This window comes from Eschrichtius robustus, chromosome 17, assembly GCF_028021215.1.
Source record: "Eschrichtius robustus isolate mEscRob2 chromosome 17, mEscRob2.pri, whole genome shotgun sequence".
In the NCBI taxonomy this organism is placed as follows: Eukaryota; Metazoa; Chordata; class Mammalia; order Artiodactyla; family Eschrichtiidae; genus Eschrichtius; species Eschrichtius robustus.
In genome coordinates this window covers 62,234,017-62,306,105 of record NC_090840.1, presented here as the reverse complement: position 1 = coordinate 62,306,105, position 72,089 = coordinate 62,234,017, and positions in this window count along the sequence as shown.

Sequence of the window (72,089 nt, the reverse complement as noted above, 5' to 3'; positions counted from 1 at the left end):
GATTGTGTTTGCTATCACAGACCCCTTGTATTTCCATAATAAGGAAATCAACTTTTGAATCAACTTTTCAACTTCTACTAAAACAATAATGTCTTACAACTTTTGTTATTGCATTGAAACTAAAGAACAATCTGGGAAGAACTGATATTGTAACAATATTATACGTTCCAAAATATGATTATGGTATAGCTTCCTATTTATTTTATGTTTCCTTTATATTCTCTTTGCAATCTCTTGTAATTTTCAGCACAAAGCAAATTTTTACTCCAATTTGGTTAATTTTATTTCTAATTTTTTAATGTTTTTATGCAATTGTAAATGGTATTTAAATGTAATTTTTCACTGTTTTCACTGTCAGTATATTAAAACACTGTTATTTCTGTATAATGACCTTGTATACTACAAAGTTGCTAAATGCATGCACTGGTTTTAATAGATTTTTTTTTTTTTTTTTTTTTTTTTTATTTTTGGCTGCACTGGGTCTTCGTTGTTGCATGCAGGCTTTCTCTAGTTGTAGCGAGTGGGGGCTACTCTTCGTTGAGGTGCACGGGCTTCTCATTGCATTGTCTTCTCTTGTCGCGGAGCATGGGCTTTAGGCGTGGGGGCTTCAGTAGTTGCAGCATGCAGGCTCAGTAGTTGTGGCGCACAGGTTTAGTTGCTCCGCGGCATGTGGTATCTTCCCGGACCAGGGCTCAAACCCGTGTCCCCTGCATTGGCAGGCGGATTCTTAACCACTGCGCCACCAGGGAAGTCCTATATTTTTAATATTTATTTAAATATTCTAGATAATCAATTATGGGCCTGTTAAATAAATATATTTTTACTTCTTCACTTACAGCCTTATGTCTTGCATTGACTGACTGACTGTTTTTTCTGCACCCACCAGGACTTTGAGGACACAGCTGAATGGAAATGAAGAGTGGACATCTTGGTCTGGCCTCAATCTTAGGAGAAATAATTCAATATTTCACCATTACATACATGCTAGCTGAATGTATGATGATAGCTAAAAAGATTTATCAGTTTTAAAATCAGACTAAAGAAATCCCCTTCAATGTCTAGTTTGCTGGGAATTTTAACAATTAAGAATTAGGGTTTGTCATAAATTTTTCTGCATTTCTTGAAAAAATATCCTTTCTTCTGTAACAATAATACACATTTTCAAACTCAACCAACACTACCTTATTTGAATAAACCTCAGTTAAGATATATTATCTGTTTTATATAATATTAGATTCAACTGGCTAATACTGTTTTATGGGTTTTTATGTCTATGTTTATGAGTACTGTTCGATAGAAATTATCCATGAAAATATTTGGCCATACATTTTCTGAGAAGCGTTTTGGTTATAGACCCAATTCATTCAATAGATATAAGGCTATTCAAGAGAGACTAGAAATAAACCCACACACCTACAGCCAATTAATCTTTGACAAAGGAGACAAGACCATACAATGGAGAAAAGACAGCCTCTTCAGCAAGTGTTGTTGGGAAAGCTGGACAGCCACGTGTAAATCAATGGAGTTAGAACGTACCCTCACACCATACAAAAAAATAAACTCAAAATGGTTTAAGACTTAAATGTAAGCCATGACACCAAAAACTCCTAGAAAAGAACATAGGCAAAACATTCTCTGCCATAAATCATACCAATGTTTTCTTAGGTCAGTCTACTAAGGCAATAGAAATAAAAGCAAAAATAAACAAATGGGACCTAATCAAACTTATAAGCTTTTGCCCAGCAAAGGAAACCATAAACAAAGTGAAAAGACAACCTACAGACTGGGAGAAAATATGTGCAAATAATGCAACCAACAAGGGCTTAATTTCAAAAATATACAACTCATACAACTCAGTAACAAAAAAGCAAGCAACCCAATCAAAAAATAGGCAGAAGACCTCAACAGACATTTCTCTACAAAAGACGTACAAATGGCCAATAAGTGCATGAAAATATGCTCAATAATGCGAATTATTAGAGAAATGAAAATCAAAACTACAATGAGGTATCACCTCACACTGGTCAGAATGGCCACCATCAAAAAGTCTACAAACAATAAATGCTGGAGAGGGTGTGGAGAAAATAGAACCCTCCTACAATGTTGGTAGGAATGTAAATTATTACAGCTACTATGGAGAACAGTATGGAGGTTCTTTAAAAAAACTAAAAATAGAGTCACTACATGATCCAGCAATCCCATTCCTGGACATATGTCTGGAAGAGATGAAAACTCTAATTCGAAAAGATACATGTACTCCAATGTTCATAGCAGCACTATTCACAATAGCCAAGATATGGAAGCAATCTAAGTGTCCATTAACAGATGAAAGAATAAAGAAGATGTGGTACATTTATACAGTGGAATATTATATTCAGCCATAAATAAAATGAAATAATGCCATTTGCAGCAACATGGTTGGACCTAGACATTATCATACTAAGTGAAGTAAGTCAGACAGAGAAAGAAAAATATCATATGATATCACTTTTATGAGGAATCTAAAAAAATGATACAAATGAACTTATTTACAAAACAGAAACAGACTCAGACATAGAAAACAAACTTGTAGTTACTGAAGGAGAAAGAGGGGGAAGGATAAGCTAGGAGTTTGGGATTAGAAGATACAAACTGCTATATGTAAAACAGATAAATAACAAGGTCCTACTGTATAGCACAGGGAACTACATTCAATATCTTATAATAAACTATAATGGAAAAGAACCTGATAAACAATATATATGTATACATGTGTAACTGAATCTCTTTGCTGTATACCAGAAACTAACGCAACACTGTAAATCAACTATAGTTCAATAAAATATATATATATATAGATATGGCTATTCAGATTTTCTATTTTCTTTTGCAAGTTTTGTAACTTTTGTTTTCAAGTAATTTGTCTATTTCATGTGAATCTTCAAGTTTATTAGTATACATTAGATAATAATGTACCCTTATCATTTTAATATTCATATAATCTGTATTAATATCCCTTTGTCATTGCTGATATTTGGTATTTGCTTTCTCTTGATTAGATTTGCTAGGGACTTAACAATTTTATTAATTTTTCAAAGAACTTGTATGTTTAATATTTTCTATTTCTAGTGTGTTTTTTTATTTCACTGATTTCTGTGCTTTTAAAAATATTTACTCTTTTAAAGAAATTCAGATAAAACAATATTTTAAAGTATTTTTAGTACTACTTACCATATATATAGCTTATGATACTTTTCAGCCCTTGTACATTTGAGCTTCCATTTAGTATCATTTTCCTTCTATCTAAGGGTTATTGCTTTAGGATTTCTTCTTGAGTAATTCTGCTGGTTTCTCAGTTTCTGGTAGTATGTTTTGTTTTTAATCTGTAAAAGCCCATTCATTTTAATTTTTAAATAATATTTCACTGGATATTGTATTCTCAATTGATTTGTTAGATTTTAGCACTTTACAGATATCATTTAATTTTCTTGTATTTTCTATTGTTTCTGATGAGAACTGAGCTTGTTTTCCTGTCACAGTTTGGTTCCCAGAGAGGCAGATGCCAAAAGGAAATAGACTTTTAAGAGATTCTTTGAAATACAATGGCTACAAAGGATAATGAGAGAGAGAGCAGATCACAGCTGAAGAGAGGCTACAGACCATAATGCAGGTTTGACATCTGTGAAAAGAGAGAAAGAAGAATTGGTTAAGAAGAATGTTCCCAGGAGATTTCTGAGAAAGTCTTCACCAGACTGATAAGGGGTCACTGAGCAAAGTTTCCCCATTACAGAAGCCTCAAAAAAGGCAGAAGGGAGGATCCTAAAGGAAGTATGGCCTTAGAGGAAATGGCATTGTGGATCTGAAAGTATAGTAGCTAAAAGCTACTATAGGCACCTACTCACTGCAGTCCGATCCCTTGAAGGGAGATGGGTGTGTTTGAGGGGTGGACAGACCCTAGGCCAATGTGTCTTTATTCTCTGGCTGAATTTAAATAAAAACCTGAACAACGTTCTCCTCTATCCTGTATATTTGGTCTTATAACAGCATAAGCCACTAGAATCCAGAGGTCACACTCTCCCCATTGTCAACATTTGGCTGTTCAGGGAAATTAATAAAATACATAATAGAGGAGTAAAGCGTAGTATGTACCACATAGCATATATTTCAGCAAGGCACAAAGTTACAAGAAATAAAAGGAGAAACAATGTACTTTTAATGAGTCACAATTTCCCAGAACTTAAATCAAGAGAAGTGGACAATGGAAGATTTTCCCCATGTCTGAGATAATTAGAGCCTCTAGATTTTGAAGTAAGAAATTAATCTTTAAAGACCCATAACTACACTCTCTCGGGGGGAGGGGGGGGAAACTAGCCTGTGGGTAGGAGCACAGCTGCATACTGAAGTTGTGAATGTTATATTACAAGGGCACAGTATTTTCCTAGGTAGTATAAATTATAAGTATTCATACTTAGTGAGATGATTAGCTGTCTTGATTTTTTAACACCTACAGTTTGCTGGCTTTCCACGTTTTCAATTCTTAGGCTTAGTTTTATTGTTATTCTATTTTAAATCAATGTCCTTCTTTGGTCATTACTATATTTTGCCATAGACTCTCTAAACGTTTTTCTCCAGTTCTACCTAATCTATCATGTTTGAGTCACTATCTTTACACTTGATTCAACATTTAGTTACACTATATTTATTGTTTTAAAGAACTACCTTGTCATTATTGGTATTCAAATACTGGTAAGTGTGCAGTAATATGTCTTTTTTTGCTAAATTATATAAGGCTGTCATAATCTGGAAAAAAATTATTGTAAATTATTTCCATAAAATTTTCATTGCTGATTGAAACATTCAATTTACATTTCTAAGAAAATAAAGGGCATTCTGAGTTATCAAGGAATTTGAACTTTATTGTGAAAATGAAAATATGCATTAGCTAATTTAAATTTCAAAAATTTGATATGTTCCACTACTTTAAAAATAATCAATTTTATATGCCTGATATAGCTTGATGTAAACATTTGCTATAACTGAGAGAACTGGAAGTCTTTTTCTGCTAAGTTTTTTTTTTTTTTTTCCAATTTTCCTGCCAAAAATTTAAAATTTCTAATGGTCCTATTCAAAACTATCATGGTTATAAATAAATAGCAGAAGAACTTCTGTCACTGGAGTCTTATATTCATGTCACACCTGTGACTTCCAGAAAGAAAAAGAACAAGGAAAATTTGTCAATCTGTCTCTTAACAATAATGTTTATGGAAATTCTAGATTTCAAAAAGATATATATTTTTAAACTTATTGAAAGTTTTTATTAGTTAAGGCAAGTGAGTTCTATCTCTCTAGTTATGTCTGTAAAAAGTTTTTCTCTGAAAAAAATACAGTTGGGAAATTATGAATTTAAGGACTTATCAGGTTTCTAAAATACCCTGTAAACTGCTAATGCCCAACTAAAAGGAAAGTGACATTTTTAAGAACGAATATATCCCATTTTATTCAGGACTCATTTAACAGCATGCGACAGAAATCTAACCTGAATTGGTTAGAGAAGAAAACAAACTAAAAATAGTTCATGTGTTTATAATAACAAGAAGGTCCAAGAGATTAAGTTGTTCTAAAATACACCTAGATCTAGAACTACTTTCCAATTTCTCAGTTCTCCCTGCCTTTACCGGTTTTCATTGTCAGATAAGATCATCGTGTGTGGGTGTTATGTGTGACAGCAGTTTGGCAACAGGCTATCTCAACACAGTGATCATTCATATACTCACTTGTGAAAATAGAAGAAAACCTTACTAAAGTGGAGTCAAGAGGCCAGAAGGGGGTGCTCTCGTGCAGGTACCACTCAACATCAATGCAGATCCCAACAGAAAGAGGCTGCATCTCTGGCAGGAAGTGACCCTCCTTTATACTACCTCCAGCAGGAACAAAAAAGATTTTCTCCTTGCCTCACAACAGCTCAGCCAAGGAGCAACTGTCATAACTCAGCCAATGAAAAGCCACCATACTTCAAACTTTCGGTTTCCTCCAATGGATGTTTTGTTTACAGAAGCCCTCCCAACTTCCCCGTCTTCTCTATAAAAGAGTTTTTCTCCTTTGCTTTACTGGACTCTGGTCTGCCATAGTTGCGTGTCCCAGATGGTACTTTGCTGCTCCTGAATAAACCAGTCTTGCTGGTTAAATAACTGGCTGTTTTACTGTTTTAGGTTAACACACTTAATAAAAATTTATTGAGTGTTAACCGTGTGCTAAGCATTATTCTGGTGATTGGGACTATAGGAGTGAACCACAGAAATAAAACATATGGCTTCATGGAGTTTAGGTAATTATGATAAGTGACAAACAATTGCTAAAGTTCCTACCCACCTATCTCATTGTGCTGCAGACACACTGACTGATGTCTGCTCTCCACATGTCTGGCCCCATCAAAATGTTTGACTTATACTTCAAATAATAACCTATTCAATTCAGCCTTCCCTGCTGACCCTGTTCAAAACTCTACCCAGTCCCACTATCATCATTTCCAATTCACTTTCCCTACTTTATTCAACATGGTGCTGTTGTAATCTTCCATGGTAGTGTTTATGGCTTTCCCACTTAGAATGTGAGTCCATAAGACTTTTTTGGTTCATTGCTGTTTCCCCAGTGTTTTGATTATGCCTGTCTCATGATAGGTGCTCACAAACATTTGGTGTATTATTAATAGACCAACCAGGTTGTCCAAAGAGCAGAATTGATGTCAGGTATTCTGAATCAGGAGTTTCAAAATTGTCAAAAGCTCTCTGTTTTACTGTCTATCCCTATCCCTATCTTTCTTTATCATCATGAAAAACTCTCTCCACATGCATCAAACTGCCCTCAAGCAGAGTCAAGACTAAATCATCCTTTAAATATTGGAATCCCACTGAAAAGACAAGTTTTATCTGCCCCAGCATTAATCTCTATTTCCTAAAAGTTCCCACAGATCCACTTTTGTGGTGGAGGAGAAGGGCAGTTTGGAAAAAAAAAAAGGCAGCTCAGATCCCAAACCAGATGAGAAAGTTAAAATAACAGAAGCCTAGTTGATTTTTATTATTTGCTTCTTTCCAGTAGAAAATATCTAAGCTTATTCTCTAAATAACAATGGCTATTGAATAGAATTATCACCCCCAAATACTGTGTACTACTTAACTAAAGCAGTTAAAATATTTAGATGAGGGACACTCACAAGGGCATCATTAAAGCTATTCTAAAGTCTTCTGTAATAGAGATGAGGATACTGTGAGAAGATCCTTGGATTGGAATTCACAGCAAGTTACTTCACATTTTGGGGACACAGATTTTTCAATTTTAGAATTGAGATTTGACCAAAGGAACAGTAAAGCCATTTTCTGCCCTATAATCATTTATTCTAAATTGGGTATTTGTGGAATTAAGAAGTTTGGTGTATTTTTGAACATGTAATTTTGTATAAGGAATGTTTTTAGTATATATGACAATATACACCTGTAAGTGGACACATATCATGTGTGAAGTAACGTCTATTTGTTTTCTACTAGGGGCCTCCACAAATAAAAGTAAGACTACCTTTGTCAGGTTCTTAACAAACTCAGGGAAGTTTACTTCTTTTGACATTGTTCTTTCTTTTTGTTTTTGGATTTAAAAAATATAAGAACATATTTTAAATGATTCGGACCTAGATACATAAGTTATGACCTTGTATCCATATATAAATTAGATGAGAGCTCTTATGTAACCAACACACTTTAATATAACATTTCTTCCTAGTTAAAATTAAACATTATTTTTATTAAAATGATGAATTAAAACTAAAAAACTCTAGATAGGATTATTTTACTATCTGATTGTAAGTGACAACACCTCACTGATGAGCAAAAAATGTACATAAATATTCACAATGTGCTGCTTCTTTACCAGGCTGTCTGTCAAGGGTCACTTATTGCCTTTATTAAAGATGTCTCCTAGGCAGTGCTCACCTGGACTGTTAAATGATTCAGTCAAAACAAAGACACATTATTTAGCAAAATGCATTGTCCTAATTACTTTGTTACTATTATCTCCATACCTCAGAAGTTTTCTGTGATACTGATCTTCATTTGCTACTCTTAGCTTTATTACTGCATTCTCCCTTGCACAACTTGGACTATTTTTCTGCTAACTCACTGCTGATACTCTACCTAGATGGCTCCCACTATGTCCCAACTCTTGAAACATAGACATCTTGTTGATTCTCTCATGTCATCCTTTAACATCCCATGCCCCATGCTGAATTTAGTTCAGCAGGCTCTTCAAATCAACTCTGTCTGTTCCATTGATTTCTAAAATTTTAACTTGGTAAACTCTTAATTTGGAACTCAGTGAAAAAATAAATTTTGTTATACAGATAAAATTTTCCCAATTCATTTGCCATGTTTTTTTCTATAGCATTACAGGCACTGCTAAGCATTTATTATGCAATGAATGAACAATTACATTTTATAAAAGCAAACAAACTAAGGGCATAAATCCCAAAGTTCACAGTTTCACACTTGTATAGATAAATTAGATGCTGATGTTTGACCTGTCTCCAGGGAAGCTTAAAAAAAATTGAAATGCTGTCAAACTCAAATGGTAGTTCGAGAACAACAATAACGACAAAAAAAAAAATGCAGACGTTTTATGTGAATATTTATATATATAATACAACATATATATTCACATATTATGAGGTATTATCCTCGCTTCAAATTTACCTGCTATTTCTGAAAGACAACTATGTTAAAATGTGATGAATTAGAATTAAAGATGCAAAAGCTACATGCTGATGTCTAAAAAGAAGCAACTGCTAAGAGATTAGTAGAAACAAATATAATTGTATAAACACAATCCCAAAGGAGCAGGTGCAGGAGAAATTTCACCTTCACCAAATAACTGGACATAATGTTTAACATATGAGACAAAAGAATGACTCTTTGACAGTATAACATAGTGGGTAAGAAGACAGCAGAGTTCAAATACTAGAACCAGCACTTCCTGGCTCTGTGACCTTGAGAACACCTTAGTATTTTCATGTGGAAGATGGGAATATTGCCTATTTCTTACTGGCATGATGGAGGTTCAATTAGATAATTAACATAATTGTTTACTCAGCTAACTACTTAAAATATAGTAAATATCAATAATTTAGGTATTGTTTGTAATGAACATTACATTTGCTATTTGAATGTTTCTCGAAATTAGGGATAATACTTTGAGGTTGCATTTATTTATGCTCCCTAGATTTCTTCCAAGCAAACTGTAATTGTATTTTCCTAATTGCACATATATATCAATCATTTCCTAATCCTACTCTGTCTTGCAATATAAAAACCTCTGTTAAGTAAGTAAATATGTTTTCCAATTCAATTTGTTAGCAATGAAGATAAGTTATAACTGCAACATATAACTATGCAGTCTTCTGATGTTAATTCTCAAAGTGAGCTGTGCTAAAGAATGGTTTGACTTAATTTAATTAATAATTAAAATGCTGACGTAGTAACTTGTTACCCAGTGGATTTTGAACATTTGGAACCAACTAAAACATGCACAAATAAAAATAGTAATAGTAGCAGCAGAGGTAAAACTAATATTAGTTAAAATTATAATAAGTAAAATTAATAAAGTAATCTATATTTAGTGTTTTACAGCTTACAAAACTTTTGATAAATTCTTTAATAAAATATTGTTCTTCCATGTACTTTACCAAACTAAGTTGTAATAACAATAATAGTATTAATAAATACAAAATAAACATTTTGGTATGTCAATTACTATTATTCTAAGTGTTTGATTTACAGATAGTATACAGAACTGCCTACAAATTGGATCAAAGCTATTATTTGCTATTTCAGGCATCCTTTTTGTTATTGGAGAATATAAAAGAAAATACCGCTTTGTTAATAGCATACAATTTCATTAAGAAATCTATAAGGTAAAATTATTTCATATAAAATGCTTTCTATTTCCAGAGTTTGGTTGTAATATAGTGGAGAGTAAATGGCCAGTTATTATCACAAACTATTTGGAAATTTGTGACTGCCCCATCTCAGAGAATAAATGCAGGAAAAAATGCTCTTTTCAGGCAAAATACTGAAACAATAGCTAATTAAAAATTCATTCGTGAAATATATAAACATTATCCATGGTCTCTTATAAGACATTCAAAACACTATTTTAAAACACTGCTTTCCTAATTTCGCAGGCAGAAATCTCAAACTGTTTAAAAATAATCTAACCCTATTAATGGGTTCATCTTGTTTCCCACCCAACCCCCAGATAAGAATGCTTGTAGGTAATTATACACTGTGCCTGTGAACTGGATAGCAAATTTAAAAGTTTTACAGTTTCTTAATATGATGGAAAATTGAGAAAATACTTGGCCAATTCTTTCCCTCTAGAAGGTAATAACATAAATAGAGTTGGCAAAAATTGCTTCCTTTCAATGTTCTGATATCTGCAAGCTTACATCATACTCCCTGTAAAACATTATAATGCACAATCTTTGCTTCAAAACATAAAGGTAGAGAAAAACTTATTCTAATATTACAAAAATGTAATATGAACAATGTAAAAATCTCATGCAATTCCCAAAATCCCATTTTTAGATATTTGTTTTATATTTTACATTCCACTTCATTTTATTCAAAATGAATTCTGTTGTAATTTGTGTTAGTTTTCTCATTCTTCCTGTTTGAAATCTTATTTAGCTGAAAGCCAGCACAGAAAAAAACTCACTATGAAAAAATTATGTATAATTTGAAAAGGATCATCGTATTTATATTCATGAATTTTTATTCAGAAAGCTGTCAAAGTGAAACTATTTAAGAAAATAGAAGACAATGTATTTTTTCTATTAGGGAACTTAATCCACCTGAATGTAAGTGAAGGAATCTGGGGTAGCCATATTTCTATTAAGTGATGTTTATATACATAGTATAAGTAACATTACCTGAAGTATTATTTAAATGTATTCCATTAATTCAGCAGTTTTTTCATAGATTGGGAAGTGGAGACCTTTCAGCTGCAGTCAACCCCATCTCTGTGTGAATTTAATTTTTCCTGGGTTCATATACAGTTGATTTTTGAAATAAATTTAATAATAATCTCTACTATTCCATACTGTTTTACACCTAGCCTGAGTCATATATTAGCTATACACCTGGCCCTTACATAACTAAACCAAATCTATTTAAAATAAATTTTACCAACACTTAATATAGGTAAACTTAATCAGTTTTCACAGTGGTAGATAGGCTGTATCTCCATAAACATCGGCGTCTTCAGCCCACATCTATGCTGAATCTCTTCCTATTACTTATAAGGATAAAATGTATTCCTCTCCATGGCAGACCTTCTTTCCATGCTATCATCCTGTCCGTGTCTCCTGTTCTCTCTTCTCCAGGGATCCTCTCTCCATGACGGTCCTTTCTTCTTACATATTCAGCCTTCTCTCTCCACTGACTCCTTGTTTTCAGAATGTAAACATAATTATATTTCCATCATCTTTTATATGTAAAACTCCTTGAACTCTAGATGTACCTTTACTTCTACTTTTTCCTCTCCTTTTTAATAGCTAGTCTTTAAATAATATTTCCTAATTTCTTTAAAAAGAAAGCATGTGCATTGTTTAAAAAAAAAAAACCTCAGAAAAGCTCAAAGAAGAAAACTATGAATAATTATAGAACCACCAAAAATAGGAATTCTCAACATTCACATATAAAAATCATATATTCCTGCCTATGTACATAAGTAAATAAATATTTTAACAGAAACAGGACCAAACCACACATGCTGTTTGAAACAGTTAATATATAAGATTAAATATTATTTGGCAAGAACAGAAAATTTCTACTGTATGCACTGCAGTCTGGGTCTGTCAGCAGCATGTCAATGAGACTATTCTTGCAATGTCACCACTGCTTTTCTAATTTCCTAGGAGAAGGGGCACTTTTAAGAATTTCTATCAATGGCTAGTTTTTATCACTCATTTCCTGATCTTTCTCTTTGCTATTGTATCACCTCTGTCTTCTGGATTCTGTATACCTCCCTGGCCATTCTGTGCCCTTCCTGCATACCTAAATAATCTCATCCACATCCATGATTACCATTTTAAGATGATTCTCCCAGAATGATTCTCTGATCCAGCCTTCTTTGACCAATGGTGTGTGTGTGTGCGCACCTGTAACTAAATATGTATCTAAACATCTAAAAGACCAAGCAACTGACATTCAATCTAACAAAAACCATATTTATCATTTTACTCATAAAACATGTTTTCTTGGGAGTGTCAGGCCATACCTCTGTTTATCATTTCCAACTCAGTTCATCCTCTCACTAGGTGGTATTTGCATTAGATTCTATTTCATAAAAATACATCTATTTTTAAAATTTATTTATTTTTGGCTGTGTTGGGTCTTCGTTGCTGTGCACGGGCTTTCTCTAGTTGCGGCGAGCAGGGGCTACTCTTCGTTGCAGTGCAGGGGCTTCTTGTTGCATTGCGGTGGCTTCTCTTGTTGCGGAGCACGGGCTCTAGGTGCGCGGGCTTCAGTAGTTGTGGCACTCGGGGCTCAGTAGTTGTGGCTCCCGGGCTCTAGCGTGCAGGCTCGGTAGTTGTGGCACACGGGCTTAGTTGCTCTGCGGCATGTGGGATCTTCCCAGACCAGGGCTCGAACCCGTGTCCCCTGCATTGGCAGGTGGATTCTTAACCACTGCACCACCAGAGAAGCCCCCCAAAACACATCTATTTATTCCCTCTTCTCACTACTTTCTTTAGTACAGGTCAGCAACTTTTCGCACAGGTCATTGCAAAATCCATCCCGGTGGTCTATTTACCACTTGTCTTTTCACATCCACATCCAGTAGAGGTACTACCACTATTTCCTAAGAAGAAACTAAATTATATCATTAGCCTGCTTAAAATCTTTTAAGGCTATCAATTAACCATCCTTTGCATACCTGCAGCAACCTTATGTCTTCATTTCTTTCCTGCCCCATCTCAGCCCACTTTGTTTGCTTGTTTGTCAGACCTATCTTCTAGCTGCCCTTGATTCTATTCTGCTACCTCAAGAAACTTGACATATGCTGCACCTTCTACCTCAAATACCCTTCCCTTCTTGTTCACTAGTGATTTCTAAATGCTCAAGCTTCATCTGAAATCTTCTCAGGCCTTCACAATAAAGTAAGTTTATTTTTTACTTTCCAACTTCTTTAGTATATTATGTGCATATCATTTTATGCATATCTTTGATGTACATCAGCTATACCTATTTATATACATCACAATATATTTAGATTGATTTCACTTATACCCTCTAACTCCATAATTTGCATCTCTGTCGAGTTCTACTTGACACCAAATATTTTGTTATTTCCATTTGTGTATCCATGGTGCCTGGCATGTAATAAAATTACTAATGGTGACAAATATTCACTGACTGGTAATTCTTTGTATGTATAACAAATATATTCTTACATCGTATTTGAGAGTTCTTAAGAAGACCTATGATTTAGAAGTCCCACCCACTACAAAGAATTTAACTTTCCCAAGTTTAAATGGCTAGAAAGTGGCAAACATGGGATTTGAACCCTAGCATTATGGTTCTACAGCCTCTTTAACACTCAATATATATTTGTGTAATAGACAAATGAGCAAATGAGTGAATGAATGAATGAATAAGAACATAAGTTTTTCACAAATGCTTCAGGTTTTCTTTTTCTTTTTAGTCTCAATCAAGGTTTTTCAGTGAGTCCAAATTTGTTCTCTGCTATATAATTCCCTATGTCTTTAATAAATATAGTTTTATAATAATTAAATCAGAAATATATACCTGAAGTCAGAGTCCTTTTGCTCAACTATCAACTGAGAGCACAAAAGAGAATTCTGTGAGAGTAGAAAGGCAACCAGGGCCTTATGTAGCATAAGACTTATCTCTGTCTTGCCAGCCCATTCTGCATTTCAAACAATCATATAGGCGGGCTCCATGATATGGCTACACAGCGAAAGAATTTGTTCCTAGTATTTCCAGCCCAAATTATTCAGTTTTGATGCAAATATCTAATATCAAATTCAAAAACTTAAAAAATTGGACAAGGGCTTCCCTGGTTGCGCAGTGGTTAAGAATCCACCTGCCAATGCAGGGACACGGGTTCAAGCGCTGGTCCGGGAAGATCCCACATGCCACGGAGCAACTAAGCCCATGCACCACAGCTACTGAGCCTGCGTGTCTGGAGCCTGCGAGCCACAACTACTGAAGCCCACGCGCCTAGAGCCTGTGCTCCGCAACAAGAGAAGCCACCGCAGTGAGAAGCCCGCGCACCCCAGTGAAGGGTAGCCCCTGCTCGCTACAACTAGAGAAAGCCCGCGCACAGCAACGAAGATCCAATGCAGCCAAAAATAAATAAATAAAATAAATTCTTTTTAAAAATTGGACAAAACAGAGCAGCAAGAAAAATATAATGCACAATAGTCTGGAGGTAATGATCATTTGAGCCATCTCACATAAATGCATTCTTTTCCCGGACAAAGCACAGTACGTTTTCTCCAGTGCTGGAGCAATCCCAGAGTGACTAACCACATTTTCACACTGAAGATGGGATATGGGAAACACAGGACAATTTTCATAACTGAAATTTATTGATCTTTTCCAAAATGTAGTCCCCGTGATTTCAGAAATATCATAAACAATGTAATATAGTATTGCAATGATAATGTTGTGTTGATGTAAACAATTTTTAGAAAAACTGGAAACTACCATCTCTCTTCAGGTGAAATGCGTTATGCCATCATGATGTCTATGTCTGCCACCTGCAGCTGAAAGAAATGTTTCCTCTAAAAGAAAAGTCTGTTATGCCCTAAGGTAGGTAATTTCCTCTCAGAAAAAAGAAAGGTACAGAGAGAAGAATATGAAAAATAACAGTTCAGACTTTAAGCAGCAATGGCTTGAATAAGAATGTCATTAGTGAATCATCCTAACACGAAGGGGAAAGAAATCATCCTGCAAGACAGATGATAACACAAGCATTAGAACTGGGAACATAGTCCCGCAAAACTGGTAATTATCAATGCCAACTATACTATTTAGGAAATCAGAATATTATACAGACATTAAAGGAAAAATGCTAAATTAGCTGGAAAAAAGCTGTGCCTATATGACCCATTAGCACATTTATTTTAGTAAGCACCTACATGTTCAGTCACCAACATGCAATCATGAAAGAAATTTGGCCATGTGGAAGGCTGTGTAGGCAATAAAGAAAAATAAAACAACCAGAAAAATTTATTTAGTATATCATTAAAACAGAGGAAAATAACCTAATGATTTGGATTGTCAATTCACATTTTCACTAAAAATACATACAATGGTCTAAGTTAGAACCAAGAATCAAACAGCCTATGCACATTGTTGATATTACCAAAAATTAAATAGCAGATAAGATTTATATAAGAAATTTAGATACTTATGAAAATATGAGACTTGTTTTTCTTAGAATTCTACTTATAGCGCTTGTAACAGAAATGCAGTCCTGTGTCAGGCAAGATTAATTCAGTACAGTTAGGTGAAATTTAACATAAATATCTCCCTCAGTTCCTAATACCCCTCTTTTAACTATACTGAAACTCTGTATATAAACATGGACTTCTCTTTGACTATCAAATCTACACCCACACAGTTAACCTAGTTTTAGCTTCCTTCATGATATCTCAAAATAATAATTATTATTTTCTTAATAGTTATTATTTCTCAATCAAGATTTCTTTTAATTAATTAATCCTGTCTCTTGCAGGTAATAAAAATATGATTTTATTAAGGTAATTTATAATAAAAACTGAATGACTGAGGGATTATTTCCCTAAGTGACTTTTTGAGGTAGAATTTCACTTGGAGATAGAAATTCTAAAAAGTACATTTAAGTAGAAGTGTATGAATATTTAATTAGTAAAATGCATGGGGCAGTGATTTTGAATCATAGTGTCATTTAAATTTCCTTTCCATAATGCTAGTTTGTTTTTTCCTCAGTCCATTATTATGCCATAATTACCAGAATCAACAATTTTATGAATACATACACAAAACAAAATCTCAAAATAAAAGATGAATTCCAAGTTACAAAATTAGATATCCAAAAGGACCAAGAAGATATGGTTAAAAAAAAAAAGAGGGAAGCAGATTTGAGAACACATGTCCCATCTAAGTAGTGGAAATTATTGCCAAATGGAAACATGGATCTTGTGTTGAAAATGTTCCAATTTTTCAAGAGAAGCTGATATTTAGACTCTTACGAGAAATATGCTAATGTTAAACATTGGCAACTAAGTCATTAAAAAAAAAAAATTCAGTGGGAGACAAAAAGAAAACTTTCAGTGATCCCAAATGCTAGGATGGCCACTGTATAGGAGTAGAAAATGTATAGATTGGTATAGTCTGCTGCTCACTTTTTTGTACATTGTTCAAATCTCTCCAGGTCTCTCTAGGTTTTCTTGGTGGTAAAATGAAAGGATGGTGCTAAACCAAAATGTTCCCTTCCAGACCTCTGATTCTTTGCAATTTATTTTATAAGTGCCTTTCATGTGATGTTTGTTTGATCATAGGTATGTAGATATTAGATCTGCCACTGGATTAGAAAAATATTGTGTAATTATCTATTCATTATCTTATTTGCTAATATGGACTGTTCTAAGCACTGAGGATATGGCTGGGAACAAACCATATGAACATCCTCCATGGATTTTATATCCCAGTGCGTGGAAACAAATAATAAACGAAAAGACAAGTATGATATGTAGGGAGGGTGTCAGATGACGATAAGTACAACTAAGTAAAAATCAGGATGAAAGGAGAATGGAGAGTGCTGAGGGAAGTGGTTGACATTTTAAATTTTATGGACAGAGGAAGCTGCAGTAAGAATATGACATTCAAATAAAGACCTAAGAGAGATGAGGTCACAAACCATGCACGTATCTGGAGGAAGGTTGTTCCAGAAACACAAAATTAAAAATACTAAAACTCTGAAACAGGAAGCTGATGGAGGAGTTGTGATATGGCAACATGGACAGGATATCTGAAGTATTTTGTGGGAGAGGGAAAGTAAAAGGAGGTATAGTGGGGAAGGAGGTACAAGTTTTGGGGGGCACAATAAAGATTTTAGCTTTTATTCTGAGTGAAACATAAAGCATTGGAGAGATTTGAGAGGTGAAATAGTTCTTCTTATTTGTAGTTTTAAATACTGGGAAAAGAGAATTGAACTTTTTTCACAAAATTATAGAACTGCCTCATTCTCCCTTCACTTGTATCAGTTTTTACTTTCTATATTCTTAAGAATGTTAATATACTAAGTGACACTTAGACATATGGCATGTCCTTCTTTATGCCTGGTATTATTTCTTGTTTTGCAGCCTGCAGCTTTCCTATGATTATTATTTGCATGGTACATCTCTTAAGGTACATTTAGCATCCCTTTTAGACATATGGTTCAGTCTTGATTTTTTATTGTTATACAATTTTGAAATTGAATCTATCCTCATTTAATGCAGTTAGCAAGAGTATGGTTTTTACGTCTACTATCTTGCTATTAGTGTTTGATTTGCCCTTTCTGTTTTCTATTCAGTTGTTCTTTTTTCCATTTTCTTTCAGATTAAATGCATATATGTTAATTTTATCTTGATATATCTTCCTTCAGATTTTCAGCTCTGTCTCTTTGTGTATTTCTAGTGTTTGCTCTAGAGATAAAAATATTACTCTTTATCACTATTTACCTTGAATTAGTATTATAGAATTTTATATATGATAACAATTTGAATATAAATATACATATATACATATATATAAAACAACGTTATTCCAATAACTTCCTTACCATCTTTTGGAAATATTTTTATACATATCTTATATACCCCAAGTTACATCATTTCACCTTTAGCAACTGACTTTTTTTTTTTTTAATATATATACTTATTTATTTTTTATTTTTGGTTGCGTTGGGTCTTCATTTCTGTGCGAGGGCTTTCTCTAGTTGTGGCAAGCGGGAGCCACTCTTCATCGCTGTGCACGGGCCTCTCACTATCTCGGCCTCTCTTGTTGCGGAGCACAGGCTCCAGACGCGCAGGCTCAGTAGTTGTGGCTCACGGGCCTAGTTGCTCCACGGCATGTGGGATCTTCCCAGACCAGGGCTCGAACCCGTGTCCCCTGCATTGGCAGGCAGATTCTCAACCACTGCGCCACCAGGGAAGCCCCAGCAACTGACTTTTAAAGAATTTAAGAAAAAAAGAAACAGAAAATAATGTTTTATGTTTACTCATTTCTTGTGTTTCCTCTTCTTATCTGGAGATCTAAAATTTCATGTCTTACTCCTTTTCATTCTAGAGATATTTCTTTGGTATTTCTTCGAGTGCAGGCCTGCTGGAGGAAAATTCTCTTGCTTTCTTTAATCTGAAATATTTTATTACACTTTCACTCTTGAAAGACATTTTCACTAGACAGAATTCTAATTTGAAAATGTCTTTTTAAAAAAGTTTGCCTCTTCAATGATTGTATTTCACTATATTCTTGTCTCTTGTTTCTACTAAGTCAGCTGTCATTCCTGCTGGTTTTTCCTTGTATGTAATCAAAGCTTTTTTTTTTTTTTCCTTTGGTTGCTTTTAAGATTTTGTTAATGTTTGGTATTCAGTATTTGGAATCTGAAGGGTGTTACATTCATACTTTTGTTCCTCTTCTCTTTGGCTTTCTCTTCTAGAATTTTTTCTTCCCTCAATCTCCAGATGTTCTGTCATTCCTAACCTTCTTATCTAACTTTCCCCTAATATGACTGAAGCTTTCTGTTTGTGTTCCAATTCCCCTTCACTATGGGAATGGGGCCTGACATCAGGAAAGAAGCCTTAGGAATGTGGGCCTCACTCAGTGATGCCCTATTTCAAGGGTCAAATCTCCTGCATTTCCCTGCTGATGATAGTTATTTTGTTTTGTTATTGTTTGGCAGTTTTCTTCATTTTGGTTCTAAGATTATAATTGTTTCCTTTGTGAGAATTAGTTTGAGATAAGCTATTTTGTCAGTACTGGAATCAGAACTCATTTTCTAGATATATTGTGAAGAAGGCTATGGGTCCAGTGGTTATAAATCTCAAAGAGTAGTGTTCATGTGCATGTAATAATTAAAATGTTTCTTTTTTATCACTTTCTGTTTCTAGTGTTCTGGCACTCTTGGTTGTTGCTAAAAATCAGTGGTGATTCTATGCTGTAATTTCCTTAGAAGATCCAGGGTGAACTTCATAGCACATGAAATAAAGGAAGGTTCTCTTAGAATCATGCTTCAGACTTCATTCTTTAGTAAACAACTCCTCATCAGTAAGTATGGAATGGTATTTCCCTGATGGAAAGTCATGAGTTTAAAGGGAATTAGGGACTCATCAAGGAAAAAGGTCTTGACCACAAGGTGGCAATAGCACACAAAGAGCTTCACTTGTGTGGTGTTTTGACAGCTTTGCATGTGGGAAATCCCTACACAGCATGAAACCCTCCAGAGGAAACAGCCCATCAGAGTGTGCTATTACCCAGAAAGGAAAGAGAGCAAAGGGACTCCCAGGAGAGAGGGGGAATCAGAGAAGAGACTTTAGTATCTAGATGATGTCACCTGGCAGAACTATGAGGAGTCTCTGCGTCAAAGAGCTCCAAAGGGCAGCGTAGGCGTGGGGTCAGTTATAACAAAACAGTCTATTTTAGTTAGGGCTAGCAGATGTTGGGTACATTTTTGGGAGGTATGCAAAGCCAACAGTCTCTAAACTGCTAAAAAAAATCAACATATTGTGACTATATTTAACGTAATTGAATGTGCAAATATTTGAGTTTGGCCGAGCTAACTGGCACAAGTCTACTCTGAAGAAGTAACTAACGTAAGGCCAACATCCAGGGGTCATCTGTAAACCATTTATATAACGTGGATAAATAAAAGTAGACATCCTAGTAATATTATTCCATAGTACTGAACAAAGGGAAGCTTATGATCACTTAACTTTTGCAATTTGGCCTATGGTAAGGCTCCCTACTTTCCCAGCCTGTCTCCACCCCTTGTTCTTCCTACCCCTGTGCAACATCCTCAGCAAGCCATTCAGTCCAGCAACTGACCGCACCCTGTCCTCAAAAAATTTTTCCTCTCAACACAGTAACCCATTCTTCATCTTAATACATCAAGAAACACTTCAGGATTGGTTGAATTACAGAAAAACATTTATTGAACTATAGCTCACATGGAGCATGGAAATCACAAGAGTTTTACTTTCTGACAGTGTATACACTCACACAAGTTGAGTGAATACTTCCCGAAGTCATTTGCTTTTATTGCCAAAGTAAATTTTGTATATTGTGTTTTATTTTATGATTAGGCATTTTCATCTAGACTGAATGTGGTGTACCCCCAGATTTGTATGTTGTTGAAACCTAATCCCCAATGTGAGGGTATATGGAGGTGGGACTTTTGAGAGGTGATCAGGTCATGAGGGCAGAGACATCATGAATGGGACAGAGTGTCATTATAAAAGAGACCCCAGAAAGAGCTCTCACCCCTTCCACCATGTGAGGACACAGAGCAAAGACAACTGACTATGAACCAGGAAAAGTAGGTCCTCACCAGACACCAAAACCTGTCAGAACCTTGATCTTGGATTTCCTAGCCTCCATAACCATGAGAAATACAATTCTGTTGTTTGTAAGCCACCCAGTCTATGGTATTTTTTTGTAGCAGCCCAAATAGACTAAAACACATTTTAATAAAATATTACATAAACAAACAGAATTTGGTGTGCAAAAACTTGCCATTTTTAAAGGAAAACTAAATTGAGTGCTCTTTAAAAAACATGATACATTTATATCACTAAAAAAGAGTGCCATCAAATTAGGTAAAAAATTGATCTCAATTAATCTGAGAAAAATGTATATACTTACAAAAATTCTCCATAGATTTTTTTAGAAATGTCTTTACATATTTTCCCCATTTTAAAGGAACTGAAATAAAAAAAATGATAGGCAAAAAATTATAGGTGTGGTTTATTCTAGAAAGATGACACATCTACAGATTAAAAGGGAACTAGTTGACTAGTGAGTAACAGATTCATGAATATGATTTCATGTTTGAAGTTGAAATAAAATGTAATTTAATGTGTCTATTGTTTTTTGATTTATTTATTTAACACAATTTTTGCATCAATGACCTATTACAGGTTTTGATCATATTAACTAAGATAATTTGTTTTATGCTGAAAAAAATATTTCTTGTTCTGCTATGGTTTGGTTGCATTATTAAAGAAATTTTACTTTCTATCAACGTTTGCTAGCTTTCCTGTCTCAAAAGAATGCAGCTAATATTTAAGAATCGGTTTCTATTACATCGATTTGATTCTAAGTCTCCATTTGAAAAGAGCAGTGTGGGGATAGTGGAGAGTCAGTGGGAACGGTCAGCTCATTGCATCACAGCAGGTTCTGTTACTTTTGCCCATGGTAGGGATTGCCAAATTGCCATGAGACTCAACTTTTCTTCCTTTTCTTTCTGCCAAAGTAACTTTAATTTTGTTTGTGTAATTATTTTGGCCCCCACCCAAAAAAATTAAATAATTAAGTTGGTTTTAAGCAGAATACAAAATTATAGAATTCATAATTCAATATACCTAAATTGGACAACTATAAGATTTTTTTCTTACAATTGAATAAGCAATTTTATTAGAGAAATCATAAACAGAAACTAAAAGGACATTTATATTAGGACCAGTGGCTTATATTAACTGAGTTTATATATAGTGACTTGTTTAAATAGTTTATTTGGTTAGCATAAAAATTAGTACAAACTACTAATTTATTTTTAGAGGTACAACCTTTAGTTTAATGGTAATTTTAGAGTCTCTTTCTATAGTTACACTCTTACTTGTGTACATGTTTTTGATGACATACTGCTGTAAAAAGAACCAGTGGCTTGTTGTATCTGGCAATTAGCTGTCAGATCTCTGAGCTGAAATAAGAGGAGGGCTTAAAAAAATATTTAAGGAAGAGATGTTTTTTTGTGAGGTGGGGATAATTTTAGTGCAAGCTTCATCTTCTTTTAGCTAAAGTGGAGCAGGTGAGGACAATTTTAGAAATCTGTCTTGAGAACATCAGAGTGGCCAAGAAAACCAAGATTTCAGAGGCTAAGTCTGAGAGAGGATGTTAAGACTTTATTCAAGTCTTTAGGGCTTTTGATGATTTTTGGCACAGGGCAAGAAGACAAGAATCAAGAAAAATAATTTTGGCTAAACATAGAAAATTCTACATTGCTTTAGGTAAACTCATGGGCTAAACAAGAAAACAAATGGAATTTGAACTCCCAAGGCTATCAAGGAGAGAAGAGGTTAGGTTATAAAGGACTTAGGCTAAATAATATAGTGGAACAGGGATTTTAGAAATGTTGGGAACCTGTTGTCTGCAGTAGCCAGGGAGACTCTGAAGTCCTCTGAATTACTCTTACTGTCCTCAGAAAATTTGGAACTGGTTTTAGCATATCCAGCGTAAGGGATTTAACTCCACCAGAAAAAAAAATCATGTCCTAGGTAGTGTACCTTGACAAAATTGTTACTTGCCTTTGGCAAACTTATGTCCTTTTAACCTAAAAGTGTGAGTAGATAGATGGGAACAATCTTAGATGTCCTTTCTCTTTCAGAAACAACACAAGGTCATCCACATATTGGGTAAAAGTAGAATCAAGGAAATGTTATGGTTCTTCAGGGCTTGGTTAAGGACATGCATAGTAGGATATTGCCTTAGTAACCCCTGGGATAATAATGGCCTGGGTATATATGTATATATATATTTTTTATTTTCCCAGGAGAAAGCAAACAAGTATAAACTGTTTTGATCTAAAGAGACTCTAAAGAAAATACGTAGCCTGTGGAGGCTTCTAATATAAACATGTATTTGGGTTTGATACCTTGGAGAATCTGGGAAATTGGAAGTGGTTACTCTACATATGGCTCTTGAAACTCTGAACTGTGTCCTGACGGGAAGGATAAGAGTGTTACAAGGAACGGTACAAGGTATGATGAGTCCTATATTAGGTTTCTTGTCCTGTAGCTTACAGTTTTAGAGAATATTATGTAACTTTAAGTTAGATAGGTTCAACCCTAATAATTCTGCCTATATAAGTAGAAATTGTTTTCCACCAGAAATCTGACACATTCATGATCTTTCATTTGGGCTTGATTTAGACCAGTTTGGGTAATTTATAGCTTAAGGGTCTAATTCAGCAGGTTGCCTTTTTTGGTTAATAGTTTGGTTGGAACACAGCCATATTCATTCACACATTGTTTGTGGCTGCTTCCACACTACCAAGGCAGAATTAAGTAGTATTTACAGAGACCTTACGGCCCACAAAACTGAAATGTTTTACTATGTGACCCTTGGCAGAAAAAGTCTGCTGATCCCTACCAAGAATAATAGGAGGAAAACTTTATTAACGCAAGTTAATTACTAACTTTTTAAAGTACTGTGGAGTTTTAAATGCTTTTGTACTCAAGCATTTTCAAGTTAAAAATATTAAAAAGCAAAAAGTAAAAAAGAAAGAAAGAAAGAAAGAAAGAAAGAAAGAAAGAAAGAAAGAAAGAAAGAAAGAAAGAAAGAAAGAAAGAAAAAGAAAGAAAGAAAGAAAGAAAGAAAAAACCCAATAAGTTATTCTGGCTTTTATAATTAATCACCAGGGAGTTTCTAGCTGAATTTCCCAGAAAGAAAGGAGGATTTGAAAGATGATAGCCCTTCTTAGAGAATTGAATTTAAGAGTTTATCCTTTATCAGAAATACAAACTGAATTTATTCTCCTTACAGTAAGACTGAATAGAGAATATTATTAAATGTGACAACAGTTCTAACAATATCTGGATGCATTGTTTTGGTGGCCACAAAGTACTATGTACTACTTTTAATACTTTTCCAAAATATTTAATAAACCTCAGAGTGTAAAGAGATTAACATTATTATAGGAAGCGCTTATTATCCAGTGACTTACTGCAAATATAGTTTTGTTCTCTACTGATTTATGCTATTACTTAAAATTACATATATTTTTAATGTGAAGATTTATTAGGCCCTGTTAGTCAAATAGCAACCATTGTACACTTGTAATTTAAAATTTATCACCCTAAAAAAAAGACTTAATTTTCCCTTCATTAAAATAAATGACAGCCAAACTAAAAAAAAAAAAAAAAAAAAGACTTGTCAGTCTATAAACTGAGGAAATTTTATGTGCCAGGTACTATGATAATACTATACATGTGAAATATCATATTTAATTATTAAGCATACAATCTAGTTGATGTTGTTTTTCTCTTTTACACATGAATAAATTGAGACCTAAGGAGATTATATAATGTATACAGAGTTAAATAGCAGATCACTGGTAGGTCTCAGATTCAACCCCAAGCAGCTCAACTCCAAAGTCACTTAACACTCAGTTCTACTGTCTTCCAAGCAAAATGAGAATGAGATCTTATTTAGGCAAGGACATATTAAAATGTTTAAAAAAAATTCCAAGGGTGCCAATGAACAAGTGTGAAAGAAAGAGGATGATTTTATTTGAAAAATGGGAAGGATAAAAAAGCAAAACAGAAAGTAACTAATTTATGCATTTGTAACATAACTAGCAATTTACCCTGAGATCCTCTACTCTCTTAATATTGGATCACTGAGAGACTATGGATAGAATCTTACTGTTTTAGGAATCACCAGCTGAAACATAATCCTACCCATCAAGCCTTATGCCAAATAAATAATTCTAGACCAGTGACAGTCACGGCAGTGGAACGTGTTTGAGAGTAATTCTTTCCATCCCATGTTTTTGTTTTCTAACAAAAGGATGCACCAATATTGAAAATCATTCCATCTCTAGGTTGTGTATGTGTGTGTGTGTGTGTGTGTGTGTGTGTAGGACACAGGGAATGAAGGAAAGGACGACAGGAGATTTTCTATTTTCACTCAAGCATCCTAGAATAGGTGTCAGGAGTACACACTTGATTACCCGAACAGAGGTTAAATATAAATGCAGATCAAAATCTGATCATAACGCCTGTTTCCATTTCAAAGATGTAGTTAGAATTTAGGGACATCTTATACCCAAACAACCACGGTTATTTTTTTTTTTACAAAGCATATACAAATTTTCCAATAACTATATCATATTTATGAAAAAATGATTAATTTAGTTTCAATGGTCTTCTAGTTAATTAGCAGGATAAGTGGTGAATGACCACTTGTAAAAATCACCTTTTTTTCTAAAATACAAACCTGAAGTTTAGTAAAAGTCTGGAGAACAGAATAAAATCAATTCTCTTCTTTCTTATTCCTTGGCTCCAGTCTGTCTCCCTGATTCTCAACAAAGAAAAAATGGTATCTAACCACAAATGACACATTGATACTAAAAGGCATGCATTTATGCCTGATACAGGCACTTATTGTTTGTGCACCACTCTATCCTACAGAAAAACCTGGACCCCTTCATAATTGCAATCCTAGCCAGAACATTTTTGGATTATTGAATTTGTGTCTAAATAGCTTATTATTAGAGGGATATGGATTAGAGTTGTGTGCCAAAGCTTACCGGATGGAAATACTGAGGTGACCAGAGTCAGGTCTAATGTAAAAGGAAAGGGAAGCTAGATGAGGACTAGAAAGAAGAGAATGGGACCTGTTTTCAGTTGTTGAAGATCTGTCACAAAAAAGAAGGGATACTCTCGTCTATAATGCTGGATGATGGGATCTTAAAAGATGAGTATTACAGAGCAATGTATTTTGAAAATATAAGGAAAAATTTTAAACCGAAGTAGGCTACATTAAGAGTTAGTGAAAGCCTTTTCACTAAACACATGTATATAATTCTATGTTGTATGATAATTTATTTTGCGCTCTAGGGTTTGGAATTTGGAGTACAGGAGTTTATTATTCCCTCAAAGTTTAAGTATCTCAGTCAATTAGGCTAACATACTGTTCCTATGAACATACAGTAATTATGAACATGACATGATAATTTGGAAAAATGTATTTTTCTTTTTCTAGATTAGCTAGTCATTCTGTTCTCCTAATCCATGAAACAGAATAACACCGACATTAAGAGGACAAATTTTGTAGTCAGACTGATCAATGATTAAATGGTAACTCATACAAGCTGTGTGCTCTTAGGAAAATTGCAAAATTTTCCTGAACCCCTGTTGTCTACACTATAAAATTCTTACAGGATTTTTGAGAATTAAAAAAGATGGTGAATCAGAATCGTGGCACAGAATAAAAACACAATAAATATAGCTATGGTTATTACTTGGCCGTATGCATTTTAAGTACATACTGCTAGTTCCTATACTGATGATTCAATAGCCAAGACACTGGGAAACAGAATAACTGTATATTCTGCCAAACATAAATACATAAATGAGTCCACAGACTTCCCATTTCTTTTTCCAACACACAAACTTATAGAGCTTATATCCATAATAATCCCGGGGCAAGCATGTTTAAACAAACTAGACTCTGACCTGAATATTTTTATTAGAAAAATCTCAAAACCTAATTCATTATTTTCCTCATTAATTCATAGTCTAACATGCAACAGGTATTTGCTTAGAGACCATTACCTATACTTGAAAAGAAGTACATAAAAATGAATTAGATAAGATACTGAATACAAGTGGACATTTCTTTTACTAAGATGAGTTATGAGACTCAAATGTGATTTGCTTCAGTTTCATCCTTAAATCCTCACTGCAGTTTTCCAAATGTAACACCAGTTTTTTGAAAAAAAAAAAAAGTCCAAATCACATATCCAAATTTTATAATTACAACAAATATAGGTATGGAAACACACAGGGAGTGGAGTGAAACAATTCTCTAAAGAAGAAGAGTTGAAATACCTGAGTAATTACTAGGTAGGGAAAATATAAATCAATAAAATATAATTTACACATCAACGATCTTTAGATCAGGAATTATTTAGGGCAGTGTGGTCCTTAGAAACCTATATCAGAAACACCCTAGGTGGTTGTTAAATAGCAAATTTTTATGGCCAACTCTAGATCTCCAAATCAGAATATCTTCTGTATGGATAGGAATTTATACTTAGAACACGAAACTGGAGAAGTTCTTACATGCTAATTCAGAGCATTCATGTTTTATGGTAGGTGAGAAAAAAAAATACTTCTCAATCTAACTTCAATATCTTGGTCTCATTTGATTTTTTAAAATCAAAGTATAGTTGACTTACAATACTGCATTAGTTTTAGGTGTATAGCACAGTGATTCAGTTATATTTTTCTGATTATATTCTATTATAGGTTATTAGAAGCTATTGAATATATTTCCCTACGCTTTACAGTCAATCCTTGTTTCTTATCTATTTTATGTAGAGTAGTTTGTATCTGTTAATCCCATACTCCTAATATGTCCTCCCCTCCCTCTCCCCTTTGGTAACCATAAATTTGGTTTCTATATCTGTGAGTCTGTTTCCGTTTTGTATATAGATTCATTTGTATTATTTTTTAGATTCCACATAAAGTGATATAGTATTTGTCTTTTTCTGTCTGACTTACTTCACTACATATAACATTCTCTAGGTCCATCCATGTTGCTGCAACGGCAACAGTTCATTCCTTTTATGGCTGGGTAATATTCCATTGTGTATATATACCACATCTTCTTAAGCCAATTGTTTACTGATGGGCACTTGGGTTGTTTCCATGTCTTGACTATGTAAACAGTGTTGCAATGAACATTGGGATGCAGGCATCTTTTCAAATTAGAATTTTTGTTTTTTTCTGAATATATACCTAGGAATGGGATTGCTGGATTGTATGGTAGTTCTATATTTAGTTTTTTTAAGGAAACTCGATACTGTTTTCCATAGTGGCTGGACCAATTTACATTCCCATAATAGTGTAGGAGGGTTCCATTTTCTCCACACCCTTTCCAGCATTTATTATTTGTAGACTTTTTTGATGATAGCCATTCTGACTGGTGTGATTTTGATTTGTATTTATCTAATAATTAGTGATGCTGAGCATCTTTTCATGTGCTTCTTGGCCATCTGTCTGTCTTCATGGAAAAACGTCTATTTAGGTCTTCTGCCCATTTCTTTTTTTTTGTATTGAGTTGTTTGCTTATTTGATATTGAATTATATGAGCTGTTTGTATATTTTGGATATTAACCCCTTGTTGGTTGTATTGTTTGCAAATATTTTCTCCCATTGCATATGTTGTCTTTTCACTTTGTCAATGGTTTTCTTTGCTGTGCAAAAACTTTTATGTTTAATTAGGTCCTATTTGTTTATTTTGGCTTTTGTTTCTTTTGCCTTAGTGGACTGATCCAAGCAAATATGGCTACAATTTACATTAAAGAGTGTCCTGTCTATGTTCCCCTCTAGGAGTTTTATGGTTTCTGTTCTGACATTTAGGTCTCTAAACCATTTTGAGTTTATATGGTGTGAGGTGCTGTTCTAATCTCATTGTTTTGCCTGTGGCTGTCCAGTTTTCCCATCACCACTTATTGAAGACTGTCATTATTCCTTTGCATACTCCTGCCTCCTTTGTCATAAATTAATTGACCATAGGTGTGTGGATTTATTTCTGGGCTCTCTATTCTGTTCCAATGATCTATGTGTCTGTTTTTGTGCTGATACCATGCTATTTTGATTACTGTAGCTTTGTAATAGAGTCTGAATACTAGGAGGGTTATACCTACAGCTTTGTTTTTTTTTTCCCTCAAGTTTGCTTTGTCAATTTTGGGTCTTTTGTGGTTTCATATGAATTTTAGGATTATTGTTCTAATTCTGTGAAAAACGTCCTGGGTATTTTGATAGGGATTGCATTAAATCTATAGATTGCTGAAATGAGTAGTATGTTCATTTTAACAATATTAATTCTTTCAATCCAAGAGAACGGGATATCTTTCCATTTCTTTGTATCATCTTCAGTTTCCTTTATCAATGTTTCTAGTTTTCAGAGTACAGGTTTTCACCTCCTTGGTTAAGTTTTATTCTTAGGTATTTAATTTATTTTGATGCAATTTTAAACAGGATTTTTTTTTTCTTTTTAATTTTCCCTTTTGATATTTTATTATTAGTGTAGAGAAACACAACAGATTTCTGTGTATTAATCTTGTATCCTGCAACTTTGCTGAATTCATTTATTAGTTCTAGCAGATGTTGGTGGAGACTTCAGGGTTCTCTATCATGTCATCTGCAAATAGTGACAGTTCTACCTCTACCCTTCCAATTTGGATATCTTTAATTTATTTTTCTTGACTGATTGCTGTGGCTAGGATAAACTTAGAACCATCACTATTGCCACCTATTTCAGTAGAATTTGGTTATTATAATTTTTAATTATAAATTTCCATCTGGTTCTTTTTTACATCTTCTGTTTCTTTGTAGATACTCTCTATCTTTCTGTTTGTTTAAAGAGTGTTCATAATTGCTTGTTGGAATAGTTAAAGTCTTTGTCAGGTAATATCTGTGTGCCATCTCAATGTGGGCATCTGTTGATTGTATACTCTTATGTGAATCAAGATTTTCCTGGATATCTACATATGCTGAATGTTTTGAATTGTGTTTTGGAAGTTTTCAGTATTATATTATGAGACTTGAGAATGTTGACATTTAAAGCCTGTGGAATATCCTGTGATAAATCATAATGGAAAAGATATGAAAAAGGATATTTCATATATATATACATATACATATATGTGTGTGTATATATATATATAAATATATAAACTGAGTCTCTTTGTTGTACAGCAGAAATTAACACAACATTGTAAATCAACTATATCTCAATAAAATTAAAAAATAAAAATAAACCCTGTGGAGAATATTGATATTTTTTATATTTATCAGAAAATTAACCTGGCTATATTCAGGCATTAAGTTACACTGGCCTTTTGTGGGCTATAGTTCCAACGACAGTTCAGTTCTCAAAGACTTTGCAATGCTATTTGGATATAATGATTTTATAATAGCTTTTTAAAATATTAAAAATACAAGCAGCAAGTATAGACTTGAAATACCAGATACTTGAATACATATTATAAGTTCAGTGCAATCAAGTCACAAGTGACGTTGGTATAGATATTAGCAATTAGAGTAATGGAGTGAATCAAAAACCAGAAAGAAGTAATGGTTTTTATAAGGGTATATAACATGACAAAGGTTATAGTTCAATTCAGTAAAAAAAATTATTAACAATTTGACATAAAATGATAGGAAAATAGAACAGTTAACTATGATCAAATAGAGAATATTAAGATAATTCAGCTACCTAATTATTAAAGGACAAAATTATGTAATTCATATTCTTAGTAAAATGGGTGATCAATTGTATAACACACTTCAAAACATTATAGTAAGATCTCAACACTGAAAATGACCATTGATAAAGTTATTAATAATTAAGTAAATGGTATTATGATTAAGAGCTAATAATTAGAAGCATTGTTATATCCATATGTATAACTTAAAGCAAAATAAATTCCAGATCAATTAAATATTTAAATATAATATTATATTTATATATTATTCACTCAAATGTTAACTCAGATATTTTGAAGGTTATCTAATTTTAGCATAGAATATTAGCCAAGCGTTTTTCCCCACTAAACTCTGTTTCGGCAGATTTCCAAAAACACCACTTTACATTACTTTGCAGTAGGAGGTGTAAATTGACTAAAAACTCTGGAACTAAAACTAGTACTTTCATAGTACTCTGAATGAGTATGAGATTGCAGAGTGGAAATAGGGATATGGAAAATCAATAGGACCAGTGCAGTAATACAGGCAAGAAATGAAAATGGCTCATACAAGGTTACTGTGGAGGAGGTCGTGAAGAGCAGTCAGATCCCTAAATTATTTTGAATAGAAGGAGACATAGCCAAAAGTAAAAAATATATATGGGTATGGTCAGTGATAAACAGCCTCGATGGCTTCTCAGAGGCTTGGAGGTCTGGGATAAGGCATGTGCACAAACATTTGATTGTAGGGACAAAGTATAAAGATTTTGTACCATATATTAATTCGCACCAGAAATAATATCCCATAGAAGATGAACTAAACAACTGAGTAGAAAAAAATGCTCTGACCATTTGCCCTCAGCCAGCCATTTTTATTGACCACCACAGAACTGATGAGTCAGAAAGCAATTGCCAAGGTGACAGAGATGGAGACTATTCCTGGGCCCAGCAGGAAAAAGTACACTTATATACAACCTCCCAGCAATGGACACCAATTCTGAACTATGCTTTGACCACTTGGTGGCAAGTTTACTACATAGGAACCCTTCTCTCCTAGAATCACTTTGTTCTCACAGAAGCAGACACCTGTTTCAGGTATGTTGTTTCCTTTTTTGCCCTCAGAGCTTCAAGAAATTTTCTGAATAATGGGGCTGTAATGAGAAGAAGTCTGAAGTCCTACAAGGAAAGGTTTTGAAAAGCAGTGCAGAAATTGTTAGCATCCTTGAAAAACCGTAATTAGTATTTAGGACCTGTTAGAGCAGGGTTTGACAAATTTTTCTTTAAAGAGTCAGATAATAATTATTTTAGTCTTTGTAGTCCAATGAGCAAACTAGGGGATATTATATAGAGACTTATATAACATGAGAAATAATAAATAACCAAAAATTGTATTGATGAAATTTAAACTATAATAATAGTAATAAAAATAGAGTTTTTAGAGAGAGAAGATGGCGGAAGAGTAAGACGCGGAGATCATCTTCCTTCCCACAGATACAGTAGAAATACATCTACACGTGGAACTGCTCCTACAGAACACCCACTGAACGCTGGCAGAAAACGTCCAACCTCCAAAAAGGCAAGAAACTCCCCCCGTACTTGGGTAGGGCAAAAGAAAAAAGAAATAACAGAGACAAAAGAATAGGGACGGCACCTGCACCAGTGGGAGGGAGCTGTGAAGGAGGAAAGATTTCCACGCACTAGGAAGCCCCTTCGCGGGCAGAGACTGCGGGTGGCAGAGGGGGGAAGCTTCGGAGCCACGGAGGAGAGCGCAGCCACAGGGGTGCGGAGGGCAAAGCGGAGAGATTCCCGCACGGAGGATCAGTGCCGACCAGCACTCACCAGCCCGAGAGGCTTGTCTGCTCACCCGCCGGGGCGGGCGGGGCTGGGAGCTGAGGCTCGGGCTTTGGTGGATCGCAGGGAGAGGACTGGGGTTGTCGGCGTGAACACAGCCTGAAGAGGTTAGTGCACCACAGCTAGCCGGGAGGGAGTCCGGGAAAAAGTCTGCAGCTGCCGAAGAGCAAGAGACTTTTTCTTGCCTCTTTGTTTCGCTGCACGCAAGGAGAGGGGATTCAGAGCGCCGCCTAAACAAACTCCAGAGAAGGGCGCGAGCCGCGGCGATCAGCGCGGACCCCAGAGACGGGCGTGAGACGCTGGGGCTGCTGCTGCCGCCTCCAAAAAGCCTGTGTGTGAGCACAGGTCACTCTCCACACCGCCCCTCCCGGGAGCCGGTGCAGCCCGCCACTGCCAGGGTCCCGTGATCCCCGGACAAATTCCCCGGGAGAACGCACTGCGCGCCTCAGGCTGGTGCAACGTCACGCCGGCCTCTGCTGCCGCAGGCTCGCCCCGCCTCCTCCGTACCCCTCCCTCCCCGCGGCCTGAGTGAGCCAGCGCCCCCGAAGCAGCTGCTTCTTTAACCCCGTTCTGTCTGGGCGGGGAATAGACGCCCTCAGGGGACCTACACGCAGAGGCGGGTCCAAATCCAAAGCTAATCCCCAGGAGCTGTGTGAACAGGGAAGAGAAGGGGAAATCTCTCCCAGCAGCCTCAGAAGCAGCGGATTAAAACTCCACAAACAACTTGATGTGCCTGCATCTGTTGAATACCTGAATAGACAACGAATCATCCCAAATTCAGGAGGTGGACTTTGGGAGCAGGATATATTAATTTTTCCCCTGTTCCTTTTTTTTTGTGAGTGTATATGTATATGCTTCTGGGTGAGATTTTGTCTGTATAGCTTTGCTTTACAATAGCTTTATTTTACTTCACTATATTATAGCCTCTTTCTTTCTTTCTATTTTTTCTCCCTTTTACTCTGAGCCGTGTGGACGAAAGGCTCTTGGTGCTCCAGCCAGGCATCAGGGCCGTGCCTCTGAGGTGGGAGAGCCAACTTCAGGACACTGGTCCACAAGAGACCTCCCAGCTCCACGTAATACCAAACGGTAAAAATCTCTCAGAGATCTCCATCTCAACATCAAGACCCAGCATCACTCAATGACCAGCAAGCTACAGTGCTGAACACCCTATGCCAAACAACTAGCAAGACAGGAACACAGCCCCATCCATTAGCAGAGAGGCTGCCTAAAATCATAATAAGGCCACAGACACCCCAAAATACACCACCAGACGTGGATGTGCCCACCAGAAAGACAAGATCCAGCCTCATCCACCAGAGCTCAGGCACTAGTTCCCTACACCAGGAAGCCTACACAACCCACTGAACCAACCTTAGCCACTGGGGACAGATACCAAAAACAACGGGAACTACGAACCTGCAGTCTGTGAAAAGGAGACCCCAAACACAGTAAGATAAGCAAAATGAGACGACAGAAAAACACACAGCAGATGAAGGAGCAGGGTCAAAACACACCAGACTTAACAAATGAAGAGGAAATAGGTAGTCTACCTGAAAAAGAATTCAGAATAATGATAGTAAGGATGATCCAAAATCTTGGAAATAGAATAGACAAAATGCAAGAAACATTTAACAAGGACGTAGAAGAACTAAAGAGGAACCAAGCAATGATGAAAAACACAATAAATGAAATTAAAAATACTCTAGATGGGATCAATAGCAGAATAACTGAGGCAGAAGAAAGGAGAAGTGACCTGGAAGATAAAATGGTGGAAATAACTACTACAGAGCAGGATAAAGAAAAAAGAATGAAAAGAACTGAGGACAGTCTCAGAGACCTCTAGGACAACATTAAACGCACCAACATTCGAATTATAGGGGTCCCAGAAGAAGAAGAGAAAAAGAAAGGGACTGAGAAAATATTTGAAGAGATTATAGTTGAAAACTTCCCTAATATGGGAAAGGAAATAGTTAATCAAGTCCTGGAAGCACAGAGAGTCCCATACAGGATAAACCCAAGGAGAAACACGCCAAGACACATATTAATCAAACTGTCAAAAATTAAATATAAGGAAAACATATTAAAGGCAGCAAGGGAAAAAAAACAAATAACACACAAGGGAATCCCCATAAGGTTAACATCTGATCTTTCAGCAGAAACTCTGCAAGCCAGAAGGGAGTGGCAGGATATACTTAAAGTGATGAAGGAGAAAAACCTACAACCAAGATTACTCTACCCAGCAAGGATCTCATTCAGATTCGATGGAGAAATTAAAACCTTTACAGACAAGCAAAAGCTGAGAGAGTTCAGCACCACCAAACCAGCTTTACAACAAATGCTAAAGGAACTTCTCTAGGCAAGAAACACAAGAGAAGGAAAACACCTACAATAACAAACCCAAAACATTTAAGAAAATGGGAATAGGAACATACATATCGATAATTACCTTGAATGTAAATGGATTAAACGCTCCCACCAAAAGACACAGGCTGGCTGAATGGATACAAAAACAAGACCCATATATATGCTGTCTACAAGAGACCCACTTCAGACCTAGAGACACATACAGACTGAAAGTGAGGGGATGGAAAAAGATATTCCATGCAAATGGAAATCAAAAGAAAGCTGGAGTAGCAATTCTCATATCAGACAAAATAGACTTTAAAATAAAGACTATTACAAGAGACAAAGAAGGACACTATATAATGATCAAGGGATCGATCCAAGAGGAAGCTATAACAATTGTAAATATTTATGCACCCAACATAGGAGCACCTCAATACATAAGGCAAATACTAACAGCCATAAAAGGGGAAATCGACAGCAACACAATCATAGTAGGGGACTTTAACACCCCACTTTCACCAATGGACAGATCATCCAAAATGAAAATAAATAAGGAAACACAAGCTTTAAATGATACATTAAACAAGATGGACTTAATTGATATTTACAGGACATTCCCCAAAAACAACAGAATACACATTTTTCTCAAGTGCTCATGGAACATTCTCCAGGATAGATCATATCTTGGGTCATAAATCAAGCCTTGGTAAATTTAAGAAAATTGAAATCGTATCAAGTATCTTTTGCGACCACAACGCTATGAGACTAGATATCAATTACAGGAAAAGATCTGTAAAAAATACAAACACATGGAGGCTACACAATACACTACTTAATAACGAAGTGATTACTGAAGAAATCAAAGGGGAAATCAAAAAATACCTAGAAACAAACGACAATGGAGATACGACGACCCAAAACCTATGGGACGCAGCAAAAGCAGTGCTAAGAGGGAAGTTTATAGCAATACAAGCCTACCTCAAGAAACAGGAAACATCTCGAATAAACAACCTAACCTTGCACCTGAAGCAATTAGAGAAAGAAGAACAAAAAAACCCCAAAGCCAGCAGAAGGAAAGAAATGATAAAGATCAGGTCAGAAATAAATGAAAAAGAAATGAAGGAAACAATAGCAAAAATCAATGAAACTAAAAGCTGGTTCTTTGAGAAGATAAACAAAATTGATAAACCATTAGCCAGACTCATCAAGAGAAAAAGGGAGAAGACTCAGATCAATAGAATTAGAAATGAAAAAGGAGAAGTAACCACTGACACTGCAGAAATACAAAAGATCATGAGAGATTACTACAAGCAACTCTATGCCAATAAAATGGACAACCTGGAAGAAATGGACAGATTCTTAGAAATGCACAAACTGCCTAGACTGAACCAGGAAGAAATAGAAAATATGAACAGACCAATCACAAGCACTGAAGTTGAAACTGTGATTAAAAACCTTCCAACAAACAAAAGCCCAGGACCAGATGGCTTCACAGGTGAATTCTATCAAACATTTAGAGACGAGCTAACACCTATCCTTCTCAAACTCTTCCAAAATATTGCAGAGGGAGGAACACTCCCAAACTCATTCTACGAGGCCACCATCACCCTGATACCAAAACCAGAGAAAGATGTCACAAAGAAAGAAAACTACAGGCCAATATCACTGATGAACATAGATGCAAAAATCCTCAACAAAATACTAGCAAACAGAATCCAACAGCACATTAAAAGGATCATACACCATGATCAAGTGGGGTTTATCCCAGGAATGCAAGGATTCTTCAATATACGCAAATCAATCAATGTGATACACCATATTAACAAATTGAAGGAGAAAAACCATATGATCATCTCAATAGATGCAGAGAAAGCTTTCGACAAAATTCAACACCCATTTATGATAAAAGCCCTGCAGAAAGTAGGCATAGAGGGAACTTTCCTCAACATAATAAAGGCCATATATGACAAACCCACAGCCAACATTGTCCTCAATGGTGAAAAACTGAAACCATTTCCACTAAGATCAGGAACAAGACAAGGTTGCCCACTCTCACCACTATTATTCAACATAGTTTTGGAAGTGTTAGCCACAGCAATCAGAGAAGACAAAGAAATAAAAGGAATCCAAATCGGAAAAGAAGAAGTAAAGCTGTCACTATTTGCAGATGACATGATACTATACATAGAGAATCCTAAAGATGCTACCAGAAAACTCCTAGAGCTAATCAATGAATTTGGTAAAGTAGCAGGATACAAAATAAATGCACAGAAATCTCTTGCATTTCTATACACTAATGACGAAAAATCTGAAAGTGAAATTAAGAAAACACTCCCATTTACCATTGCAACAAAAAGAATAAAATATCTAGGAATAAACCTACCTAAGGAGACAAAAGACCTGTATGCAGAAAATTATAAGACACTGATGAAAGAAATTAAAGATTATACAAATAGATGGAGAGATATACCATGTTCCTGGATTGGAAGAATCAACATTGTGAAAATGACTCTACTACCCAAAGCAATCTACAGATTCAATGCAATCCCTATCAAACTACCACTGGCATTTTTCACAGAACTAGAACAAAAAATTTCACAATTTGTATGGAAACACAAAAGACCCCGAATAGCCAAAGCAATCTTGAGAACGAAAAATGAAGCTGGGGGAATCAGGCTCCCTGACTTCAGACTATATTACAAAGCTTCAGTAATCAAGACAGTTTGGTACTGGCACAAAAACAGAAATATAGATCAATGGAACAGGATAGAAAGCCCAGAGATAAACCCACACACATATGGTCACCTTATCTTTGATAAAGGAGGCAAGAATATACAGTGGAGAAAAGACAGCCTCTTCAATAAGTGGTGCTGGGAAAACTGGACAGGTACATGTAAAAGTATGAAATTAGAACACTCCCTGACACCATGCACAAAAATAAACTCAAAATGGATTAAAGACCTAAGTGTAAGGGCAGACACTATCAAACTCTTAGAGGAAAACATAGGCAGAACACTCTATGACATACATCACAGCAAGATTCTTTTTGACCCAGCTCCCAGAGAAATGGAAATAAGAACACAAATAAACAAATGGGACCTAATGAAACTTAAAAGCTTTTGCACAGCAAAGGAAACCATAAACAAGACCAAAAGACAACCATCAGAATGGGAGAAAATATTTGCAAATGAAGCAACTGACAAAGGATTAATCTCCAAGATTTACAAGCAGCTCATGCAGCTCAATAACAAAAAAACCAACAACCCAATCCAAAAATGGGCAGAAGACCTAAATAGACATTTCTCCAAAGAAGATATACAGATGGCCTACAGACACATGAAAGAATGCTCAACATCATTAATCATTAGAGAAATGCAAATCAAAACTACAATGAGATATCATCTCACACCGGTCAGAATGGCCATCATCAAAAAATCTAGAAACAATAAATGCTGGAGAGGGTGTGGAGGAAAGGGAACACTCTTGCACTGTTGGTGGGAATGTACATTGATACAGCCACTATGGAGAACAGTATGGAGGTTCCTGAAAAAACTACAAATAGAACTACCATACGACCCAGCAATCCCAATACTGGGCATATACCCTGAGAAAACCATAGGTCAAAAAGAGTCATGTACCAAAATGTTCATTGCAGCTCTATTTACAATAGCCAGGACATGGAAGCAACCTAAATGTCCGTCGACAGATGAATGGATAAAGAAGATGTGGCACATATATACAATGGAATATTACTCAGCCATAAAAAGAAATGAAATGGAGGTATTTGTAATGAGGTGGATGGAGTTAGAGTCTGTCATACAGAGTGAAGTAAGTCAGAAAGAGAAAAACAAATACAGTATGCTAACACATATATACGGAATCTAAGAAAAAAAAAAAAAAAAAAGGCCATGAAGAACCTAGTGGCAAGACGGGAATAAAGACACAGACCTACTAGAGAATGGACTTGAGGATATGGGGAGGGGGTGGGGTGAGATGTGACAGGGTAAGAGAGTGTCATGGACATATATACACTACCAAATGTAAAATAGATAACTAGTGGGAAGCAGCCACATAGCACAGGGAGATCAGCTCGGTGCTTTGTGACCACCTAGAGGGGTGGGATGGGGAGGGTGGGAGGGAGAGAGATGCAAGAGGGAAGAGAAATGGGAACATATTGTATATGTATAACTGATTCACTTTGTTATAAAGCAGAAGCTAACACACTATTGTAAGGCAATTATACTTCAATAAAGATGTTTAAAAAAAAAATAGAGTTTTAAAAAAAATACAAATATATTAAAAACAAGAATGAAACTCTTTTTTAAGGGGAAGACATTTTTCCAACTGGGATTCAAAGTCTGTTTTCCTTATCTTCAAAACTGATTGCAAACGTTCAACTGTTAATGCTGATCTGTAAAGAGATTTTACACATTTCATCTTCGAAAATGTCTCTTCGCACAGTCAGGCAACATAGGTGGCACTCACAATGCTGTGATGTCATAACATCCTCACTACAACTTGTAATGCCATGAGCAGCAGTGCAAAGAAAACACCATATATGGTCTCTGTCTCAACTACTCAATTTTGATGGTAGAGTGAGAAAGAAGCCTTAGGCAAGACTTAAATGAATAAATGTGTCTGAGTTCCAATAAAATTATATTTATGGATTCTGAACTTTTAACTTAATTTTCATATATCCTAAAACATTTTCTCACTTTGATTTTTTTCAACATTATAATATATAAGAAAAATTCTAATCCTTAAGCCACCAAAAACTTTTGGGAAAGTGAAGAAGGATGGTGCATTTGACCTGTAGGGAGGATTTTGCCAAACCCAGCATTACAGGAAATAGTAAACTAGGCAGTTGTTGAAAGAGAGTCAGAAATGCTAGCAGGAGGCTGAGAATCTTGTGCTAAGTGTCATAGCCTCTGGCACAGCCAGATGTCAGTATGGTCCTGAGGGGAGAGACACTTGCAGAATATAATAGGTTCAATATATGAAAACACTGGAGAGACACCAATGAACCAGAGGTGAACTGACTCTTACTGGGAGATACAATGTAGCCTCAAATAAGAGTTCTTGACTAGAATATATCTATCAGTCAGCTCTATTTACGCCTAGTAAAGTGTGAACCCTCTTTAGAGGAAGATAACCTCATCTGAGGCTCCTATATGTTGTATACACAATGTAAGTCATTAAATAAAAATTATTAAGTAGGCTAAAAAGCAGGATTATACTGCTGAACATCAAGCAAAAAAAAAAAAAAAATGACAACGGAAACAGGCATATAAGTGCTTCAAATATTTAAATTAGAGTATTAGGACTTTGACTATGATAAGTATGTTCTAAACTACAGAAAGAAAAAAATTCAAAAACAGCTGAAAAGTTGGAGATTTTTCCACAGTGAATGGAATTTACATTAAAAATTGTATTAAGAACTGAATTGTGGTAAGTATTAGTGAAAAGTATAACCTATGAAACCTCATGTCATAGGTTTTACGGCAGAGCAGATATGCCAGAAAATGGTATTAATGTACTGGAAGATGTTTCCAAGAGAAAGCATGAAAACTGGAGTACAGAGACAGAAAATAATAAATGGAGTTAAAGAAAGTTGGACCAATAAAGGAGTCAGTAAACAGGTTTAACCCATATGTTATTGCATAGGGCTGACATACATACAATTGGCATCCAAGAGGAAGAGAGAAAGAATGAGACAGAAACAATACTTGAAGAGATACTGGTTGAGGTTATGCAACCCTGATGAAAGATAATCCCACACATTCAAGAAGCTCTGTTGAAACCTAAGCAAGACTTATGCAATGAAAACCACATGAGGAATATTATTATAAGACTTATGAAAACCAAAGATCAAGAAAAAAAATTATAAACTAGATTGGAGGAAAAACATAAGACATAATCTCTTCAAAGGAACAAGACAACAATTTACTTCTCAACAGAAATAAAGGAAGTCAGAATATAAGGGAACACCAATTTAAAAATTATGAAAGGAATGTACTATCTATTCCAAATTTTATGTCCAGTAAAAATATTGTTCAAGAGTGAGTAAACTAAAGGTGTTTTCAGACACACAGAACTTTTCAATTCAACTGATAATTATGTAGTAAAAGAAATACTTAAATGACTGTTACAAGCAGCGAAACTGATTCTAGAGGAAGGAAATTTAACAATGAATCTTAGAAAAGGATAAATCATAAATGAATATTGACTGGGTAATGACTGATCAAAATAATTATAGTAATGTCTTTGGGGTTTAAGATGGATATATAATTGAAATACATGACAACAATAAGGCAAACACTGATGAGGAGTAAATTAAATTTATTATGAATTAAAGATTCAGTTAAATTCAAATAAAAATCCCAGCAATTTTATTCTATGTGTGAAACAGACAAGTTGATTTTAAAAGTCATGTGAAAATGCAGAAGGCAAGTAAGAGCCAAGGACATTTTGAAAAAGAATAAAAATAGGAAGATTTAATTTCAAATAGCATGTCATATTTTGATGTTTTAGTAAGACAGTGTCACATTGGTACAGAGAAACAAGAAAAGTTAAGTTGAATAGGATAATTTCATAGACAGACACACACATATAAAGTCTTCTTATTTATAAAGTAAAACTGCAGTGCAGTAAAAAAAAAAAAAAAAAAAAAAAAAAAAAAAAAAAAAAGATGGGCATTTCAATAATCAGTTTGGGTCAATTGGATAACATATGGAAAAATAAGAATCTTAATCTAATGCCATTATATATATATTTATATATATCTAATGCCAATATATATATTTATTTATATATCAAATATATTTATTTTTTATATATTTATATATAAAATATATTTATTCTATGTTATTGTGGGCTGAAATGTGAAAAGTAAAGCAATATAATTTTTTAGGAGAAAACAGGATACAATCTTCACAACCCTATTGTATGCAAAGGTGTATATTTTAGGGCACTGAAATTAATGTCAACAAAGGGAAAGAAAAACATTGAAAAGTGGACTACGCTTAACATTAAGAAATTTTCTTTAAAAGACATACTATAGCATCATGAGAATAAATAAACTAGGCATAGAATTTCCTGAACAGCATTAATTAAAGCTAACATCATACTTAGTCATGAAAGACAGAAAGCTTTTCCCCCAAGATCAGAAATAATGCATGGATGATGACCATTTTTCACCATTACCATTTTGGAAGCCCTAGCCAGAGTGCCTGGAAAAGAAAAAGACACAAAATGCATTCAAATTGGAAACGAAGAAGGAAATTATCTCTTATTTGCAATTGATATCATTCGGTACAAGATCAACATACCAAAATTAGTTGCATTGTTATACAGCTGCAGGGAAAATCCAAAAAGGAAAGTAATAAAAGAATTCTAAATATAGTAGCATCCAAAAAATAAAATATTTTGGAATAAATTTAACCATGGAGGTGAAAGACTTGTACATGGAAAACTACAAAACATTACTGAAAAAAAAAATTACTTAAAGAGTACCAGGTGTTCTTCTGGGATGATGAAAAAATTTTAAACTAGAGAGGGGTAGTATTTGCACAACATTTTGAATGCACTAAATTCCACTTACTTGTATATTTTAAAAGAGTTAATTGCTTAATTGTATGTTATGTGAATTTCACCTCAATTATAAAAAAAGAAGAAAACTATCAGGGTAGTGTCTAAATAGGGAGTGGGGAGCCAGATGGTAGGGATAATAACTAGTGGTGTTTTCTGGATACCATTACTGTTTCCACGTCTTGATTTGGCACTGATTTCAGAAGTGCTTCACTATTTGAAAATTGTTGGGCTGTATGCTTTTTATTTTGCATGTATATATATATATATACACATATATATTTTGTACTTCAATAAAATTAATAATAATGAAGTTGAATTATCAAACCCAACTAAAATGATTTTAAATGTGATTTTATAAAATGTCATTCACAATTTCAATAAAAAAGGCAAATAAATTACTCAGAAATAAGTACAACAAAAAATGTTCAAGACCAGGAGAGAGAAAATAATATAACTAATGAAGTATATGAATGAATACTAAAATGCATGGAGTCATATGTCACATTTAGAAGTGCGGTAATATATCATAAAAAGTTGATTTGTCCTATACTGATATATTAAATATAAATCCAATGAAAATAATCAGAGTTTTGATAAATTTTATAAGACGATTCTAAAATTTCTATGAAAAAAATGGATGACACTCAAGGGACCCTTGAATTAGGAAAATGTGGTAGGCAGAATTCTAAGATGGTCCTCGAAGACTCCTCATGCTGATGTACATGTCCTATGTACATTCCACGCAATTTGTGATTGTGATTATCTAGTCATTCCTGTATTTAGGCTATGTTATAATGTTATATGGCCCAGCTGCCTCAGAGAAAGGGAGATTATCTGAAGTGGGCTTAACGTAATCAAGCCAGCCCTTAAAATGGACTGTAAAGTTCCTGAAGAAGAGATTTAAGGCATGAGAGGGATTTATTGCAAGGGAGATACATTGCTGTTTTTGAAGATGGAGAGGGACATGTGATGGAAAAGCAGCTGCCCTCCAAGAGTTGAGAATGAACGGCATGTGACAGCCAGCAAGGAATCAGGGACCTGAGTCCTACAAATTCAAGGAATTGATTCCTGACATAACACCATCAGTATGGAGGAGGAATCAAGCTCCAGATGGGAAGGCAGCCCAGCCTATATCTGGATTTTAGCTTGAAAGACCTTGAAAAGAGAATCAAGTGATGCCATGCCCAGACTTCTAATCTATCAAACTCTGGAGATAATAAATGGGTGCTTAAGCTGTTAAATTTGTGGATATTTTTAAACACAGCAATAGGAAACCAACAAAGACAAGACAGAGGATTTTGTTCTACCAGGTATCAAATTACAGACCTATTGAAGTTAAACTGAAATTTGTGTCAGAAAAGAAAAGGATTTTACCGGAACAAAATAAAGATCACTAAGCAAACCTGTGCAAATATGGAAACTTGGTGTTTGAAGTGGCAAGCAAGATCAGTGGAAAAATAATGAATTATTCAGTAAACGGTTTTGAACTAATCAGTAATCTGAATAAAAAAGAAAAAAAAAGTACTACATTCCTCTCTTACATCACACCTATAAATATTCTGGATTAACAACTTAAATAAAAGCAAACCTTAAAATCTTAGAAGTATAGAAAGAATAGTTTTATGTCCTGGGGAATGAATAGATATCTTAAGATATGTAAAGCATAAACAATAAAGAACAAAATTATAAAGTGGAAAAGCCAGATATGTGAACTAATTATTTGCAAGGCAGAAGACTAAAAATTCAAATTAACACAAATTAGAGAGCATTTTGCTGTGGTCTAGAAAAGTAGAAAATGTGGGCATTTATTATCCAGCAATCTATTCCCAGATATATCTTCCAGAGAACCTCTTTGAAAGGTACACTTGGATATGCATAAAAATATATAGCAGCATTGTTTATAATAATAAAAAATGAAAAATAAACTAAATGACCATCAATCTTAGCAAAAATAAAGGTCAGTTTATGTATAAAAAGGAATAATAAGCTTTGAAAATAAATGGATTTGAATTCTGCAAATCAACAGGATGGGGCTTACAATACGTCATATAACATATCACGTTATAGAAGAATACATGTAATATAATATGTTCCATTTAACAAAAATTAAAAACATGTGAGATAACATTTATGGGAAAATGCATATGTACTACAAGTATAGAGAAGTTCATGAAAACAGTGAATATCAAATTAGGCCAGTAGTTATTTGTGTAGGGGTGAGGAGGGTTGTGAGTAATTGGCGTGGGGACCCATGTGGTCCCCACATGGGGATACCCATGTGGTTGGTTCTCATTACAGTATTATTTTTAATTTCTGAAGGTGAATTATTGGCACATAGATACTTTACATTTTATAAAATGGTATGCCTTACATATTTTTATATCTGCAATATACCATTATTTTTAATAAAATAATTTGCATTGCTTTTATCCTATATAGGTTTTGAAAAACTTTAAAATTCATTATCGTATTTAACCATCATAAATCTTAGCATGATCTGTCAGTCAGATACTTTTACTACCTATTTTTTAGATAGAGAAAAGACAGTTTAAAATGGCGGTATCCAGCAGAATTTTCTGATGTGAAAGTATACATACAATTCAACGTACTGAGCTACTTCTTTTAAAAGGAAAGAAAACAAATATTATTGAATGTCTACAAAGTGCCAGGATACTTACATATTATGTCAATAAATCATGACAGCAATCCAATGAACTAAGTATCACTAAACCACCATAAAAACTAAGGAACCTGAGATTTGGAAAAGTGAAGTCACTTGCCCCAGAATTCTTCCCCAGTGGCAAAGCTATATTTGCCAAGTTGTTTGTATGACTACAAACTTTGCATTCATTTTACATATTACTGATTCTCTAAAGCACCTGGTTTCTTGGGTGGTAGTCGAATTATTGTATTTCATAAAATAAAGAGCCAATGATTTGCTTTCCTGCAAACAGACAATCTCTAAATTCTTTTGAGACTTTTCAAATTGTGTTCTCTGTATGAAAACAAAATCATCTATAATTACAAAATATACTTTTCTATCCTCAAAAATAACACTCTTAGAGAATTTTTTCCTCCAATTTCACTATTCCTTGCAGTGGCAGTACATTAACTTTGAAAATTTCCACATTGAAAGTCATTTCCTCACAGACCATAAATCCATAGGGCTGGAGAGTAATTCTGTTTTCTTACTTATGTAACATCCAGCTCCATGCTGAGTGCTGGCTACTCTTGGTTCCATAATGCTGCATACGGACCCTAAGCTTGGTTTCCTTGAAAGGTAGACCTTTCATGTAAGGTTTAGTAATTGACCCAAGTACTATAAAAAGAATGTTTTAAATCATTTGCATACTAGTTAAATTAAGGCCGCCGAACACCTCCTGTCTGTTGACCTTCATTCTCCTTCAGTTGAGGAGCTCTCCCTTTGCTTTGATAGAAGAGGCACAGAGAAATATCAAAGTCGTTATTTTGACTTCAGCTATTCAACTCTGTATCCTAATCCTTATAAGCCTGCCATTCAAGAGCTTCCTGGAAAGTCAAAAAAAATTCTTTTGAACAAAAGAATTGAAGTTCTAACATCATAATGTCCTTGAAAAACTGGAGAAACAGAGAAGACCTCCCTCGAATTATTACCTACTGTTCCAGATATTCTCAGATAATAGTGATAAGAAAAATGATTCTAAATGGTTACCAAGATTTCAAATTGGTGGTATTTTTCACAAGATATACTTCTTTTCCTAGTTCATTATCTATATTCTTCAACGAATCCTGTCATTTTGTTCCTCTTTGTGGAACATCTATGCAAATTATAAGAGAGAACATTCTACTAATAAACACCGAATTAATTTTTAGATTTTTTGCAATGTATTTTTACAAAGCAACCACAGTGGATATTAATCAATTGTGTGATACTGTAAATAATGATACATTCCCTGATGTTTCTTTGTGTATAAGGGGCAAAACCCGAGTATAGTGTTTTCTCTAACCTCTGTGTAAAGTCAAAAGATTGATTTATTACTTTCAAATATTTAACTGCATCCTGCAATTAGATACTAAGAGAATAAACTATACAATTTATTTAGTTAATATCCCTGGAGTTATCTTAATGTTATGTGAAAGGTAAAGTTTCCAGGTCTCAGTGATGTGTTTTTAGTACCGTTTCTCCACAGAAGAGCTAATCATATATTTTTCATGATATTTTGCTCTTTATAGAATGTCACAAAAGTGAAAATATAGTAGGTAATAACACCACAGTTCTTTCACTTAACATGCTTTTTAAGTTCCGTTATTGAAAGTGTTCATTTCTGCTGGTAAGTAGTATTGCACTGTATGGACCTACATTATGTATTTTTAACTTACAGTAGATAGGCATTTGGGTTGTTTCTAGTTCGGGGCTACTATGAATAAAGCTGCTATAAACATTAACTTGAAAGTCTTCATGGTACATTTCCATTCATTTCTCTTAAATAAATACCTAGGGGTAAAATTGTTGGGTGGTATGGTTAAGTGTACGTTTAATTTTATAAGATACCAATACAGAGCTTTTGAATGTGACTGTTATCATTTTGCATTCCCAGCAGCAATACATGAGAGTTCCATTTGTCTCATTCCCTTACCAACACTTGCTATTGTCAAACTTTCTCTTTTTGTTTTTAAACACATTTATTGAAGTATAATTGATATTCTAAAAACTGCACATATTTAGTGTATACAATTTGATGAGTTTGGACATATGCATATACCCAGAAAACCATCACCACAGTCAAGGTAATAGACATAACTATCACCTCCAAAAGTTTCCTTGTGTCTCTGTTTTTTGTTTTTTTTTTTTAATAGATTTATTTATTTATTTATTTATTTTTGGCTGTGTTGGGTCTTAGTTTCTGTGCGAGGGCTTTATCTAGTTGCGGCGAGCGGGGGCCACTCTTCATCGCGGTGCGCGGGCCTCTCATTATCGCGGCCTCTCTTGTTGCGGAGCACAGGCTCCAGACGCGCAGGCTCAGTAGTTGTGGCTCACGGGCCTAGTTGCTCCGCGGCATGTGGGATCTTCCCAGACCAGGGCTCGAACCCGTGTCCCCTGCATTGGCAGGCGGATTCTCAACCACTGCGCCACCAGGGAAGCCCATGTCTCTGTTTTTTTGTGGTAAGAACACTTAACATGAGATCTATCCTCTTAACAAATCTTTAAGTGCACAATACAGTTTTGTTGACTGTAGGCAATATGCTGTACAACAGATCTCTAGAACGAATTAAACTTGCATCACTGAAACATTTTTATGCCTTTAGCTTTTTAAGTTTCCCCAGATTTATTGAGGAAAAATTAACAAATATACTTGTACATAAAGTACACATGATTTAATACACATATATATTGTGAAATGATTCCCAAGTTCAAGATAATTAACACATCTATTACCTCATATATTTATGCCTTTTTAAATTATTTTCTGTTTTGAGAATGTTTAAGATCTACTCTTAGAAAAATTTAAGTATACTATATTATTATAGTATCCATGCTATATGTTAGATCCTCAGAATTTATTCACCTTATAACTGAAAGTTTGTACCCTTTGACTTACAATTCCCTCTCTACCTCTCCCCCCCCGAAGCCCCCTGGCAACCATCATTCTGTTCTGTTTCCAAGCAATAGACTTATTTTTTGATTCCAAATATAAGTGATATCATAGTGTTTTTCTTACTCTGTCTGGTTTATTTCACTTCGTGTAATGTCCTCCAGACTCATCCATGTTGTTGCAAATGGCAGGATCTCCCTCTTTTTGTGGATGAATAACATTCCATTGTGTGTGTGTGTGTGTGTGTATCACATTTTATTCATCCCTTCAACCATCTAAGGACACTTAGTTTGTTTCCTTATATTGACTATTGTGAATAATGCTGCAGTGAGCCTGAGAATCCAGATATATCTTTGAGATACTGATTTCATTTTCTTAAGATATATACCCAAGAGTGGGATTGCTGTAGCATATGGTAATTATATTCTTAATTTTTTGAGGAATCTCCATGCAGTTTTCCATAATGGCTGTACCAATTTGCATTCCCAGCATACAGGGTTCTAATTCCTCAACATCCTCACATTTGTTATCTCATCTTTTTTGATAATAGTCATTCTAACAGGTGTAAGTTGATATCTCATTGTGGTTTTGATTTGCATTTTCTTGAATAATTAATGATGTTTAGCACATTTTCCTGTACCCGTTGGCCATTTGAATGTTTTCTTCCAAAAATGTCTATTTAGGTCTTTTGCCAATTTTTAATTGGAATTTTTCTTTTTTGCTATTGGGATATATATAAATGTATACATATATATATAAAAATCTTTATCAGATATATTATTTGCATATATCTTCTCCCATTCCATAGGTTGCCTTTTCAATTTATTGTTTCCTTTGCTGTGCAGAATCTGTTTAGTTTGATGTAGTCTTACTCGTTTATTTTAGCTTTTGTTGCCTGTGCTTTTGGTGTCGTAGGCAAAAATTCATTGCCAAACTCCAATGTCAAGGAGCTTTTCGCCTTTTTTTTCTTCTAGGAGTCTTATGGTTTCAAGTGTTATATTTATATTTTTAATCTGCTTCAAGTTAATCATGTGTGGTGTAAGATTGGGGTTCAGTTTCATTCTTTTGCATGTGGATATCCAGTTTTCTCAAAATCATTTATTGAAGAAACTATTTTTTCCCCATTGCGTGTCCTTGGTGCCCTTGTCAAGGATTAGTTAACTCCATATGTTTAGGTTTATTTCTGGGTGCTCTATTCTGTTCCATTGGTATATATGCCTGTTTTTAAGCCAGTACCATACCATGTAACTATCACTGCGGTTTTCATTGACAAATCTCTGGTGACTAATTGTGTTGAGCATCTTTTCCTTTGTTTTTCAATTTACCCATCATTTTTTTTTAATGATAGAAGCAACTGCTCCACATCAGCCCCAGCAACTGGAATTCTCCTTGGTTTTTACTTTATTCTGGTGGGTCTGTAGTGGTATCTCATTGTGGATTTAAGTTGTATTTCCTTGATGACCAATGAGATTGACCATTATTTTATATATTTATTGGTCTTCTGTGAAGAACCTTCTGTTCAAGTCTCTTCCTCATTTTTAAAATTTAATTCATTTTTTTATTGATAGATAGGAGTTATTTTCATATTCTGGATAAAAGTCAGCTTATGTGTTGGAAATATCTTACCACAGTATATGGCTGGACAATTCCTAAATCAATGGTGTCCTTAGATAAACATTATAATTCTTTAATATAGACTTTTCATTCTGTTTTCTGAGTTTCCATTATATTCCACTGTCTATGCCTCTGTCCCTTTACAAACACTCATAGTTTACATTATTATAGCCATAACTTCCAGTCCAGAATACAGTGTTTAAAGAGGGAAGGGGCCTCAGTATCTCAAATAGGCAGATTCAATTCAGTTTTCCTGTTCCTACAAAAAAAAATCCCAACAATTTGAGATTGACCATACAACATCCCTCCCTCTTTTGGTTTCTTTTCTTCTATGTCTTATCATTTTTCCTTTCTATTTTGCCCGTTCTTCCAATGGGTCCCTGCAGTCTCCCAAATCAGCAGCCAATAGTAATATATGCTCATTAACTTTACATATATTAATATGTTTGTTCATGTGAGAGTCTAGAGATGTAATGGCAAAAAATAAAGAAACTCTTATTCTCCCTACTACATGAGAAAGATTAAACTGTATAAAATCTAAGATAAGAGATTTAAAATAGCATACTGAGGATTCAAGCAAAGTGATTTTTTTCAAAACTGTATGAGCTATATTCTAAGAGGAAAAATAAACTATTCAAAGCCATCTAGTATTATCAAAAATAAATAAAGAAAACAAATTTATGGGACAATGGGAAGGCCCATACTCTAAATATTGATATTTTATAACTAAGCTATATATTGATTACCTTCTGCACATTTTTAAACTCATAAGTATGGTGACTAGGACATTTCAATCGAAAACATAAGGACAAAGGTCTGCATACTATGATAAAAAGTTGTGGTTATCTATCAAATGCCTATTCAGAATAAGCCAGCATTTATAAAGGTGAGGTGTAGAATTTTTACTGTGTCTTTCAATGTGGACCTTGGGCTTAAACTCTCTTTTCAGGATAACCTCCTATTCCTAAATTTCAGCCACCTTCAGTGGTCATTTATTTCCTTTAGGAAGAGCAGTGAGTGACTGGATTGCACAGCAACATGGAGACTAAATAACATATTGTACAACTCCATAGATGTTACACAGAGGAGTAGGAAAGGGAGACATTACCGTGGAAGGAGAGCATACCCTTACAACCCAGAATGGAAATCAATATGCCTTTGTCATAAAAGCCACATTGCTTCTTGTTACTAGTTGAAATATTAGAAGAGTAAAGTTGCCTCAGTTTAATTACAAAGTAAAGTATTTGCAATATTTTCAATATTGTCCCTGTATCAAAACACTTTCTAAATTATAAAAGAACATAACTGAATAAGGCAATCTTGGATTTGTGCATTATCATAGTTTAGTTAAATAACATCAATCCTCCAAAAGTACTATTTAAACTTCAGTTACTGAACTATATTAATCGTAAGTAATTACACAAACTTCGCTGCTAGCTCTTTTGTCCACAAATCACTGTGAATAGATGTGCATCATGTTCAGTGATCAAGTACATCAGTTCTTTTGAAGCCTGTCAGTGATCGTTTACTGTTTAGTTATTTGAAGTCTTACCAGGAAAAGTACTAAGGGGAAATTTGCTAGAATTTAGGAAGTGGAGGTCAGATGATGAGGCTACTGAAATAGGTATTTTAATAGAGCAGTAATAGGTAATGGCATATTCTAGAGCATGGCCACTAAAGTAGGTAGGTGGAGCTGGGTGGAAAATAAGATCCTAGAGAAAAGCTTAGAGAAGTGAGTGGCTGTACCAGGTACAGACGAGTTATCCCTGGGGATATTGAACACACTCTTAACAATAACTGGAAATGTGGTGGAGAGAAATGCAGTTAGGTGAATGCTAAAATAGAAGAATTAAAGGGTACCGTCCACTAGGTTAAAGAAATATAGGTACTGAATTGATTAGATTAAGCTTGATAATCAGCTACATTGATAATCTACTAATAATAAGTTCTACTGACTTTTCTTCTTTAAACTGAACTTTTTGTCTCTTTGTACAGTAAATTATGCAGTGTTGTGTCAGGAGGCGGTTACAGAGAGGTACCTTTGCAGGTGTAAGCTGGGATCTGTGGACCACCAATACATTTTTTGTTTGGTGTTCAACCTAGGACAAGAACCATGTTGGGAAAAAGTGAGAACTATTTAACAAGGGGTTAGGAAGTAAATTCTTCACATTTAGTTTTTGATTTTTAATAAAACTTAAAATTTCCCTATGAAACAGGATCACAATAATTAAAAAAAACAAATAATATTGGGAATTATTTTTAGAAACAATCAGGAAGTTTTAGGTTGAAACCATTATGAGTGAGGGGCATTAATTCAAAAGAATAAAGGAAATGGAAGAAATGTCAAAAAATAAAAATCTAAAAAACAATCTTAATTCATGGAACCTAGTGAGAGGCATTTAAAGAATAAACACAATTTCTCTTGATGTTAATAAGTGTTCTTTAGTGTAATTCAAAGGAGTTTCATTGCATTTTCACAGTATTATTTTTTAAACTTATTTTCCAGATAAGAGCAGTTTGCATAATAAAATATGTTTAAAATCAAAACTTATCTGAATATAATTTATTCTTTGATGTTCCAAATACATTTGAGGACTTTGACATAACTAAAAACCTTCCTTCAATAGATCATTTACCATTGTGTTGGGAATAGGAAAGGCTGTGTTGGCTCTCCTCTATCTACTCTGTCTCTTCTGTACAGAACCTACATTATAAGATTCTTATAAACACCTCTAATTTAGTGAATTAGGCAAATGACTGATCAGTAGCTGCCAGAATAAAATGCTTTGTTTGTCCTTTTGAAATTGTGTTTTTCCCCTTTTCAATCAGTTCGCTTTGTGTCATGTACTAATCAATGGAGAATATCAATCAAGAGATTTTTAAGGATATTTCTTTGTTCACTTGTGTATGTGACGGGTTTTCATCTGCACACTAGTTAATAAAGTAGTGAGTGCAATCTAGATATTAAAATCCTTAATTCCTAGTTAGTAAAATATGTGTACATTTATTTGAACAAAATATCTCAAAGGTTGAAACTGGAACAAAATGAAGCGGCAATTCTGTGAGGTTTCACAGAACACACAATTCCCATTTTATTTTGGATGTCTGATCTATATTTTTGTGACATACAGAGATTAAAGGCTAAAACCATAGGGATTTAAATACAAAAACCATACTTTGAATTTTATTTTAGGAGAAAATTGGTAGTAAGTACAGGTTCCTGAGGGGAAAATAAATTGAACATCCTTTCTCTTTATTAGAATAAGACCAATAATTAAAAAAAAAACAAAAAAACACACACACAACTATATCTTGTCATTATATTCACATTTAAAGGAATCCTTAAGAAAGAAAATTTATAAATAAAATTTATTTTGGCATAAGACATAGCTATTGACTTAACTCAGTGGAGTTCTTTGTCTAGTTGTTCTTTTTTAAGAGTTTATGTATCAGAAGTAACATCTACATTTTGTAACACTACAAAATGTATTCTGTGTCACATAGTTTGCAAATTCACTGAAATAACAATATTCACTGCTTTTGTTGAACATTATCTACTTTAGCTTTAGTGCCAACTTTTAAGACTCCAGGATTTGTGTATGTATTAAAAATATTTTTCAATTAAAGTGAAAACACCAATCATATTAGATCAGGGGTCAACCCTACTCCAGTATGACCTCATCTTAACTAATTGCATTTGCAATGAACCTATTTCCAAATAAGGCTATGTTCCATGTTCAGTCTTTCTGGTATTCATTTCAGTATTCTTTCTCCTGATAACTATTTTTTGTTTCTCAAGGTAGTTGAGGATTTCATAAGATGTATGTTACACATATATTAATAAGTAGGTATATAAGTGATGAGAACACATAAAAATACATGTTTGTGTATACATATGCATGTTCATGTACACATAACACACATGTGCATGTGGTTTGTTTAGGAATTTGAGGTAGAAAGAGAATAAGGCAAGTCTGCTCCATTGCCTTATTGATCTTTTCTCTCTTGTCAGTATTATGAATTCCTCATGTATTTTTCATGACACTTACTTAATAAAATACAGTTAAACAAAACAAAATCATTCATGTACTTCAATACCGATAACTCTAAAATACAGAAATTTAACAATCAAAAAATGGCCAAAAATCTAAATAGACATTTCTCCAAAGAAGACATACAGATGGCCAAAAATCACATGAAAAGATGCTCAACATCACTAATTACCAGAGAAATGCAAATCAAAACTACAGTGAGGTATCACCTCACACTGGTCAGAATGGCCATCATCAAAAAGTCTACAAACAATAAGTGCTGGAGAGGGTGTGGAGGAAAGGGAACCCTCCTGCACTGTTGGTGGGAATGTAAATAGGTACAACCACTATGGAGAACAGTATGGAGGTTCCTGAAAAAACTAAAAATAGGACTACCATATGATCCAGCAATCCCACTCCTGGGCATATATCCAGAGAAAACTATAATTCAAAAAGATACATGTGTCCCAATGTTCACTGCAGCACTATTTACAATAGCCAAGACATGGAAGCAACCTAAATGTCTATCAGCAGAGGAATGGTTAAAGAAGATGTGGTATATATACACAATGGAACATTACTCAGCCATAAAAAAGAGTGAAATAATGCCATTTGCAGCAACACGGAGGGGCCTAGAGATTATCATACCAAGGGAAGTAAGTCAAATATCATATATCACTCATATGTGGAATCTAATTTGTAAAAAAATGATGCAAATGAACTTATTTACAAAACAGAAACAGGCTCACAGATTTCAAAGACAAATTTATGTTTACCGAAGTGGAAACATGGGGTGGGGGAGGGATAAATTAGGAGTTTGGGATTAACCTACACACACTACTATATATAAAATAGATAACCAACAAGGACCTACTGTATAGCACAGGGTACTCTACTCAATATTCTGTAATAACCTATATGGGAAAAGAATCTGATAAAGAATGAATACATGTATATGTATAAATGAATCACTTTGCTGTACACCTAAAACTAACACAACATTGTAAATCAACTATACTCCAATAAAATTTTAAAAAAAAGAAATTCAAAAACTTTCAAATGATTCTTAAATATCCAGCTCTATCAACGTCTATCAAAGTGGTTGATAAATAACAAACATTTGCAGATGATTTTTGAAACATATTTAATAACTTAAAAGGAATCAGGTTAATTCTGAACTGGTTCAACTATAATAGTATTAGTTTTTGTCTACAGTAGAAATCTCAGTTTCTTAAAGGGAGAATTCATGGCTTAATTCTTACACACAGCCTATTATCGTCCCATCCAATGTGCACCCAGCAAATCTCAATATTAATATAAAACAAGTCAATAAACATTAATTGATCAATTAGTTAAAGCATTTGAGGAAATAATAGCTTACTCCAAATATGCTTTATAATAATTACTCACATTTTGAATTTTATAAGCTGTAATTTCCATGTTAAATTTTGAATATTACATACAGTAAGTTTAATTAAAAAAGGACTCATATAATTATTCAATATTAGATTTACAATATTTTAGCTTCTGCTTGATTCATATATCTAAGGGTGTTTAGAAAAAGGGCAAAGCGTCAATTAGCAGAGGGCTGCACAGCTTGTAAAATATTTTTTAAATCTACTGGGAGTTCCAACCTCCATAAAGAAAGCCCATTCAATGTTAATGAAGCCATTCCTAAGAAAGGCCTAGGGAATGTCGCGGAGAAAAAAGCATATGAAAAAAAGAATATGACTTGCCAAATTAGTAACTTAATGACTGGAGTAGGTAACTAATCTCCTATTGAACCAGAAATACCATGGGATGGGAGAAGCTCATGCAGAAATAGCTTTCTGCAATCTTTTTTTTTTTTTTTTTTCTCCTTAGAAGAAAAGACAACCAAAATAAAAGCCTAATAGGAATTCACCTAAGACACTTTATCATCCTCCAAGATGCATTTAATAGAAAACGCTGTCTGTAAAATCTCTAGGCTATATCATCTGTGCATACATCTATGTCAAGCCCTGATGCCCAAAGGAAAGAGCTGAGGCAATTTTGGAAGCATTTTAGCAAACATGCTGCTAACCTAGAATTATGCCATGGATCTGAGTCCAAAGAGATAATAACTTGTTATTTTAAAGGCCAGAAGTCATTTTGATAGGTTTGTTTAAATCTTATATACGATTTTGGAAGGAGTGCAGTGCCAGTCTTCAGACCATGGAGGAAATAGGTAGATTAAAATAGAAAATCTTGACAATAATTATCTCTATTATAGTTAGAGATTTGAAACATGGACTTGTGCTGATATTTCTATAAATATAGAAAAGATATTTAGTCTTTTTTGAAAAGATAACTTGCTAATTGTCTGCTTTCTCAGGACAATGGTCTTCCATCTCTGCTCCTTGAAGCACTGTTGGGCCACTTAAGGAGGAAGTAAGAGGCTGATGTAGTGCCAGGCCCCCAACCAAATCCACCCTCATTCAACAAGAAAAGATTCAAGTTTATCACACATTGAACCACTTCATCTGATGATAGAGATTATAGGTATAAAGAAGTTTGGAAGTTGGCCAGCATATACAATTATTAATGACTAAGATTTATTGACCCATGCTGTGTATTAGGTTAAGTGTTTTTTATACATTGTATGTTTAAATCTTTCATGCAAACCTTAATATTAATATGCCCAATTAACAAATCAGGACACTGAGATGTAGAAAGACTAAGTTGGCCAAGGTCATAAAGCTCGTAAATGGTATGTAATGATATATTTAGAGTGATATAATACTTTAATAAGTGATCTATTTACTTATAAAAATGTAGCCTTAATGTGAAGCTGCTACAACAATCCATTATAGACTGAGTGGCTTGTAACAACAGAAATTTATTCCTTATAGTTCTGGAAATCTGAGATGAGGGTGCCAGTGTGGTTGGGTTCTGGTGAGAGACCTCTTCTGGTTTGCAGGTGACCATTCTCTCCTTGTATCCTCACATGGCAGAAAGAAGATCAAAGAGCTCCCTGGAGTCTCTTTTATAAAGGCACTAATTCATTCATGAGGGCTCCACCTTCATGATCTAATCACTTTCCAAAAGCCCCCCACCTCCTAATACCATCACATGGAGGGCGAGGATGCCAACATACGAATTTTGGGGGGACATGTATATTCAGTCCATGAAAAATGTAAAATCAGCTGTGATATTTGTTCTTCTAGTTGGTGTTTTTTTTTTTTTTTTTAATGTATGTTACCCTGGCAACACCTTTTCCCCAGTAGTTATTTTTCTGTATTGTAAACACAAAGTCCTAGTTCACTTTGGTTTCTCTACTAATGCCCTACCAACCTCCGGTGAGATTATTTAACACTTGCTGACTATTCACGCATTTCAGACATATCACTAATTACAATGAATAAATCTGTGGCAACTAACCCTGGAGCATGTGACATAATTATCCAATCAGCTGTTAAATTCAGAACATCTGTCTTAGTAACTTTCAATTTGGATTCCATATTTAAAGTCAGAGGTTGTTGGTTTTAAATTTTTCTTTATGAATCCTTAGTACAAATGGAATGCCTTTGCAGGCCTCTGGTTTTACCTGCGTTGCAGGTCTCTTTCTACCTCTTTGAACTGTTTCTAAATACACATACAGAGGTGCACACACATTCCCTACACACACAACTCTAAAAATAAAACTTGAAGATAGCATATCTCATTCATTTTAAGTTAGACCATTCTAAACATGACTTTCAAATTTGTGAAGAACTATATTGCTTGTTGTTTCCCCACTGGGGTATAAAAAGGACCAACAGATAAGCAGAGGAAATTACTTGAAACTAATAATTAACTGCCTTCAAATGGCTAAATCTAATATTGTCAGACTTGTTGTCTGTGAGGTGTTCAATATCACTGACCACTTTGGCTTTCTTGAAATCATCCTCCCTTGGATTCCTTGGCTTTGAGATACTTTACAAGTTTTCCTTTCAAATTTCTTTAACAAATGTCCTTATGTTCCTTCATCGGTTATTCCCCTTCTATCTGTTCCTAACAGAATGCTGTTCTCTACCATTTCTTGTTCTTTTGTTTTCCTTTTTTCACTCTACAGAACTCCCAAGAAAATTTCATCCATTAACAGTTATTGATGTTGTACACTGTGCTCATAACTCCAATTTCTCCTCCTATTACTCCTGCCTACACTCCCACGCTGCAGCCAAACTGGTCCTGTTTCCATCCCTGGAATGCCTTGGAATCAGGTTCTACCAAAGGGCTTTTCTAGTAGCTCTCTGTGACAGTGTCCTAATGCTGCCTAACAAACTACAACACACATAGCTGCTTTCAACAATACCCATTTATGAGCTCACACTATTCTTCTAAATAAAGCCCCTCCCTGCCCAGTCACTATTTTAACAAATTATCTACTTTTTAGAATTTTAATGACTTCAAAATTTCTCCTGTATTTATATTTTCATTTGTATATTTATGAGTTTCAAATCACTAGAATCAGAGGAGAATCCTTGTCAAACCTCAATGCAGTTTTATCCCTAGACTATAAAATGGCAGTGAAATTTAATAAAGCCTTAGGACCAAATATGCAATTCCCAAATTTAACATTTATGAGAGAAAATTCTCTCCTGAACTGCAAGCCAATGTTTTTTAACTGCTGCCTGTGCAGATCTACCTATGTGTTCTCCACCAACTTCAAATCTAATCTATCAGAATAAAAGGAATTGTATATAATTCCAACACTCTCACCTCTACTTACACTTTAATTAATGGTCTCCGAATTGGCAGGGGTGGAGGGAGAACAGACTAATCTATAGCAAATTAAAAAGATATTTAATCTCTCAACACAAAGCCTCTTTTTTCATAAATGCTGAGTTTTCCAATTTTTCTAATTTTATAAATACTATGAAATATTTGACCTTGGATAACTAAGGCATCACATACTGCTTCCTGCATTAGTTCCAAAATGTTTAAAATGACTATCACTCACTCAAAGTAGGAGTTCCATAGAAAACTTGAAGATAGACTACCTATATGGTTACTGTAAAAAATCATATTCTAGTTCTGCTTAGAGAGCTGGATTTGATGATTTTATAAATATGTTCTAGTCTAGAATTCCAGTCAAATAATAGTTTCCAAATTGGCTGGGTAAGGAGAAGTGGAAACTATGGAAGGCAGAGTTACTAAAAATAGGGAAGGAAAATTAAAAATAAAATTATAAAACATATACAGTTGACCCTTGAACAACACATGTTTGAACTGCTTGGGTCCAGTTACATGCAGCTTTTTTTCATTAAATACAGTACTATATGATCCACAGTTGTTTGAATCCACAGATGTGGAACCTTGGATACATAGGGCTATCTATGGGACTTGAGAATCCAGGGATATTGGTATCCATAGTGGGTCCTAGAATCAATCCACCCCAGATACCAAGGGACTACCATATACTATTTATCAATATTCAACATAAAGTCACAGCTTTTACAAACGAAAAGTAATTTCTTACAATAATATGATCAAAGCTGGATTCTCAACAACACACAAATTACTTTTAACTTATAAAATAATATATACTACATCTAAATATAGAAAGATATAGAGGTATAGATATAGATATCTTTATCTACCTATTTGTAATAGGTGCGTGTTCTTCCTTTGAGGCACAATAAATTGTTTTTATATATTTGATATTTTAAAAATTTTCAACATAGCATTTAAATCCTAAATTTATCTTAAATTTAGCAAAGTTAAATGCCTGTTTAAACAGATAACTAAATGAGTCTAAAAAGTTATTAATTAGCTGGAATCCTACCACCAAATGCTTCATTTCCCTCTTTTTTTCTCCGTTTCTCTTCATTTAAGTTGGTTTTTTTAATATTAATTTTGTCATCACTCTTACTGAAGATACTTTATAATTCCATAGTTTATTGGCCATGCACAACTTCTGAAGGACAACAGTAAAATATTTCAAAAGAAAAAAGCACAACACAATGGCATGCTCCCGAGCACATGATTCAACTTTTAGATTGCAGCTTGAATATAAACTTATGCTTGACATTCTTTTCTGTATAACCTGAAGAAGCAATTTCCCATTGCTAATCTTTATACATAGCCATGCGTCAATGATTGCTTCTCTATCCCAGATAAAATGTAGATATGAACTTCTCTTATTATTTGTGGCAAGGCACCATAATCGTAGTTAACGTCTTAAACTTAGGATCCCAGAATTATTTTTTATTTTGTTGTCAGAATACTGACAGAGTACCTGCTTTTGTGCCCAAACCTCCTATTTATTCTAAAAGAAGCTAGGCCCACACATTATATGGGTTACATCATGTAAATAACACTATAGAGAACCATATGCTGCAGCCTGATAAACAATTTCATCACCTACCACATTTTGAGCTGTTCCAAAAAAACTTTTTATGATTTATTCTATGTCTGTTTTTTATGTAAATGCATGAAACAGCAATCAGAAACTGGAATGGTGTTCATTAGTTATCCTAAAATTACACAAGGAAGTGGAAAGTGAAGAAATTCACCTTTGTTGGTTCCACATACAGGTAAAAATTGGAGCAGCATTAATTTATTTATCCTACAACGAAAGTGCAAAGTGATAGGATTTGGAGGATTTGGGGATACATGCCTCAACAAAGACCAAGGATAATCTGATATATTTTTCTCTGTGGTATGATTTGAACAGAACAAATTGAAGACCCCATTTCTAAGAAATCTCACTTGTTCAAATTCCTGAAATTCCATCCAGGAAGGATGGAATTCATAGGATCACTGATTTGGATTTAAGAATTATATCTCTCATTGTCTCCTGTTAAATTTTAGTCAATTCCTGCAATCTGATTATTAGATCACACTTCAGGACTCCGAGGGATGAGATGACAGGAGTATCCAGATGAAGGGCTAGATCCAAACCACCCCACCAACTGAGGATGAGGTATCACAGAGGGGTCTGTCAGGCAGCCAGGAAACAGTATTGCTGCACCATGTGCTGGCGGCATGCAGTCTCTATCGCTTGATCATGGGGACAAAACATGCGGCCAAGTGCCAAAAGAGTATATGTGCTTAATAATTCTACTTAGCAGTGGCTTGGCAAGACCCATTCCAACAAAGCAGGCAGTATGGTGAAAAGATCAGAAACCGAAAATTCCACCTAGTGTTTTAAAATGTACAAATCCTTCTAATAAATATCATCACATTTGAGGCAGTACAAAATGAAGCTATGCAATAAGATTTATGTTAAAATTCTAGTATCAACATTATATATGTAATCTTTGCTAAATAACTATATTTCTTTTATATGCTGTTTCCTAGATGATATAAATAAGGATAATAACAACAATACTGTGTATACCAAATAAAAACAAACCTGGACTTAGGTAAGGAGAGTCTTTTGGAAAAAAACTTTTGTAATAGGGAGAGATCTCTGACCACAAGACCTGCAAGCATCTCAAAATTAAACAGAAGAAAAAAATCTTATTTATGTATTAATTATTGTGAGAGGTAAGTAGGACTAGCAGAATTTTGTTAGGGAGGTAGTAAACAGTGGGGATGAACAGAAAATATGACTGGGTATATCAGCAGAAGATGTTTCTCTCTTTGGTCAGCTAGTTCTTGGAATGAGTTGTTAAGAGGGCATGCTATATACCTTAGTGCTTATTGAAGCGTAGTGGCAAGCCAAAGTTTCAGGCTCTGTGGGGAGATGAGAAGCTTGACTAAAGTCTGCTCAAACCAAGTAAGTGGGTAAGTAATGGGCAGTTGTAAACACTTGGTCAAGTAGCTGGAAAGACTAAATGAGATATTTTGCTGTGTTTGCTTGGTTGGCTATTGTTATCTGATACGTATGGATATCATGTGAGTATAAAGATATGTTTGACCCAATTTTAAAAAGTAAAAATTTATAATATAGGACTAAGATAGATAACTAATAAGAACCCACTGTATAGCACAGGCAACTCTACACCATACTCTATAATGACCTATATGGGAATAGAATCTAAAAAAGAATGGATATATATATATATATATACGTATAACTGATTCACTTTGCTGTACAGCAGAAACTAACGTAACATTGTAAATCAGCTATACACCAATAAAAATTAAATTTTTTTAAAAAAGAGGGTATCACTTTAATTATTTATGTTTGTTCTGCTATGCACAGAATCAAAGTTTCTCATTTTTCTATGACACAAAGACAATGATTCAGTTGAGCTAATTATAGTGTAAGCCAAAGGAAAAAGTTATCAAAATCCTTTTAAATACTTGGTTTAACTGCAGGACAGACCCTGCTTAAGAATAAATTTTACAAGTCTTTTGAAAGCTGAGATTCTATTAAGTCCATAAAAATATCATTCCTTTTTATGGCAACATATGAGATATAATTTTAAGCATCTTCACTTCTAAACATGTTTTTCTCAACTTTTAGGTATAAAATATCTACATGTTGAAAATGAAGCTATCACAACATCCTAATTTGAAGGAACATTTCACATTTTCTTTTCTGTATAAATGTTATCTTTCTATACCTCCATTCGGCATCCATGGTATGTTAAAGAGAAAGCAATTATTTTCTGTTAAATAGAACATCCTCTGACTATTGTGTTTATGTAATTACAGCCTTCTAAATGAAACACTGTAGATGCAAGAGGACATCATTTATTTTAAAATTTCAAGAACAATATTGAAAGGAGAAACCAAATATACACGCCAAATATAGTAAAGGAAGTATAGTAGTAAAAAATAAACCAGCTTGAAAAATGTTATAGCAGGAATATACTTGGTTCCTAGGCCAAATGCTGTTCAGAAACAATCATAAGCATAATATGGCAAATCCAATATTTTAAAAAAGTGCTCTTTGAGTGCCATCATTTCAACACTAATACTGTTCAAAATATATTTGGTATAAATTTATGAGATTGTCACTAAAAATTAACTTATGAACTCCACTGGTATCAAAAGAGTTCCCTACTATGTGAGGGGCTACCTCTGAAGAGTTATACAATTTATAGAATTGTTGAGATAGGATTGTATAGTATTGAAATTCAAACTGCTAAGGCAGAGGAGCTCATTTAACTTGTTTCTTAGAAAGTTTTGTGGTTTCCATGGTTCTATCAGATACAAGGCCAATGTTTAGCAAAAGCCATTCTCTAAAATCAGTGAGGGAAAAAATAATTCTCTCATCATAGAATCACCAGGGAACATTCAGAGGAGGAAGAACTAAAAACGACACACCATACAGGATTCTACTAATAGGAAAATAAGTCATTGAAGTCAATAATTGGTGGAAAACAATTTGCTTTGAATTGGTGAAAGGCAAATATTCCCTGGAGATATTTTGAGGAAAATGCTATTTCTTAAAATCTAATTTTTAGGCAATTACAGATTGATACTGAAAATATCTTGTTTTAGAAGTACTTTATTCCTTTAAAAATTTAAACAAATCCCTGATTTAGTCAGGCATAAAAGAGTGAAGCCACAAATGAAGTGAAAAGTGGGAAAGGAAATGCAAAACAATTATGCAAAAATATAAAATCAGATCACAAAGTTGAGTATTGCTATACTTGTAAATTTATGTTAGAGGTTATGTTGAGGGGCCGAGATGTTTAATGGAGTACTACTAAATAATACTAAGGCACGTCAACAACTTTAATATCCAACCTAGCAAATTAGTTAAGTAAAATATCTCTAGCATAGTTTATAACTTTTTAATATAATCTTCTCACCAACCTTGAATTCATAAAAATGCTAAATAATAGGTGAAAACTACAGAATGCAACATTGGTAATTTTCTTAACTATTTATTAGGATTTATGTACGGAATTGATATGAAAACACTTTCATATTTAGATATCAGCAGTCATTAGTGATTAGTTTTCTTTCTTCTTCACTTTTTTCCTGTATTTTAAACAATTTTATTTTAAGTTAGTATATAGTTTTGTTAAATGTGTTTATTAAAACTGAGAGAAGAAAGGATAACTGAGTGCTTATGATCATGGTCTTTAGAGTCAGACACCCGTGGTTTCTAGAAATGCTGTTACAGTAACATTATTAATGGTCACCAATAACTAGTTGTCTTCTCTTCCATGCGTACAAAGGACTACACTTTCTAGTGCTCTTAGGTGGGGCTATTTGCTTAACTCTGGCCAATGGGTTGTGATGAAAATGGCAGATGTCACTTACGGAACAAAATATAGAACTGCAAATATAAGCTATCCATGTTCCCTCTTTCCCTTCAGGGGTGAATCTTGAAGCCATGTGTTAAGAAGAAAATGTTGTTTTGAGGTATTGATAGTTTGGGGGCTGTATGTTAGTTCAATATAAGTTTAATCTATACTAGCCTATATAAAAATTAGTAATGGAAGTATGATCCTATTGTTAATAAACTCTAAAATAGGTAGCATTGATGTAGCATCCTGGCTAAATGCGTAACTTATTTTCACGAAGTCTAAGTTTTCTTATACATAAAATGATGTTAAAATTATTACTTAAATCATAGTATTTTGAGTGTCTAAATATGTCATGTAAAGTACTTAACATGGTTCCTGACATTATAGGCATTCGATTAATTTTGATTATTATTAATATATGATAGGTGCAACGGCCTCGTATATCTCAGTTTTGTTACAGTTCAGTGCCTGGGAAATTGGATGATAGAGTTTGAAAAAAGTAACTGAGTAAAATAAGGATTATAGAGTATAAGACAAAGACCTAAAAGTGACTATAAACTCCTATAAACAGAACTCAGGAAATAGATATATTTGGAATCCTGCTCATCATGGTTTTAGTTACCTGAATCCACTTCTCATTTTTTAAAATTAATTTTTATTGGAGTATAGTTGTTTTACAATGTTGTGTTAGTTTCTACTGTACAACAAAATGAATCAGCTATACATATACATATATCCCCTCTTTTTTGGATTTCCTTCCCATTTAGGTGACCACAGTGCATTAAGTAGAGTTCCCTGTGCTGTACAGTATGTTTTCATTAGTTATCTATTTTATACATATTATCATATTTGAGTGAGGAGAAGCCACGCCAAGAGGGTGTCCTTTAAGGCAGGGATATAGATTGTCTCCATGATGGCCAAATTAGATAAAGTAAACATAAAGCTTAAGTGGTAGGAGACAGAGGGGTCAGTTGACACACAGTCTTTCTAGGGAGCCATGTTTCAAGCCAAATACATGAAATCCATGCAAAATTTCCAAAAGGCAAGAGTACCAACACAAATGAGAGGCAGATCCAAGATTCAGGATATAGTCAAAATCTACAGCTGAATGAGAAGATATCCATCCAGAAAAATTAAAGAGGACCCACGTTTAGTCTTTCCTATCAAGGAGAACTGGGATGAATAGAAAGTTTATAGTCCCTACCTTTGAAGGTAATTTGCAAAAAGATGGAATTTATATTAGCTTATAACAATAAGCAAAGTAACTAAGTTTTACAAGAAAATAGGAAAAAAGCCAACATCCTTCAAATCAAAGGAGGGAAGAAAGCTAGAAAACAAGCAGTGAAAAGAGACTTGATTAATGATAAATGTTACAAAAGACCAGATTATTAGAGTTTCAGAAAGCTGGAGAAGCACAAGATAGGACAGGGCTTGTTACCAATTTGGAAATGTTATCAAATTGAAAACATAAATGCAGTCTAGGGCCTGTTATGGCAGCCTGAAGTGCAGGAGGATAAAGCAGAAGACAGATTAATTAAATGACTGAAAATCCCCACAGACCTAGAGGAAGCATCAAGCTGAAGCCATCACAAAACAGACAATCACATTTGATGCAAAATATGCTCTAGATCTCACATAGCCTCTTAATATACACTGAATTTCATTTGTACAAGTCATCACTATCTTACCTGATTTAATGAAATATTAATCCACTTGGAATCTTTCCTTCTATTCTGCCCCCATCCAACTCATTTCCACATATTGACTAATGATTCCTTTTTTAAAAAGTAAACATTGATTCCAATTCAAGATAATGGACTGGGCACACAGATGCTTATATTTAATTCCTACTAAAACTGTGTTGAAATAATGGCAAAATGTTTTTTTTAATTCCTCATTAAAAAGGAAGACATTCAGGAGATACGATATTTTAAAAAATAAAAAAAATTGAAAACACAGTATATTAGTCAGTTCTCAGAGAAAAAGAGCCAATAGGATATGTAAATATATACAGAGAAATTTACTGTAAGGAACTGGCTCACATGATTACAGAGGCCAGAGTGTGTAAACTTTGCAGTGTGGGCTGGCAAGCTTGAGACATAGGAGAGCTAATGATGCGGTTCCAGTCTGAAGAATGGCAAGCTGGAGACCTAGGAAAACTGATGGTTCAGATGAAGTCCAAAGGCAGTCAGCCAGAGAATTCCCTCTTGCTTGCAGAAGCCAGACATTTTGTTTAGTCAGGCCTTCACCTGATTTGATAAGGCCCACCCACAATATGGCGAGCAATCTGCTTACTCAAGGTTCACTGATTTAAATGCTTATCCCCTCCAAAAAACCCTTCATGCTGACACATAAAATTATCACGTGTAATAAAAACAAGTACAATAAATATAAATAAGTGCATTGGTAGATGAATCAAAGCAGGGGATCCAGCAATCCATTCCTCATGAGAAGTCTTGCAATTTATGAAGATACCCTAAAGAAACTCAAAATATGTATCTAAAAGAGTGAACAATGGGTGACCATCAGAAAAACCTATACAAATTATGTGTATGAGGCAATGGGTATGTTTCCCCTTCTTTTCTCAAAAGGTAACATGTAGAATGCAGCTACCATGTGCTTACTCTCTAGAAAATAAACAAATCTAAAATATATAACGAGAGAGGTTTTTTTGTTCTTTACTCATGAGATTTGAATAAACTGTATAGCATGTAATAGAGGAAATGAGAGAGACCCAAAGAGACCCCATGCCTTCAGGAATTTGGAGGTTTTTTAAATAATGGCCAGTTCTTTGCTCACTCACCTAATAACAGGCCTGATATTGATGAACACAGACCTACTCAAAGAGTTTCCAGCAGCTCTACTATACATTTTAAATGGACAAAAAAGGATTCATATGCATGTGCAGAATGTCAGCAACATAATGAATTTCAACAACCAACCGACAACAACAAAAATGATAAGGGAAGGAAAGAAACATTATCCAAGAAGGATAGAACTGAACTGTTAAAGATATAAATTATGGCCTTCTGAGATATAAAACAAATCATAAAATATACATAAAGAATCAATTCAATACATAATCATCCTACTAACAAGAGTTTCAGAAAGGAAAAAGAAAATACCAAACAAAGGAAATTAAGGAAAAAGAATAGTAGAACAGCATTTCCCAACTCTTCAAGCTTTAAGTATTCATCAAGATATTTGAGGCGTGAAAAAAAAACAAACAAAATCTTAAAACTAGATACAACCCTGTGAAATTTAAAACAGCCAGAATAAAGAGAAATTTATAAGAGATTCTAAAGAGAGAGAAAAAAAAAAAGAAATGACATATATTCAATACAAAGTCACAAGAATCACGATGGCCTCAGGTTTTTAATCAATGATATCAGGTGCTGAATGCAATGCAGCAAAGACTTAAAAAGTTCTTACAGGCAATACTGAACCTAGACTTCTATGCACAAATTATTAACCAAATTTGAGGAAAATGTAAAGCAGCATATGTCTGTGTGTGTGTGAAATTTAGTCTCAGAAGTTTAACATCCTGCAACTCCCTTCTTACGATGTTATTTGAGAATATGCTCTTCCCAATACTGAAGAATACACAAAGCACAAAGGAGGAAGAGGAAGACAGAAGACATGGAACACTATTGACATGACCCAAGACTTGGAACTGGCCTAAAAAGCAACTGATCCAGATTGCTCTAGGAAGGAAGTTGCTGTGATAAGAGCAGATTATAGAAAACAGCAGATGAATGTACAGACATGATAAACAGAGAAATCAGGGAAAACATAATAAAGGTAAAGAAAACACCATTTAAAAATTTACAAAATGATTCTCAAGAAAGAAAATATAACCACAGCATAGTTTTGACTATTTAGAAATGAATATTTAGATATTCATTACAACTTAAACTGAGTTACTACTCATAGAAAAAGCAAGTCAAACAAACACGGCTTTGTGTCTGAAAATCAAGATCATCATGTCACTTGCACTTGGCAAGTTATAGCTAACAGATGATGGAACATAAAATAAGGAGGTAGAGGGAAAAGGAGGTAAAGGAGAATTTTTGAACAGATCAGTGGGGATTCAAGGTATAATTGCTATAATTCATAAAACATGAACTACCTTTTAAGCATATTATTTACAGTTTCAAAGATAACCAACAGAGAACAAATTGGAAAGAGAGGGGGAAGAGAAAGGGGTTGGTATAAGTTAGCCAATTATTTATCAATAGATAGAAAAACTAATAAATAATGTTTTAAGTCAATATATATCATGCTATAATATTTATAAACTGTCATGGTTTTGGAAGGTTAAATTTGACTAGACTGAACTACATTTTAAAAAATTTCCTTTCTCGTATATTTTCTATTTAGGGTGTGCCGAAAGAAAGACACTTGGGATAAAGTTGGATGGAGGAAGGGAAGCAGCAGCCATTTTGCAACTCATACACATCGTTATAGATCTGCTGCCTCACCTCACTGGTGTGAGGCAACAGCTGGCCTATGATGCTCTACTTGTCTCTGGATCCTCTTTCAGCATCTTTGACTCCTGGGTCAGGAGTGTATGTTTAGCTTTGTGATGGGTTGGCTTAAGCTGCTTAGGACACCCACACCACCACTTAACGTACTTTCTGTTTGTCTTCACGAGCTCCAGTTTGCTCTTGATCTCTCCCACCTTCCATTCATGTTTTTATCCTGACTTCCTACCCTGTGGACTTCAGGCTCCAACATCAGACATGAAACAACTGCCTTATTGAGGGAGATTGCCTAACCATTACCACAATTTCATACGGTCAAACTCTATAAGAAATCAATGCACATGTATTTGTACATATCTCCAAGTGATTCTGCTTCTCTTGATGAAGCTTGATTGACATAATAATCCAATCAAGAGGTATAACCAATTACTATGATATCTGTGATTTACTTTTAAATAAACAATGGGAAATTACATATGCCTTAGTTTTAAGCTACTTTATGGGCCAGTTATTTTTCCTAATTAATAATTAATTCATATTAGTAATTAATGCATATTCCAAGAATGGTCACTTAGCATTAAATAAGAGAAACTATACCCTAGAAGTGCTTACTACAGTTTGACTCAGTGTCCTTCACCTTCAAGAGATATACAATTGCATTTACAGATTTTCACATTGGTCAAATTTAATGGCATATTAATTCACAAAATGTGTATTAGAAACATATTCTCATTGGTGATATCAGTTATATTCGAGATATTTGCCGTGGTTAAAATCTTTAAGACATATTCTTTTTTCTTGATAAATTAGGTACAAAACTCTCGTGAGTATTCCACTCTTCCCCTCCTAGAATGTGCCTGAGGCACGATACTGTGTCTAGGTAAAAGTTTGAAGTATTTGTTTTTCATGACGTTGAACATAAAGTTGATTGAATCTTTCCTTTATATCAGTGCTTTGTAACCTTGGGTAATTTTGCCTCCTAAAGAATATTTGGCAATATCTGGAGATTTGGGGTTGTCAAGCTTAGGGGAGAGGAAAAGGCAAGTATTACTGGCATCTTGTGGTGGAGGTCAAGGATGCCGCTAAACAGTCTATAATACCCAGCTCAGCCCCTTAAAGAATAATCTATCTCAAACTTTATAATAAAAGGTATGATCAGGGCATATTCAACGACAATGATCTGGAACATATTTTCTAACTTTGACAAAGGAATATAATTTGTCTTTCTTCAAGCTTTCTAATAAGTAACTTTCAATGTCATTTTACAACCAACAGAATACCTTTAACTAAATAATTAATAGTAACCATTATTGGTTAGAATATTTAAGAATTGGAATTCATATACCTCTGTGGGAATATAATCATGTGCTCAAAAAAATTTATAAAAATTCAGAGCATTAATTAGCCACATGTTAGAAAAACCCATATATCCATCACTACAATATATTCATATAAAGAACACTATGCAGCAATAAAAAAGAATAAACTTTAGCTATATGTGCATGAATAGATGTATTTTCTGGACAAAAATATTAAACAAAATAACTAGACAACAGAAGAAATTATACTGTATTGCTGGATAATTCCATGTATACATATAGTTATATAAATGGGCAATAGAAGTCAGACTGTCATTTTCGGGAGGTAAGGACCGAGGAGGAACATAAAGGTAGATTCTCCATGCTCACAATTCTCTATATCATCATTTGTCATGTAGTTATAAAAGTGCATTCATGTTTTACTTTTACATGTTTTGAACTTCATATGATGTTAGGTATCAATGCAAAATAGTTGAAAAATGTAGCTAACTCTATTTAGTTACAAAGTCATCCTAAGAACACAGTGCCATTGACTTTTTTATACAAGTTTTTTGTTTGCTTTATTTTTACAGTAAATTTTTTGACCAATTTCATGATGGGACACAGAACTGTATTGTGTGGAATGGAAAGCACAGTTATCAAGAACCGACTTGAAATGTGATCAGGAGAGTCACTCTAAAGAACGATTTTAGGACTAAATCAACTAATTTATTTCCCTTTTTATGTATGACAAGTATAATATATGATAAAATATTCTCATTAATGTAATAAGTACTAAAAATGAATCTAATAAAGATAAATTGGCATTAAATCATTGTTTAATTGGCAAATATATTTCCTTAATGTTACACACCATACTTGTTCACCTATCATAATTTAGGTGATCTACTGGGTAGGACATACATTAATGACCAAGAGGAAAATTTCCTGCCTTCAAAGGGCTATGAAAGTAGTGTGACAAATAGACATTGCTATGATTAAATTAGAAAATGCATATGTATGAACATCTCTATTAAGATATGCTCATCCAAGGTTTTACTTAAAATTAATGTTATTCTCTCTGAGGCATGTAAGTTTGAGTAGGCATCCACAGAGTGGACAAAACAAAGTCCAAGGCTCAGTCAAGGCTGACACTCACACAGAATCTCAGTTTGCAAGCCCAATAATCAGAGATCAAATTATGTCAGTTTGGGTGACAAGATATGATTAGATGAACAAGAGATTTATTGGAGGAAGGAAGGACAGTTGGATACAAAGAATCTCAGACTGCGGTGCAGTTCTAAGAAAGACCAGCTGAGCCAGTGGGGAGTCCCGGGGCCACCTGAAGGATCCCTGTCTCTTGCAGAAATGGGTAAGCACTGGCATCCTCACCTTGCTCAGTCATTGCCTGAGAGCCGCCGGCAGGAAGTATATCCTCATCAAAAAGTATGTCCTCACTCTGGACGGATCCAGAGTGGCAGCACCTCTGTGAATCATGTACCTAACAGTAAGAAATCTGAACAATACATTTTCACTGCCACTCCACAAATCAAGTTGCACAACTCTCCTACGTAAAGCATTTAAATGCCATTAGGCTCAGGATGTAAATCAAACTCTTTAGAATGACTTAAAGGGCTCTTTGGAAATGAGCTCTTGTACTCTCATTCATCAAGTTTCTCATCATTTCTTTTCCATACCTTAGCCCCCCCTTATCAAACTTCATATTCTTCTTCCAAATAGTCCATGGATCTTATACCCTCTAGGCTTCTACACATACCATTCTCTTTTGAAAAATTATTTAATTAATTAATTTATTTATTTATTTATTTTTGGCTGCGTTGGGTCTTCGCTGCTGTGTGCAGGCTTTCTCTAGTTGCAGCTAGCGGGGGCTACTCTTCGTTGTGGTGCGCGGGCTTCTCAATGCGGTGGTGGCTTCTCTTGTTGCAGAGCACAGGCTCTAGGCACGTGGGCTTCAGAAGTTGTGGCAGACGGGCTCAATAACTGTGGCTCACAGGTTCCAGGGCACAGGCTCAGTAGTTGTGGCCCACGGGCTTAGTTGCTCTGCGGCATGTGGGATCTTCCCAGACCAGGGCTGGAACCCCTGTCTCTTGCATTGGCAGGTGGATTCTTAACCACTGTGTCACCAAGGAAGTCCCTTTGCCATTCTAACTGAATGAAATAATCTTCATTTTTACCTGGCCAATTAAAAAGAATCTATAAATTTTAAGATTTCAGTTTACTCTCCGGAGATGTCTCTCACAAAAACTGAAATAGTTTTGCCTCACTTTTGGTCTCTTAGACCTTGTTATGTACTCTGTCATGTTGCCTATCACAGCAGACTGCATCTGCCCATTTGTTTTCCTCTTTCTGTTAGACTAAGAGTTCCATACAAAAGGCATCCTATTTCATTGAGTAGTGAATTCCCAAATAATAGCATAGTGCCTGGCATGTATTTAGTAAATATTTGTTGACTACTTGAATATACACATCTAGTTGGGTCAGTATGGTTCTAGGTACCAAACTTGGGTTTTTGTCAATTGCTCTCATTGGATATCCAGAAAAGGTAGGATGTTAAATATGGTAAAATCCCCGCATTAGGGAAGGGAGACAGCTGTGAATGACTCTTCTTTCCTCTATCAAAGATTATCTTACATAAGGGCTGGAAAATTTGTATATAAGGTAAAAGTATATCCCAATTTATTCAAAACAGCCCTGACTTGTTAAATTATACTTGTTACCTTTGCTTAATTATTAAAATTAAACAATTTTGGTTCCTTTTGATTCCCTTTTGATTCCCAAGAGTGGCTCAAGTTTGTACAAAAATTACGTAGTCCCCTTATCACATATGCCTTGGAACTAGAAGCACAGAGCATTTGTCATA